General features: G+C 34.7%; 2 protein-coding genes and 1 pseudogene across 11 annotated transcripts in view; all 3 read right to left on the reverse strand.

The window, feature by feature from the left end:
• LOC114716403 (protein WHAT'S THIS FACTOR 1 homolog, chloroplastic) overlaps positions 1–2,162 on the reverse strand; it is a 6,856-nt gene extending 4,694 nt beyond the window's left edge. For 7 of the 10 annotated variants that reach the window (XR_003737622.1, XR_003737621.1, XM_028901405.1 and 4 more), the window contains exons 1-2: positions 1,878–2,162; positions 1,219–1,374 (exon numbers count right to left, since the gene is read on the reverse strand). The gene's annotated coding sequence lies outside the window, so the exon portion shown is untranslated. The remainder of the gene's footprint in view (positions 1–1,218; positions 1,375–1,877) is intronic. The other 3 variants (XM_028901408.1, XM_028901407.1, XM_028901404.1) reach the window with 1 other exon arrangement.
• A 17,966-nt stretch (positions 2,163–20,128) lies between these two features.
• LOC114716393 (protein WHAT'S THIS FACTOR 1 homolog, chloroplastic-like) lies at positions 20,129–21,285 on the reverse strand (annotated as a pseudogene).
• A 12,140-nt stretch (positions 21,286–33,425) lies between these two features.
• On the reverse strand, positions 33,426–49,520 carry LOC114716401 (ubiquitin carboxyl-terminal hydrolase MINDY-3). Its single transcript, XM_028901400.1, has 7 exons — positions 49,123–49,520; positions 39,962–40,040; positions 38,448–38,593; positions 36,773–36,896; positions 36,444–36,629; positions 34,828–34,899; positions 33,426–34,711 (listed from the first exon to the last, which is right to left on the reverse strand). Exons 1-7 carry the CDS (start codon positions 49,518–49,520, stop codon positions 33,887–33,889), a joined length of 1,830 nt encoding a protein of 609 aa, XP_028757233.1. The 3' UTR covers positions 33,426–33,886.
• Between the last annotated feature and the right edge of the window lie 22,569 nt (positions 49,521–72,089).

Below are 72,089 nucleotides of genomic sequence, written 5' to 3' on the forward strand. Positions count from 1 at the left end.
TTCCCAGTCTTCCATTTCAGTAATTGCATCAGTACTGAAGACCTTACCTTTTCTTACTAGATATGAAGCCAGGAGGCTTCTGAAAGGTATCCATCTTTGCACCTAATAAATGCTAGACCCTCAATTAAATGTTATGAAACATTTCAAATAATATTGGCGAGTTAAGGCGCATCAAGAACCTTGAAATATGTTTCCAGATGCATCTAACATCATAAAGGGAATTACTAAGCGTAGAATTGTACTAAAAATACTTTAGGGCGTTGGATGTACTTGAAAAAAATACTTCAAGTATTGAATGCACCACAAAATACTTTAGGCAATATATATAATATATATTTGAAAGATATCAAATAGAGATTTCAATTAAGATGGTCCGGTTTTTTTCTGATTATATTCCACATGGATTTGTCTTTCAAGCACTCTAATCCACAAAATAAAGGCACATTTGATCCTTGCATATCACTTGTAAACACTTGTGGAGATCAAGATCAAGTAGTCAAACAATAGAGTCATAAAAGGTATCCCAAACATTCAATAGTTCCAATAACCTTCTTTCGCATATAGTCTCCTTTCAACAACTTTCACATGACATTTTCTAAAGTTTCTCCAGAAAACATTAAGGAAGAAATAAAATGTATGGACACTTTGGATAGAATCTAAAAAGATATCAATTCTAGCAACTTTAAAGACTATACTTCTGATCTTTACATATCAACATAGAATTAAGTATTACATAATGAAGTCTAACTAAAATCATAATTCCCTTCAATAGTAACGGGTAAGCATGTATTTTCTCTTCTAGAGGCATTTTAAAAAACAGTTAGTATGCACAAGCTAACTTCAAGACTTCAAAACGCATGAGTTTCTGCAAACAATAATCAAATCCTCTATTTAGGTTCCAATCATCTTCTTCACTAATCAGACGAGTTTTTCCTTCCTCCTTCAAACACCCAAATCCTATCCATTCCTCCTATACCCAACATTCTGCAGCATTGACCACAAAGGACAATAAAATTGAAAATAAATAAAAATAAAGGATTCAAGCTTAACACTTGCAGAAAACGACTAAGGGAGAAGGAGAAGAAGAAAAACAAAGAGCACACCCAGTGAGCGAAACAGAGACGCTGAAGAACCGAGGAGCACACAGCACAAAACCAACTTCAATCGAATCACCAAGACACAACAAGGGAAAGAAGAAGCAAGAAGCGAACTACCTACCCAACTCTACCAAGGTGAGAGTAAAATCACCATGAGCTGCTCGCTCACACACAAGACAGAGTCGACTGAGGAGAAGGAAAGGAGAGAGCGGTGGCGAGTAGCAACAAAAGGAAAAGAAGACACCGACGGCGAACGGACAGCAGCGCACCTCTGGGCCTGTTTGTTTTGTTTTGTATTGCTCATTTTCTCCCACAGTACAAATCAATAACAAATACCAAAGAAAAGACTAGAAACAGGTATTTTATAACCAAGTAAATGAAAAACCACACTTAACTAACTACAATCATTAATTAAGAACCAAAAAGAACAAATGTATAAAGAAACGTTAAGAACCAGAAATCCAGAATCAGAATCTCAGCCAATGAAAAACTCCATTCCCATTTCTCAAACATGCATTTTTCTTTCACACTAATCTATTTCAGACAACAATCATAAGGAAGAAAGGAAACTAGTAAACTAAATCAAGAAAATGGAAGCACAATCTTTAGTCTGAAAGCAAGAGTAGTAATTAAGAAATATTCACTTAACTTAAGCCACTCAAAACAGCGAGGAAGTTCATTAGACAAGCAGAAAAAATCTATAACCACACTGTAAAAATTGGGCAAGTAATCAGCAGTCATCTGAGTTGGAGACCGAGAAGAAAGCCAGAAATAACTCACTAGAGGCGCCGATTTCTGAGCTTCAAGCCTTCAAGTTGCCGTCGCCCGTCGAGTTCGAGCTTCAAGCTGCCGTCCATGTCCGACACGAGCTAACTGAAAGGTGAACTCCCTCCACTTCGACTCTTCGATCTGGGCGGCTGCTGGATTGAGGAAGACGAAGGCGAGGGTAAGTGAAGAACTGGAAGGAAGAGGAAGAGTAGAAGACGAAGGCGAAGCGGAAGGGGTGTGCCAGCGTGGGAAGGAAGGAACGCCGAAAGCCAGAGAAAGGGAAAGCCGACAGTGACCTGAAGAAAAGAAAGAAGTGAGACCCTACGGCCCACACGAGCGTTGAGGGGAAAGGGAATTAGGGAGGTGTTATTAAAAGGCATGTAATAAAAAATAAAAAACACCTAATACCCAAATTTTTTTTTCCCAGAAGCACCCACCATCCCAATCTTTTTTTAGTACAATTTTACCCATCATCTATTTTTTTTATGCAATTGAACCCAATTCCAACGGATCCCCTAACTTCTGTTAAGAAATTTTTTTTTATAAGTCCACATCAGCACGGCTAAGAGGATTAAAATTAATAGATAATATAAATAAGGGAAAAAACGAACCGAGCTCGTGCGCCCATTCTGCAAGCACCAGAACCCCACCTGTTTGTGCGATTGGGAACACTAGCATCTGGTAAAGGAAAAGACAACAAATTTGTGCAAGGAAAGTTGTCTTGATTTGGAAAGTTAACAACCTTACTTTAAAATTTTACTTTTGTTTTCTTTCATACTCTGTCTCTCTTGTTTTAGAAGAGCAATTTGATTTTGCAAGCATTGGAAACCTAAACGAATTGCAAATTCCAGTAGCGAAGGTCGTGAGGAAGACGGTGAATAAAAAATCTCCATTGTTAAGGTGAAATCGACTTTAGTAAGCATTAGAGCCGGTTAGCCAAACATCGAGAATGGCTCTAATTCTTGAATATATTATAGAGAGCTGTTTACCTGAACATCAAGAAGGGTTGTTTCTTATTGGGCCTCATTACTTCCTCCTCACTTCCACATTCTTCACTTATTGACTCTTCCTCCTCACATTCGATTTCCTCACTTCCAAATTCCTCACTTCTTGACTCTCCCACCTCATCTTCACAATCCTCATTTAGTGACTCTTCTTGCTCACCTTCTTCTCCATTCTCACATCTGCTGTGCACACAACAAAAAAAAGTAACAAACAATGCATATTAGAATTTTTCACTTTCACAAAATCAAAATTGTATATAACATCAACTCTCTCTATTCGTATATGAGACAATAACAAAAAGTTTAGTTCTTGAATATGTATTTGAGAAGACTAGTTTTTGAATATGTATTCAAGAAGACCAGTAAAATTGTACATATTAGTATTTAGATACCATTATATTCCTGAAAAAGAAAATACACATTGGAAAAATCACGTAGAACTTCTGTGCTTGGGTATGTATTCGAGTACTCCCATCTGTCGCAAAAACAGAATGATGAGGAAGAGGGAATTGTGAGAGCACGAAGAGGAATATAGGAACACTTGTAAGCATAATAACAGGGAGGAGACTCCATGAGTAGTTTGTATGATTCATCGTAAGATAAATGGTGGAAAGAAAGGCCACCATCATGCCTACTATGGAGATGACAAGTGAGGAAAGACCCAAAATCAACTTTGTGGGTAGAGATTTGAGAAATTTTTCCTCTAAGTAGCAAGAGTTAAGAATAGCTAGACACATTAGAACCGAAGCTGAAGAAAAGAGGCGTGATAATGTAGTTGAGAATATGAAAACCTTAAAATAAGTTTGTTTGGTGAGAAATGGGAACCCAAAATCCTGATTAGGAATGGTATCTAAACACCAATGCGTGCAATTTTACTGGTCTTCTCAAATATATATTCGAGAACTGGTTTTCTCAAATACATATTCAAGAACTGGATTTTTTTTAAAAAAAAAATATGTTATGTTAACAGACGTTAGATGACTGTTGGAACCGGGTTAAATTGCACTAAAAAAATAGATGGTGGATAAAATTGTAGTAAAAAAAATTAGGGTGGTGGGTGCTCCTAAATAAAAAGATTGGAGTGCTTGCTGCCCTTTTATCCAAAAATAAATAAATAAATAAATAAACAGGAGACGCGAGCAGCCCGATGCTTTTTTAAGCCCACTGATTTTTGAGTTATAGGTAGACTAGCCGGGTTGCGGATTATTTGTTTAGTATTATATTTAATGATCTTTTATTTAATTTAAGAAAGTGACGAAAAAAATAGTAATAATCAATTTATCTTAGTTTATAGTTTTATTTATACATTATATAAATTAATTTACATCTTGGTTTGAATTACATATTTAATAAATATTCAGTCTTAATATATTAATATGCGTATTTTTTGGGTCAAAAATATTAATATGTATATTTAAAAATGGTACAATAATTTTTTGTTCCAATTGATACTACCTCCGGTTCTTAATATAAGACCTCATTTGACTTTTATTTTGGTCTTAAATATGAGACCCCAATCCACTTTATCTTTTATATTTATATATTTTCCCAAGTGGTACTTTAATAGTAGTTCTAGCCAATACACTTTATTAACAAGGATATTTTAGGAAAGACAACACCTATTTATTACAAATAACTAATTTAATTTATCTCTTTAATTTACTCAAATTAGTCAACTAGCTCCTATATTTTGGATCGGAGGTAGTATAATAATATATCTTAAATAATCAAATGAAAAAATTTTATATGCTCGAAAAAAATGAAATTTTTGTTCTCTTTCCATTGTGCTTTTTCTTCCCAAATTTAAAATATATTTTAATTAATAAAATAAGATTTTTGTAACCCATAAGGCCATGATGAGCCACTGAGACCTAAACTTTTGTCCTATAAAAAAATATTTTAATTAATAAAATAATATTTTTGTAAAAAGTAATTAATTTTATAATAAATATGATTTTATAATTATTTTAAATTAATTTTTATTTTAATATATTTTTAATTATAATAATATATATTTTATTTTTTAACTTATAATAATATATCAGAATTCAAGTTGAAAACTTAACCAATTTCAATTCAGAATAATCACAGCAAGAAAAACAGTAAAAGCAAAATAATTGAACAAGTTGAACAGATTAGAACAAAATTCCAGAGCCTGAGAGAATTTCAAAATTAACTACTTCAGATTGGTGTGAGCGATAATAAGCTTAAAATGACCATTTTTGTTTTAGAATCTAGTCATAAAAACTTTGCCCAATCAGCTTTGAGAAGAGAAATTTTAGTTAGGGACCAAAAATTCATCCACACAATTTGCAATACTTTCTTACAAAAATATGACCTGAAAGTTTTTGTCACCTTGTGTTCAAAACTGAGGAGAAGTTTAACAAATGGTCGTTAATTTACCAAACAAGAGTTTACTACTTTTGTAGCCAAAAGCAATAGGTTTAGTCAGCTGATGTTGAATTCAAAGTTTTAAATTCTTGCACTGGCACAAAAGAGAGCCAAATATTATGCAGGAATTCTGAATAGTAATGTCCACACGGCCACACTAGACTCAAACGCGCCAGCAATGACCACACGCTAAGGTAAATTTATTCTAGCAAATTTCTCTCATAAATGCTTAGCCAACAAATCGGCTCAGACTTAAAATTTGCCAAAAGTGAATGAGTTGGCCAAAAAAAAAAAAACAAGTGAATGCACCAATACTTTGCCCAAAATTGTTTTTTTTTTTTTAATCCTAAAGCAGAAACACATTCACATTTAGGATTCAAGCCAAAAAAAAAAAAAAGCAGTCATTCATACAGGTAATATCTTGTAAGAATCTCTACTTGCACTCATATCTCAATATTACTTCAAAAAACCAAGGTCATACAAGAATTTCCGGCAAACAAAAACTCCAATGCAAGAAATATTACTTCAAAAAACTTAGGTCATACAAAAATTTGAATTAAAAACACTTAGAAGTTATAATTATTTTCAGATATCAGAGTCACATCAACATATCATAAATATAATTTTTTCCCTCCTGAAATAGCATTATTTGAGATTCTGGATAGGTTTTCTTTTCCTTTATTTTCCTTTCCTTTTTAAATTTTAAATGGGCAAAGCATGCATGTGCGAATTTTCTTCGTCACATTAAAATATTTAAGAAGTCATAATGGCTCACATCATAAATAAATACATAAATACAAAGTCAATTAAAGGAATGACTAACGAAAAACAAAAGTAGCATGACCTAATATTCACAAATAGAGAATCCAAAGCATAAACTATAAGAAATGTTTCATCCCTAGTCCAAGACTCCAAGCTTAACTGCTTAACTGCATGCTTTGGTGCATTCTCTGGGAATATCTTCACTCACTTTCTTATTCTAAGAAACCAAATGAAGCGAAGCTCTTCTAGAAAACTTGACATGGCCTAATTTTCTAATGCTAGGTTTTATGTTCTGTTAACATTAGAGATGGCCATCTAAGTTGCAATCCACTTATAGCCATACAACTACTATCTCTGGTCATTAATATAAAAATTAGTTTTATTCTAAATTTGGTCCTAAATATAAAACTTTAATCTACTTTTTCTCTCATATTTATTTATTTTTTTTAAAGTAGTCCTTGTACTCTTGTAGTAGTTGCATATGTTAAAGATTTTATCAGATGGTAGATGTAGCTAATACACATGACTAGTAAGGATATTCTAGGAAAGACAATATAACTAGCTCTTATATTAAAAATCGGAGGTATTACTTTATTAGGCACCTCAAATGGTCACTTTGATCGAGGCTAATAGCATCAAAGGTGCAGTTTAATGAGCATTTGGCTAGAGTCAATGCCTCTTGACCATATCAACTCGGCATAGAGCAATTTTAACATCAATGCATGTCAGTGGAAAATTGCTTGCTAGATTTCTTTCATAGATTTTTGGGGAGACAGATAGCAGTGTGTCGATGGACTTGCCATCAAATTCCATGCCTATCCCCATCTAGTTGCTCCAATATATAGTATGTCAAATCATACCTGAAATCATTGAGATATCAACATAATATGTAAACCCTGAAGATAGTGACTTGACAAGAGCAAGAAGAGCAAGACTTTAGAGCAAGGACAGGTTATGCCATTATTTGGTGTGTACGGTTTAACTGTCCTTCATTCAAGAATATATCATTGACCCAAGATTGGTCATGAAAAAAAACTACTATTTTCATGATTTCTATTTGGTGTGCTAGTATGGCTTCTTCTAAAGGGACTCGTTACATATCCAAAAGGATTGGAGAGCTTTTATTACACAAAAGCTAGTTCATGTTGTTGTATTTAAACACAATACATTTTTTAAGGAAGATTTCTTATTCTCATCTTTGTTTGCACTTCTTCATTCTCTAAATTGAATTACCTTAACCAAATGAAAACAAGTCCTATTAATCATACAATAAAGAAAATAAAAGGTTTATGATGTAAATTTGTCTTAAAAATTTAAAATCATATTAATGATGCCTCCTACTGTTAAAAATATTAACGGTAAGTGCCATTATTATAACAGTCAAAGTTAGTTGTACAATGATAGGAGGAAATATTGCCATAATTTTAAACTTTCGAGGTAAATTTGCATAAAAAAAAACTTTCATGTGCTTAGCACTCCCCAGTAAAAACTTCTAGGGCAAATTTGCATCTTAACCCAAAATAAAACAATATATAAGGAAATTGGCAAGTGTAGTTTGGAAGTTCACATGATTAAACATTGATGGGTTCAAGATTGCAAGCCAAGACCTTCAAATTTCCTTTACCCAAAAGTTAAGTTCATCACCAGTAGCCTCATCGTTGAGCTACCACTACAAGAAAATGTAGAATTAGCAGCGGAACATTTCTAGCGGTTCAACAAAACCGCTAGAAATTTAGAAATTTCTAGCGGTTTTTAGAAAAACCGCTGCAAATTACAGACGGTTTGACCATTGCCTGTACATTTCTAGCGGTTACCACCTAACCGCTAGAAATTTAGAGCTAGAAAATTTCCCGGGTTTTGGCGGGAACTTGGCGCCAAATTTGTAGCGTTTATTTTCTAGCGGTTCAGGCCAATAAACCGCTAGACACTGAAAATTTCTAGCGGTTGATGCATGAACCGCTAGAAATATTTTTAATTCCCCGAGGAGTTTAGAAATTTCTAGCGGTTTTTACCCGAACCGCTAGAAATATCTGCCAATTCCCGAGGACTTCTGACCGTTGGGAATTTCTAACGGTTCTGTACAGAACCGCTAGAAATTTCTAGCGGTTCTGAACAGAACCGCTAGAAATTCTCGGTCTATATAAACCCCCCTTTCACTTCTTCAATTGTTCTGGAAGCGAAGCTCTGCTGAATTTTCTCCACAAACATATTCGAGTTCTGATTCAGTTGCAGATCCTTATTTTCAGGTAAAAATAGTAATTTATTGATAAGTAATTTTTATTTTATGTTTTATTTTATTTAATTTATTATGTTGTAGCTTATAAATAATTTTTCTTTTTATTTTATTTATAAATAATTACTATTTGTTGTTATTAGGATGACTCGTCGGCAGGGGAAAGACCCAGTTGATCCTGAGAGAGCTGGACCCAGTGAGGTTCATCATGATGCTGGTGAGCCATTCCCCAGCATTCATGACTACGATCTCAGCGAGGAGGATATCCTCAGTTTTATGGAGCAGGATGATGTTGAGCGGACTGAGGAGGCTCATTTTACTGGGGATGAGCAACCCCATGCTGATGCTGATGCTGCTGACGAGGAGGAGGAGGAGGAGCAGGATCAGGGGAATGAGTATCCCCAGGCTGCGCAGCCTCCTGCTCCGAGACGTCAGGCTGGTTATGAGGTGGAATTTGTCGGTAAGTATTTATTTAACTTTTTAAAATTTTGATCAGTATTTAATTTATATAGAAATTGTATTAATTTATTGATATATAATTTATTTCTTAATTAAATTTTGCAGACACTGAGGGGAACAGGTCCTATCGGAGGCTGACAGCCAGAGAGCTGTCTATGATGACGAGCGGACGAGTGGTTGTGCCGCTCAATGAGTTGGGCCAACTGACGAAGAAAGGTGGCCAGTTGTACAACAAGTACGTGCGCCTCCTTGGTCCGCAGTGGACGCTGTTCCCCATCTACGTGCAGGACTGGAAGAAGATCACCTCAGACAAGAAGCAGCAAGGCTGGGAAATGATGAAGGTAATATAAAATTGTTATTTATAATTTTTTTTAATTTAAATAAATGATTATATATTTTGTTTTCAAATAATTTAATTGTTTGATTATAATTTTTATTTATTTAATTTGTTTGTTATTTATAATATTTTTAAAAGTAGTTAAATGAATATATATATTTTTATTTAAATTATTTAAAAGTAGTTAAATGAAAAAATTTGTTATTGATTTCATTAATTTATTACTTATAATAATTTTAAATTTAGTTGAGTAAAAATATTTTTCATTTAAATTACTTAATTGTTTAATTATTATTTGTTTTGATTAATTTATATTTATTTATAATATTTTAAATTAGTTAAAAACTAATTATTTGTTTTTGATTATTGAAATTGCTTAATTATTTGTTTATAATTTGTTATTAGTTAATTTATTATTTTAATCATAGAGTAAATTTATTCTGGGGGAGGAGTTGAGGGCTGACACAATCAAGAGGCTAGGGATGGCATGGAAGAACAGAAGGGCCGACCTGTGGAGGGAGAAGAAAGGTGACGGGACGAGGCCCCTCCAGGAGATACTGGCAGATGTACCTGGTGGAGTCCCGGACCAAGACTGGTCCAGTTACGTCTATTTTAGGATGACGGCTGACCAGATGGTATGATAATATTGTATTAATTATAATTTCTTTATTTTTTATCCGACTTGACTCATTTAATTTAATTTTTTTACATTTTGCTTCAGGCTCTTTCTAGGAGAAATGCTGGGAGCGTCAGGCATCAGACGATACGTCATAGGGCTGGATCCAGGAGCTTTGCGATCACTTATGACGAGATTGTGAGTACTTGAAATAAATTTATGTATATGTATTTAATTTGTAACTAATTATTTCTTTGATTTCATTTACAGAGGGAAAAGATACGGCAGGAGCGGGGATACACGGCCACTTATGGCGAGATGTGGCCGATGGTGTATAGACCTCGAGACGGGCGTGCGTCGGATGAGGTTGAGGAGATAGCGGTAAGTAATAAATTAAATATTAATATAATATCACAGTGTAGATATCATTATATTATAATTAACTTCTTTATATTAATTTTGGTAGGCACGGATGACTCAGGTCGATTCCGAGTTGCGTGAGTCTCAGGGGTCTGCCTTGGATCCCACCGCCTCACTTTTAGCGGGTCGTGGCCGGCCACAGCACCCTGGTCGAGTTAGCGGGCTTGGACTTGGACCTACACCGACTAGGTTGCCCCGCTCAAGTGGCGCTGGCCCTTCATATACTGCCGGGAGCTCTCATGCGAGTGCGAAGCGGCCGGGTTCCTCATCCTCAGAGGAATTGCGAGAGGAGCTCAGACAAGAGTTCGAGGCCAGGATGGAGGCCAGGATCGTGGAGCGTGATCGTCAGCTCCAGACGCAGCTTGACCAGCTCTTGGCAGCTGCTACGGCTCTGCGTCATGTGGTGGTCAGTATAGCTCCAAACATCTCGGTTCCTGAGATCCCCGACCTACACCTGCCACCAGTCCCGCCCCTACCCCCCATCCGCCAGTCCAGTCCCAGCAGGTTGAGCGGCCTGCCCACCCCCAGCCGGAGGATCCAGCAGAGGATGATCACGATGATGCTGCTTCTGCCCCTCACCCATGATTTATCTTGCTTTCATTGTATGGGATTTTATTAGAATTTTGATTTTACGGTTTTATATACTATTTAGATATTTATTTAAATTTTATATTTATTTGTTTACTTTATTTATTTATTTCTATAATTTTATTTATGTCAAGTATTAATTAATATTGAAATATTTATTTATTTATTACAACATCAACATTACAATTTATTAAACACGTTAAACATGTTAGTTAATCAAAATAATTCTATAATTATTTATTAATTTAATAAATATTTATTTTTGTAATGTTATTAATTTATTGTGCGGTATTTCTATTTAATATTTAAAAATAATATCATTTGTAGCGGTTCTAAAACCGTTAGAAAATTCAACTGAATTTTATTACATCGTGAAACTTTCTAGCGGTTTATAAACCGCTAGAAAATTAGTAATTTTCTAGCGTTTAAAAACCGCTAGAAAAATTTTTCTAGCGGTTCATAAACCGCTAGAAACTTACCTCATTTTCTAGCGGTTGATAAAAACCGCTAGAAAATTACCTAATTTTACGTAATTTTCTAGCGGTTTTATAACCGCTAGAAATTTCAAAACCGTTGGAGACAAAATTCCCGTTAAACCGCTAGAAATTTTTATCGGTTTGTAACCGATATTTTGAATTTCTAGCGGTTAATAACCGCTGGAAAATGAAACTTTCCGTTAAAACCGCTACAAATTTGTAGCGGTTTTGTAACTGCTACAAAAAAATGACCGTTCCACCAGCCTCCTTATAAGCTGAAGCACTCCAACTGAATTCCATTTTAACTTCTCTTTGAGCTTCCTGTGTCATATTTTCACGAAATTTGAGCATTATTAGTGATGGATAGGTCGTGGATCAACTTGCACCGGTCGACTCCGCAATACTTGGCTGGTCTAAACTATTTCTTGGATTTTGCTTTCGCCAATGCTGGCGTAAATGGTAAGATTCAGTGTCCCTGTCCTAAATGTAATTTCAAAAAGTGGCATCCCAAAGATATTGTTAGGGAACATTTAATCTTTAAGCCTTTTCCGCGAGAGTACGTATTTTGGCAACTACATGGGGAACGGCTAGATATGGGTGCTGAGTCAGTTCCAGTAGTTTCACGGATGGGAGTTCGAGTGGATGAAGCCGATGCCGTGAATGATGCTGTGCGTGATGCTTTTGGTGTTCACGAAAGCTCGAATCCCAACGAAGATGAAGTAGAGGGACCTCAACCGGAGTTTCTAAGAAACGAAACTGCTCGGGAATTTTTTGACCTCATGACCGAAGCTGACAAGCCTCTTTATTCTGGGTGCACAAAGTATTCGAAGTTGTCATTCTTGGTGAGGCTGTATCACATCAAATGCTTGTGCGGTATGACTGACAAGGCGATGTCCATGTTGCTGGAATTACTGGGAGATGCTTTCCCCCAAGCTGAATTCCCTCCATCTTTTTACGAAGCAAAAAATATTATTAACAAGCTTGGCTTGAACTATAAGAAGATAGATGCATGCCCAAACGACTGTATGCTATACTGGGGAGATGATGCCAACAAAGAGATTTGTACGAGATGCAAGACGTCACGCTATAAGTCGGTACGGAAGGGCAAGAAGCAAAAGAAGAAACCGGCCAAAATTCTCAGGTACAAATTATTACAGCGTGTTACTTGTTCCGTCTCTAAATATTCGATATTTGAAATTCTTAAAACAATTGATTATGTCATCAATTTTTTAAATTGAGTCAATATTTAGTATTTAAATATTCGGTATTTTAAATTTTTAATATATTATTTTCTTAGATACTTTCCTTTGAAACCACGGTTGCAAAGAATGTATATGTCATCAAAAATGGCTCAGCATATGAGGTGGCACGCGACTGAGGAAAATCTAGATGGTAGGTTAAGGCACCCACGAGACTCGGAGGCGTGGAAAGCATTTGATGCGAAATTTCCAGACTTTGCCAATGATCCTAGAAATGTACGTCTTGCATTGGCAACCGATGGTTTCAATCCCTTCGGAAACATGAGCACAAGTTACAGTATCTGGCCGGTGGTGTTAATTCCATACAATCTACCACCTTGGATGTGCATGAAGCAGAGCTCCTTTTTGCTTTCCATGATCATTCCTGGCAAGAAAGCACCAGGAAATGATATTGACGTATACCTGCAACCGTTGATACACGAATTGATCGACCTATGGACGAATGGTGTTGAGGCATATGACTCACATGACAAGCAACTATTCAATCTCCGTGCAGCCTTGATGTGGACAATAAGTGATTTTCCCGGTTTGGGAACTTTGTCTGGCTGGAATGTGCATACTGGGTTGGCCTGTCCTGAGTGCAATTTTGATTCTGTGCCATGTCGCCTTCCACACAGTCGCAAGTGGTGCTTCATAGGACATCGACGGTTCCTTGATTCCAAGCACAGACTTAGATTGCAACGGATTCGCTTCGATGGGAAACAGGAGAAGAGAGATCCTCCTGTTACTTTGTCTGGTATGGATATTTTGCGGCAGTTAGAAGATGTTCATGTCGAGTTTGGTAAGAGTGTGGATCCCGAACGATTGGGACGACGATCTCGTGGGACATCTGATACGCAACCTATGCAATGGCGGAAGAGAAGCATATTTTTCACTCTTCCTTATTGGGAATCTAATTTGCTACGACACAGTTTGGATGTTATGCACATTGAAAAAAATGTGTGCGATAATGTGCTATATACGTTGCTCAATGAAGCTGGAAAGTCCAAAGACCATCTCGCAGCTAGAAAAGATTTACGGGCCTGGGGAATTCGTGAAGAGGCTTGGCCTGATGAAAACGACAAGTTTCAGCCAGCTAAATTCACCTTGACAAAGCATAACAAGGATATCTTCCTCTCGACGTTGAAGAACATAAAAGTACCAGATGGATATTCTAGCAACATCTCAAGGTGTATCGATCTGCAGGCTCGAAAGGTTACTGGGTTGAAAAGTCATGACTCTCATGTTCTTATGCAACAGTTACTTCCATTGGCCTTGAAAAACACACTTCCTTCTGATGTATCGGTGGTTTTGGTAGAATTATGTTCATTTTTCAAGAAGTTGTGTGCGAAGGTCTTGGTAGCGGAAGAGCTTGATCAGCTGCAAAATAAAATTATTCTTACACTTTGTCACTTGGAGATGATATTTCCTCCATCATTCTTTACTGTTATGGTTCACTTGACTGTCCACCTTGTTCGAGAAGCAAAGGTTGCTGGCCCAGTTCACTATCGATGGATGTACCCTATAGAGAGGTACTAGATTATCTTTTATTCCCGCCTCTTTAAATTTCACATTGTTCTTTCATTTACTCGTAATTATTAATGCAATTTTAACTTACAGGTACTTGGGAAAATTAAAATCATATGTTAGGAATAAGGCATGGCCTGAGGGGTCAATAGCAGAAGGTTATTCCGGAGATGAGGTCCTAACTTTCTGTTCGAGGTACTTTGATGACATGGAGACATCTTTTAACCGCCCGCGTCGCGTAGATGATTCTCCTCCTGGTCCTTCCACGTCAACTTTATTTCCTCCTGTTGGGAAACCAGTTAGAGGATATGAATTCTTCAGACTCACTCCTACAGAGAAACTCCAGGCACACAGACACGTTTTGATAAATTGCAGCCAAGTTGAACCCTTCATGCAGTAAGTATATATATCATATAAGCTCACTAGCTTTTACACTTTATATTTGTTTCTTACTGACTCTTCTAACAAATTACACTTTACTATAGTGAGTTTAGGAGTTATCTCAGGCGTCAGCTACGGAGCCGTGCGCGTTCTGCTGACATTGATAAAAGAGTCCACAAAGAGTTTCCCAGTTGGTTTACACGTCGAATACGTAATGACAACAGCCCATACACAGATGAATTCAAAGCTCTTTCTCTCGGTCCGTTAGACCATGCACGAAGGTTTACCGCGTACAATGTCAACGGCTTCAAGTTCTGTACGGTTGGACGTGATCAGGGATTGCTCACACAAAACTCTGGAGTTTGCAGGACATTCGGAACGAGATGTTATGCTAGCAGTAGTGATGGCGATATGCGCTTTGGAGGCGTCACTTACTATGGAAAGCTAATTGACATTATTGAGTTGAGTTACCAGCTTTTCACCGTGACACTGTTCAAGTGCTCCTGGGCAAATACGACAACTTCACGGGGACTCGCTACTGACCATTTGGGCATCACCTCGGTTAATTTCTCTAGACTTATTCATACGGGGGCATCTGAAGATGATGAGCCATATATCCTTGCTTCTGAGGCACACCAAATTTACTATGTCGAGGACGAGAAACATAAAGACTGGAATATGGTCGTTCACCTCAAGCCACGGGATCTTTATGATATGGGTGATGGTGACATTATTTACGACAGTGAACCCTTCCAACCCTCGAATTTTGAAGACTTCTTTCCTCAAGGAGATGATAATTTGCCAATTATCAGGTACACGTCTTTTCTTAAATTATTTAAATAATTAACTACTAATTACTAATTTTTTCCAAATACATTATAAATTTAACAAATTTTTTTAAAATGTGTCCTTTCAGGCCGGATGATGATGGAGAATAGCAGCATCCAAAATAAATTATTAAAAAAATTTTCCGTCCATAAATACATATGTATAAATTAAAATTCGTACAGTTTTTTTAAAAATAAAAAAGTTTAATTTGTAGCGGTTAAATAACCGCTACAAATTTATTTTACAAAATTAAATTTGTAGCGGTTATTAACCGCTATAAATACATAACTATAAATTAAAATTCGTTCAGATATTTAAAAATAAAAAAATTAAATTTGTAGCGGTTATTAACCGCTACAAATATATATCTATAAATTAAAATTCGTTCACATATTTAAAAATAAAAAAATTAAATTTGTAGCGGTTAATGACCGCTACAAATATCTATAAATTAAAATTCGTTCAGCTTTTTAAAAATAAAAAAATTAAATTTGTAGCGGTTATTAACCGCTACAAATAGAACCGCTAGAAAATACTAGCGGTTATATATACGCTAGAAAATGAATAACAGCTACAAAATGGAATAAAACGCTACAAAATCACCGCTACAAATGTGTCGCTGATCTCTATAAATACCATATCTTCTCTACATTTATTTACTCCATCTCTTTTCTTTCCTCTCCTATTCTTCTTCATAATTCTCTCTTTTTTTCTTACTATCTCATATGGTGGTTTCTTTCTCTTTACTGTATGGTAAGTGAATTTTATTTTATAATTCATTGTATCTTTTATTTGTTTTTATTTAAAATTTACTAACATATTTATTTCTCCTTTTCTTTCAGATTTTTCTTCTCCACACTTGTCATGCCCTCCTCAACTGATTCAAATACTTCTCAACCTAACACTATAGGTTCAATATTACAAAATATATCATCTTCAATTCAACTATCTTATTAAATATTCAATTAAATTATCTTATTAAATTAAATTCACTTCTTTTGACACATTCATAATTTAATTACATATTGTTTATTACAAAATTTAAATATATAAAATGTAACATATAACTAATTATACAAATTAACAAAAATTCTTCAACATAATTTATTTAATGGTTTTTAAAATTATTATATGAAAAACCAAAATTTTTTTTCTGGCATGGTCAAACATTTCTAGCGGTTCCGAACCGCTAGAAATATTTCGTCAAATTTAAATTTTGCGCCAAAATTTCTAGCGGTTCAACCCGCTAGAAAATTGTTTTGCCGCCATTCCAGAAATTTAATTGGCGGGAAAATTTAATTTCCCAAACATTTCTAGCGGTTCTATAACCGCTAGAAATTTCTGCACACTACTGAAATTATTTATTTCCCGGCAAAATTGATTTGGTTTAGCATGTTTTATAACCGCTAGAAATTTTATTCCGGGCACATTTTCTAGCGGTTTTATAACCGCTAGAAATGTTTTCCCTTTCAATATTTTCTAGCGGTTATAAACCACTAGAAAGTTTCTAGCGTGTTGACCATAATGTGTAGCGGTTGCCATAACCGCTAGAAATTTTTTCTTGCGCCTGTTTTTCTAGCGGTTTTGTTAACCGCTACAAATTTTATTTGTTGCGGTTAAAACCGCTAGAAATGTATTACTCTAACCGCTACAATTGACGTATTTTTTTGTAGTGTACTCAGCTTGAAAGTATTCAAAAAGGATAATGATAGTGTCAAATTACTAGTTAATGCAATCATCAGTACACACAGATAGAAAGAAGGAAGGTAGGGGGCACTGCATGATTCATATTGTCATGAAAAGATAAACAAACTCCATCATAGTTTATTAAAGTAAGTCCTTGATATCTCCCTATAATATTAGGTTAACTTACATAGTGTACTCTAAATTTGAAAGTCCCATGCGTAGTGTTAGTATAACTTCTATGTTAGTGATAATCGATCATAGTTTATTAAAGTAAGTCCTTGATATCTCCCTATAATATTAGGTTAACTTACATAGTGTACTCTAAATTTGAAAGTCCCATGCGTAGTGTTAGGATTATGGTTTTGATGATAACAAAGTTAGATTAAGGTAGTTCAGTGTGTTGATCGATCAAGTATTTATCGATAAGCTATCAGATAAATTGTCAGTGCAAACCAGTAATATGTCTGATATTTTGATCGATAAGTTGTTCGATAATCCGTTGATCGATAAAATGATCGATTATCGCTAACATAGAAGTTATACAAGTTTACAGTTAATTATCGATCACTTGATCGATAACATAAGATAATCGAACAAGTAACAGATAAAGAGAACCAAAGCCAGAGTGCATTTATCGATCACATGATCGATAAATCAGTTATCGATAAAGAGTCCGATAAATGGTAATATACTATACTCGTTCTGTACATTGATTTTGTCACCATTTATTGATCACATTATCGATCATTCATTTATCGATAATATGATCGAACATTGCTCACTGACTCTCTGAACGCAGGTACTCATTATAGCTATTGATCGATAACATTATCGATCACCAAGTTATCGATCACATGATCGATAATCAGTATCTTATCTGCTCTTACTTAACCAAGTTATCGATAATATTATCGATAATTGAATCTTTCTGAATAGTAATTTTTCATATAACATGATCGATAAACAACTTCAGAACAAAATCTTCATTTCACAGTTTATCGATAACCTGATCGAACACTCACTGATCGATCACCTATTCGATAAATCCAATTTATCCTTACTCTTCACTGAGTGCTTTTCACATGGTATTTATCAATAACATTATCAATAATGAGTTTATCGATAATGTGATCGATCAACACGAACTGAAGTTTCATTTCTGTAAAACTTGAATTATCGATTATCTGATCGATCAACAAGTACTCGATAAACTGTTCGATCACGTTACTTTTCCAGTTCTATCTCAATTAGCTATGATGGTTCTCAAATTCAACTCTATATTTTTCTTCCAAACTATTTTTAGCATGCATGATCATTTTGGCCATTTTGCTAAGTGATTTATAATCAAAATGACTCTGATCTTTCTCTGGTTCACATATCAGCATAAGTGTCTTTGCTGCATTTTATCGATCACTTGATCGATAAATCAATGATCCATCACTTGATCGATAGTCTTACTTAACTGATTCAAAAAGCTTTCACTCTGATTATCGATCAACCAGTGATCGATCAGCACTTCGATAAAAAATGTCCAGATTGTTGTTCTGCATATTTAACAGACTTTTTGATTCCACCTGAATACAATGAATAATCATTTTATCATCTAATCAGTTCTACCTTAAGGTTTACATTGCAAAGGTTAACTTATTGTAGTTAAAAGTGTTGTTGCAGATTACGAAGAGAAATCACAACGGCTTTTCAACGGTTGATTACGTAGCCTGTAACCTACTATGTCAGAAGCCCAGAAGCATTAATGGCGGAACTGTTGTAACTGGAAAAACACGGAAACGGAGTCACAACGGCTAGAAGCTCTTCCGTCTAACGATTACTTAAAAACCTCAACTATAAAAGGTGCGAAGAAGCATTAATGAACAGAATTGAATATCCGAGCTACCATCTGTGATCATTTACTATTGCATTCAATACTCTGTTCTTTCAATTTTATTGAGCATTAGTGTTTATCTTCTATACACTCTCTAAGAGAGATTACTCACTCATCATTGATTACATTAGTGTGATACTCAAGAGTGTGGACTCTTGAGTGGGCTTGTAACCTTACAGGAAGTAAGGGAGAGTGATTGAGTGAATCAATTACTGTACTGAAGCGCCAAGAGCCCGATCAATCTTGGAAGATAGTGGAATACTCAGAGGTGTTCTGAGGACTAGACGTAGGTCAAATGGTTAAGACCGAACCAGTATAAACCTTGTGTTTGTCTCCCTACGGTGAAACCTTCCTAAACTTACACTCTCTGTTTTTGATAGTATTCATTTTTAATTCCGTAATTTTTTTTAACTCACCCAATTCACCCCCCTCTTGGGTGAGACTGCCACTAACACGTAGCACAACCCGACACTAATTAAAGAATTGAGACAGGTACCAGTTATAAGAAAATTGAAACCACTTTACGTTTTGTATTAAATAATTCAAACCATTTGGAAATAATCCCAAGTTAAATCCATCTTAAAAATTACAAAACTCATTTCCTTAAACCAAACCATCCAGAATTTCAGAAAATACAAATTCTTTTACTAGAGGAAGCAAAATCCAACAGGACCAATATTATCTTGTCTCTCAGACATGCAGCTAATGAGCCAACATATGACACCCAATTGACAACTTTAGGTTGGCCAAAGCATAAAAAACGTAGCAAGAAAAAGTGTTCTATAACCCATAATCATTTCAGTAGGTACCAACAAGTGTTAGTTTAAGTGGAAGGGACTTGGGCACCTTAAACATCATATCCTGGGTTTGATCCTTAGGACAGTGTGTATGGAAAAAACACTGTTGGAAAGGGTACCTACTATGGCACCCGACAGTATCCTGAGAGATTAGTCTCTTATAGTTTAGGTGAGAGGATAATCTGGCCAACCAAAAAAAAATTCAGTGGGTACCACTTTGAGAATGGAGGCATCTAATTCTGCATAGGACAATAGCTAATTTGAAGTACCAGAGAGCACATGAGCCAAATTCAGATGCCTTGTATCAATCATAGGAAATATTCTACTCTTCATGCAAGAAAGTTCACAATTCTTTTGCCCCCCTATCTATGTGGTACAAGTAATCACATCATTTCCATTAGGGGAAAAAAAAAAGAATTTGATGGAGAAGTCTTCAAATCATATGAAGGAAGACGTACAAAGTAGATCAAAATAACTTGCTAACAAAGAAACTGATAATTTGACTAATTCACAGTCTAACTTAAAACATCCATCATAAGCATCCATAAATTACTTGAAAGAAAATATCAATATCTATCCGAATTAAATGAGCAGATAATTATTAAATCAAATCCATAATGTGCATACCTATGTACATCTCATGAAGCATCATCATCAAATAGAACTTTATATAGAAACGTTTTCTTTCTCTTCTGGGTCAAGCAAACCTCCCAATTTATTTCCCTTATCCTCTGAGTAAGAAATTCCAGCTCTTCTATCCTTTATTTTATCTACTCTAGCCAAAGGAAGGCCTTTCTTTCTCCTCTTCTCCAAATTCATTAGGCAATGCCTCTGATTATATTCATGAAGTCCTTTTTATATTAGTTCCCCAAATTTATCCTTCACCAACACCAATGGATCTTTATAAATTAGTTTAGAGCCATTATATCCCTCTTGAAGTAGAACTGCATAAATTTGATACTTATTTGAAACGTAAAATATCCCAGGATGCTTAAGCAATAAAATGTTCAACTTATGGGGTATAACAAACTCCCTCCTAAAGTGACTCAGTTTGACAAATGAGGCTTTTTTCCAGAGAGCCAATGACAACAATTCATGCAGCAGACGGACTGCCCTCTTCTCCGTCAACTTTAATCCCTCCACCAAGCCTTGTGGGTCCATGTAAGATGAAATATAAGGGCTTGAATTAAATTCATGAAATCTTTCCCAAGATTTCAATCAAGTTGAAGGTAATAAGCATGTGAAACTTGGGTGAGTTCCCTGTTTTTGAGCAGATGCTTCAACTGTAGAAATAGCCTTGTTCCAAGATGCCAATTCTATTTCTATTGCATTTCGTCTTCCACTATAATTAACAATCCGAAACATATCTGGATACTTTGGAATAATTCTGATTAAATAATCATGTGGAAAACCAAGATTTCCCTTCAGATCATTAATTTTGACAACATTAAGTCTCTTATTTATACCGATCGTCAACAACTTCCCTAACCTCCTAACAAATATTGTTTCATGCATGTCTTTAGCAGATTCTTCTTCTTCCACCAAATGCATCATCCGCTTTGTCAGTCTAGAGTGATATTCATCAACATGGAGAAGAATCTCAAAACAACATGGATATTTTTTTCATCCAATTGTGAGCTTTGCCTTGGAGATCAAGATTCTTAAATTTCTTCTAAAGAACCTTCACAGGTATCTCCTGATTAGTATATCAAAGGATAATGTTCTTGATTTGATTATTGACAATCCAGCAAAGATTGAGAGATAGAGCTGATTCAAGATCCGAATCCTTCTTCATGGACTAGAGTGTGAAGTTCTGCACAAGCCATTGGAGCTATGGTGTAGCATAAAATCTACTGCTACTAATTTTTATTGTATGCAGAAACATGCCGGTCTCTAATGAATCAGCATTCTCATTCACATGTAAGACTTGATATAAAGTTCACCCCGACAAGTTCCAAGCAAAACGACAAAAGATTCATTCTTCCTCCAATGTGCTTCAATCCTTTTTGACTGGAGATTTTCTTATTAGGACTAAGCTTCTTCAATTTTTGGATCTCCTCTTTCCACATTTCCTCTTGTTCAAGGCAGAGCTCCCCCTCCCCAAAAAAAAAAAAAAAAACCTCCATCAGTCAGTTTTGGACTAGCCACCTTGACCAAAAGTGAGCAATGATTCGAGGCCAGCAACACAAACTTCTACACCAAGTTTATCCTTGTAAATATTCAAAGCAACAAAAGAATGAGATATTTATACTTATAATTTCTAAAAGCAACAACAACCAAATCCAGTGATCGCTTTCTGTTGTCATAATATGAGAAAAAGATTGGTAATCCTTCTCAGGACATAAATAATATTGAAAAAATCCCGCCATACAATGGACATAAACAAAAAACGTAACAGTAAGTCATCAAATCATAGTATATATAGAAATCAGTTAGTTTAGATCAACCTATGGAAAAATAAAGCATTTGCATTATGCAATAGACGTGTAGAGATCTCATTTTTTTTTTTTCCAAGAATAATTCCTGAGACAGAAGATAACTTCAGGCATCTTTCTCTGCTACTTGATATCCAAACTAAAGATGATTCATCCTGTAATTCCAAAACACTTTAATGAGGACAAACAGAGTGAGCTTAAACATGTGCAGAAAGATTGTCCTAGAAATATATAACTAATAATCTCAAGAGGCATATATGTTAGAATATGTAACATACATGCACAGCAATAGAGCCATAATATCACTATCAATATTACTATCACTACATACTTAAAGTGGGCAAATAACATTTACTTGAGCAGCAATCTCTAAATATGACCCAAATAAATAAAAAAATGCGTTTCCTTTATTTTATCATGTAAACACTAATAATTATTCTTTCGCCTTGAAAATCACTAAATATGGCATCAAAATCTGAGGTGCTTCATACTCACTAAATCTAGTACTTGGCAAAGAAACCAAAGAAATATTCATCACTAATCCTGAGATGATATAGACAATATAACCTAACCATTCATTCTATCACATCCCGAAAAATTTCATCTGGATATAGGGAATAAAAAATTGAGATGAGGGTCAATGTAGGAACTAGATGGAGAGATGAAATAACTTTTGATGTGAAACCCTGATGAGGTCCAGGCTGACATTTTCATAATTATCGGTCTAGGAAGGAAAATATGAGAAAATTTGAGAAAAACTCTAGAAAATTTTCAAAAAAAATGGGAAAAGTGTGAATTAGAGGTTTTGGAAACTTGGTTGAGGCCCAAAAGGTAGAATTACGGTGAAAATAAATTGTTATGGAATTTTTCGTAAACGAAAGTTTTTTAGGAAAATATTAGAAAATAAGAGAAAAATAATTATCTTAACTAGTTAGAGGCCCAATAAATTTGAAAAAAGATAGATAAATCATCTAAATATTTATTTGAATTTATAAAATTAGTTTTAGGCCTTGGAAGTTTAGGAATTTATTTTAAGGAATTTATTTTCCTACAGTGATATCGATAAAGGCCTAATCGGAGAAAATTCAAAATAAATACTTAGAGGTGGTAAAAAGTTCTAAAAATTTCTAGATCATGTTCTTGTATTAAAAGGTGAATTATCATAGAGAGAAATGAATTTTTAGAGGTTTGAAAAAATTATGGAATGTTACTAGTGAATAGTAACTGATAAAGCTTCAAATTGGTTTGGGATTTTGTTTTGAATTGTGGGCCAACTTTTTGAATCAGTCCAAGCCATTTGTGGGGTCCAAATTGCACCTAATAAGGGCCCAATTTTGTTGCTTGCTGGCTACTCCAAGAATTAATTAAATAAATACAAAATTAAGAGATAAATGCTTAGAAAAATCTAAAGATTGGATACTTGTTCAAATTTGAACTTCCCTTACATTTGATGGCTGTCAACACACCCTCTTATCTATCATTTTGGATGTGCAAATCAGGGGGAAAATGGCAGATTAAGTTTTCTATAAATACCCCCTAAAATACAAAAAAATATTGGAAAAATAGAAAAACAAGGGAAGGTTCTGTCACTTTGTTTCCAGCACTAACCAATTGAAATTCTCAATGGTTTTGGACAAGGAATTATTCAACTTACATCAAGGAAACATTAAGGTATGCTTATGCCTTTCTATTCCCAAGTTTCAAGCTTAGTTAGTTGAGATTTTTGGGTTAAAAAATTAAGGAAAATGCTTGCTAGACCATGTGAGATTTAGGAAAGGATAGAAACCCTAAATACCAAGTGAAATAAGTAAGATTAAGTGGTGTATGGTTTGGTTTTTGGAAGAAAATCCACTAGGGTTATATATGTGTGATTCGGCCTAGCACTGTTCATGTAGAAACAAATTTTTTTGGCTTGATTTGATAATTTCAATGGGTTTAGAATGTGTTTTTGTGTAGGGATGTGTTATTGGGAAGTGTTTAAAATCATTGGAATCAAAAATAGAATTTTTAGAAATAAACACCCCCTATTCGGCCAGCTATTGTTCATAGGGAAGGAGTTTGATTTTTGAAAATTTGATTCCATATTTGAATTCCTAATAAAAAATTGTGTAGGAATGAATCATGAGGTTATTGATTCTAAAGAAGGAATCATTTTATTAAAAATCAAAGAAAGGGGGAGGAAATGTTAAGTTAAAGTTTAAGAATTGTGTTTAAGTTGTTTGGTTATTAATATAGCCTCTGTTTATGCTTGATTTAATAGGCTTTGTGAGGAGAAGTTAAGGAGGATCACTATCCCTTAAGGAGACCAAGTTAATCAAGTGATAAAATGTAACAACCCCCGTAATTCATGGTAAATAAACATTTTCAAAACGACAATTACTTCGAAAGGTTAACTATGATAGGAAGGACAAAACTAATCAAATAGAAATTTACCATAGTCATTAACAATTTATTTCCATAACAAAGCAGTAGCTACTATTCTAGAATAGTAAATATAATTAATGAAATAAGAAGTAATCAACACTTGATTTTTTTTTTCACGTATGTATCAAATCCATCAGCAATACTCTGGAATCTCAAAATACAATTAAGATCAATTATAAATAGGCTAGGGCCTTTAAGGCCGTCAGAATAACAGTCATTATCGCCCATAACAATCGCAACCAAAATAAAAGTCACATATGTGTCTAAAAGGGCTTCGCTTAACAGTATAATTCCAGAATGCAGCGGAAAAGTTAAAATTATATTAAGTATAACAAAAAGGCCCTAAAGTTTGGCAATATACATCAACCAAATCATGTATACCAAAACAGAGGCTATACAGAGTGGAAGGGAAAACTCAAGCCTCGGACACCTTCCCCTTGGGACCAATACCTGAACCCTCGCCTGAAAAAATGTTAAATAACCACGAGATGAGTCAAATTGACCCAATAACAACAATTTCAATTCAACCAGTATACAAGGAGTGATTATAAGATAGTTAAGCGGGCAAAGTACAATTTCAAATAACATATAAGGTAAACATCTTTACAAAAAACAATATATAATAATTTCAAAAGATAACTTGCATGCATAAAACTTCATCAACCATCCTTATAATCTCCTTATAACCTCTGACAGAACCCATGGGCTAATAATACATAACATGATTCGTCTCTTTAACAAGACTGCACCAAGCTCTCCAATAATAAGGTGTAACTTGGCCAAAAGTTACAGAGCTCATATCAGACCATGGTTTCCCTTTGCTTGGAATACGGAAAGGTGTCATGTCCCTTGGGCTGACCCTTGACCCGGCCAAAGGAAGGGTGATACCGAGGGCCCTAAGAATGTTAAAGCCAGCCACTGGGCGCTAAGTTGCGGCTATACCACGTGGTATAAATAATCAAATCTCCCACCATTACATTTCAGCCCAATCCAATACAACTCCATAAACATTCCAACCATTCAATTTCGCATAATCCAATATTCATAAAGTATCCTCAGATTCAATAATCAAATTTTTGTTCAACATCAACAAGATATCCACAAGATAAAATAATTCATGCCCACTTAACTAAAAAATTTATCAAAACATAAATTTTCATATATATATATTTTACTTTTCATACATAAATCACCATAATATATAATGATAACATCTATAATATCAACATATGCTTATAATCACGTCAACAAGCATATAAGGTAAACTAGAAAGTGGTTACCTCAAGTTCTTGATACAAGAACAAAAATGAGAGGATTCAAGACCCAAGAGCCCAAACCAAGCTCACTCTACAATAATAAATTGATAAACATATATTAATATAAAAAGACTAATTAATATCGCATTAAAATAGTTTATTAACTAAATCCCCATAATTGGCTTACTTTAAAAAAAATTATCTTTTGGAAAAATAATAATTCATCTATTCTTTCAAGTGACAATTTTTAGTACTTCCTAACTCTATTTCTCTCATTCACATTATTAATAAGAATAATCCCTTCAAATCATCCAAAAATCTTCAAAAAGTGCTTACTTTAACTCTTAGAAAAATAATCATATATCAACTATACCTTCAATCATTATTACAATCCTATTCCCTTCTCCATTAATCATTCCCCATTCATTAGAATCAATAACTTATAATATTTTTCCCAATTTATTCAAAACACCCAACTTTCACTAGTTAAAGTCTCTCCAAAAATCATCAACACTCCCATTTCAACAAAAATCCTCAAAGTTCAAGCATTGAATCCTCAATATAACCTCAAATGAACTCAATTAAGAGATAAATTTAGAAATTAATATCATCATTAACACTAATCACCATTTTCCAACCAAACCCTAACTTACATTGCCTCAAATCAATTATCTAACTAAAAATCTAAGTCTTAAGGCTTCTATTCTAATCCCATAAGTTCCATTAGTATCATCAAAATAAGTTAGAAGCCTCCAATATTAAAAATCTATCAAGCCCTACAAAAATGCATTTTCTGCCAAAAACTTAGAAAAATAAAAGAAGAAGCTAAATAGATAAAGTAGGATAAAAATGACTTACCTAGATGGGACCAAAAAGACTCCCTCCCACACACACCCACTGCAGTGGTAAGGAAGAAGTGAGGGAGAGGGAAGCACGATGGAAGGAACAGAGAGAGGGGGAAAACAGAAGGTCGCCTACTAGACATGCCGGGCACAACGAGTGTGTGCGTGCGCGCTTGATTTTTAGAAAAACCCCAAGTGTTGGTCACGTCACGTGAGCCCACACTTGTTGCCTTGAATTTTTTTTTTTAAATAACTAAAGGTGAGAGGGTCACGGGAGTTACTCCCTTCCCTCTCCGGTAACGTGGCCACCCACTTATATTATTTTATAATATATATTTTACTTATTTAATTATGTTAATTATTTTTAAATTATTAATGTTAATATTTTTTTTCCCAACATAACTTGATTTATTTTCTCTTTCTCCTAAAATTATATAGTTTGTAATTTAAGTCATTAAGAATAAATTTTATTCTATATAAACTCCTTGCTCAAATAGTAACATCTAATTACTATTAATTAATCACAACCATAACTCAAAATTTTAAAAATTTTGGAATGTTACATAAAAGGTAGTTTTGAATTATAATTTGATTGTATATCTTGCTGTTTAATATGATTTATTGTTTATTTGGATTGAGAAACTTGTGTTGTGATTTTGGTTGGTTAAATAACATTGGTTTATGCTTTGGCCAAATGCATTGAATTGTGTTAAGGTGAAAGTGTTGATGTTCGTCTCCTAGCATGAGACTAAGCATGATTTTATGTGATTTGAGGATGTCTTGAAGTTCTATAACATGTCACATTGTAACTTGCTTGATTTGCATGATAATTGTAATTCAAATGCTACTGAGATTTTATAGAAATCTCATTCCTCCTATGTTAAATTATGTCTCAAATAGGGAATGACTCATCTATGGATCAAAGCAAGGAATTGGTGCTAGGATGAAAGAGTATTGTGAATGTTATGTTGACTTGGACTATTATGTAATGTGATATCAAATTTTATGTTAAGGTTGTAATGAATTATGATGGGTAATATCGTGTAAATTAAATCTATATGACATGCCCTAATGTTGGAAATTGAATGGCATAATGTCAAAAGGATGTGGGAAGAGGAAAATGGGAAAAGAATTTAAGAATGGAATTGGGGGATGAAAATTTCTTAAAAGAGGCTAAACTTGTGATACATAAAATAATAAGCAATTGTTCAAATTTGGACCTAAAATTTTGTAGGCAAATAGATATTATTTTTATCTTTAAATCAAGTAGTAAACCATTAAAATTGGAGTTTTGTGCTAAGAGTTATGCTCCTCCAAAGTTGGGCAAAAATACTGAAAATTCAAAAATTGACCATATGAACAGTGCATCTTGTCAAATTTTCTGGTGCTGTTCTGGATCGAATAGAGTCCAATGAATATCTTTTCTCTATAGAGCTCTTAGCAAGCTTCACGTGAAAATTAGAACCACCTCGTTTCAATTTTTCTAGAATTAGTTATGAATTTTCAAAGTTGGTCCAATTTCAGATGAACAGTGTACGGACAGAATAAAATATGAAATTTTGAAACTAAAATTTTTCATCTGGAAACGTTGAAAAACACCCTATAATAGTTCAAATTAATGTATAATGGGATAACAAAGGAGGTGTTACACTTTTTGGTATCAGAGTAAAGATTTTGGCTCTGTTTTTGTGCACTGTGTTTACAGTTATGTATTGTGCACAATGACCAATTATTGTTGATTGATTGTGAATGTGATTGTCATTAGTGATCATGAATTATGGTTGTTTGATTGAATGCTCTTAGTTGGGATTATACCTTGTGATAGATTGGTATGCTATAGATTGAGTTGAACGCAAGAAGTTATAGCTTGCTGTAGTGATGATTCTGGGGAAACGGTGAACCAGAGGATGCCGGGGGAACCATACCCTGATTGATACCATCCGCATGTTTCTGACATCGATGATCTAACTCCACTACCCGGATATTACTAGCCCCTCTGGGAGATAGAGGACATATTCTTTAAGGAAGACTCTAATGATGTCATAAAGTTGGAAAAAGGTGATGCCCAGAGTGCTACAAGACCTCAGCCACACCCTGATGAGGTAGGCCCCAGTGCGATCAGGGTGGTACCTATTCAGACTGGGAAGCTAGAGCAGATCGAGGCCAAGGATCTGCCAATCAAGAAGAGACCTTTGTCAGTAAAGAAGAAATTTAAAGATCATAACAGTCTCTTCAAAGAATTCATTGAGCTTGGTAGACACATAGATCCAACACAGAATCGGTATGCTATGATCTACCTGGACTACTTCTATTACTTGAGGTTACTGCATAATGAAGTAGTCGAAGAAGGGTCAGCAGGTGGATGACTCATTATGGTGCCGGGTGCTATTAGAGACACTACCTACCACCTGGGTTTGGCAAACCCAGATCCGGCAGCTCTGCAGATACCTAGTGATTTTGATTAGTTGCTGGATTACTTAGAACTTTTCAAAGCCACTTTGTTTCCGTCTTCCTCTGTTGGGTTATAAATATAGGATGACTATATACTATGCTATGCTAACTGTGGTTGGCTGTGGCCCTATAATTTTTCTAACTATGCCTGATGTATAAATTAACTGAAAAGCAATATAAATATCATTTATGTAAATTAATGATTCTGTTTCTCTTGTAGTTGAGACAAAAACGACAAAATTGTAAGAGGAAGACGAGGATCCAGAGGTAGGGGAGCCAGTATAAGGGAAGAGTCATTGAGGCCCCCTATTGATCCAATAGAAAGAATTATGGAAAGATTAGAGGAATAGCAGAGAACGATGGCTGAGATGCAACCCACACAAGCTAGGCAGGAATAAGAGAGGGATGCTGCTATAGCTACAGCAGTAGCGGCAGCATTGGCACAGTTACAACAGTCTAGGTAAGGAATAGCTGGGACAGCCCAGCCCATACCACCACAGCAACCACAGGACGTAGCTCTTATGAGACCCTAACCCGTTGTAGAGCCTGATACACTGCAACAGTGGATTGTTAAGTTCAGCAAACACAACCCTCCTGCTTTTCAGGGAACCTTTGATGTACATGTAGCTGAGACTGGATAACGTGGCTAGAAAAAGATTTTTACTATTTTGGAATGTCTGTCTAAGAGGAAGGCTCAAATAGCAATATACAAGTTGGAAGGGGAAGCAGATAGATGGTGGAAGAACACCGAGCTGGTCCTCAGGCTCAGGGCAGGGTGTTTGCCCTCAATCAGGAAGAGGCTCGTAAGTTGCCCAAGATGATCCAAGGTACGGTTACTGTGAATGGCCACCTTATGGATGCTTTGTTTGACTCAGGTGCCAGCTACTCATTTTTATCACATGATTGCGCTAGGCGCTTAGGTCTTGCTGTCGACACATTGCTGTATGATTTGTGTGTTTCTACTGCTACCAGAATGAAAAATTTAACTTCTGCTGTTTGTTTAAATTGTATTGTCTAGTATGCCCACTGTTGCACTACATTAGACCTGATATGCAGGCCTTTCTGTGATGTTGACGTTATCCTTGGTTTGAACTGGTTATCCTCCCAAGATGTCCTCCTTGACTGTAAAAACAAAACAGTGATCATTCCTACCCTAGAGTTAACCCCCTACGGTGGAAGTGAAATTGAACATGATTTTGGTGGCTCAAGCAGATAAGTGGTTAAGACAGGGTTGCCAAGGTTATATAGTGTTCTTCTCGGTAAAGGCAGAAATGCAAGAAGGGATTTTAGATATCCCGGTGGTTCGGGAATTCCCTGAGGTATTTTTGACAGAGATTAGCGGATTACCCCCTGAAAGGGAGATTGAATTTGCTATTGATTTGATGCTTGGAACGAACCTGATTTCAAAGGCTCCGTATCAGATGGCTCCAAATGAGATAGTAGAACTAAAGAAGCAGCTAGAGGAGCTTCCAGAGAAAGGGTTCATACACCCTAATGTATCCCCGTGGGGTGCACCAATATTATTTATAAAGAAAAAGGACAATAGCTTGAGATTGTGTATAGACTACTGTGAATTGAATACAGTAACGGTTAAGAACAAGTACCCGTTACCACGGATCGATGATTTGCTAGATCAGTTGGTAGGAGCCATTGTATTCTCAAAGATCGACTTGAGGTTAGGGTACCATCAATTGAGTATCAAGGCAGAAGATATCCTGAAGACTGTCTTCCAAACAAGGTATGGGCATTACAAGTTTCTGGTGATGCCATTTGGTTTGACGAACGCAGCTGCTATATTCATGGACTACATGAATAGGATCTTCTAGCTATACTTGGACTAGTTTGTAGTGGTATTCATTGATGACGTCTTGGTGTATTCCAAATCACCAGAAGACCATGAACAGCATCTACAGATTGTGTTAGGCACGTTGCGGGAAAAGCAACTGTATGCTAAATTGAGCAAATATAAGTTTTGGCTAAATGAGTCACTGGTTACACAAACACTTTCTACATCACACATGGTTAATTTCATATTTGTGATAGATTACTAAGACATTCATAGATTCCTCAAGAGATCGACATCTAGGTTAGTGCCACTTTATTGCATTTAGCTTAGTTTTATTTGACAATCTAACGACAAGGCTACATCAACCATTTTCAGGAAACAATACATAAGCAGGACCTTCGGGGAAAAATCTTGAAGCTCAATAACTACAGCTGACAATGAAGAGCTTCTAGGCCTTACTTTATGCAATTTTTTAGTATATTGCCACACATCAGGACTGTATTCATTTGGAACTTATTTTACTTTCTCATATTTTATATTGTTTGTCTTGATGAACGTATTACATTTTCTATCTTTGGTTTATTTTGCTTGGACACTAGCTTGGAGTATTGGTAGTAGACCTAAGGCCCTTAGGTTGCATGTGATTGGATTATTTGCAGATCCACGATGTGATAATGGCAATTTCTGTAAGTTTAGTCTTTGTTAATATTGATTGAGATACTCAAATCTGAACTGTTATTATAATATATGAGTTAGAGGTGTGTTGTTTTATAACCGTGTTAGCTATGACTAATCTTTCCTAACTTGGTTTGCATGTGAATGTGCTATATGATAGTGTATGTTAATTATAGATGATAAGTTATTTCTTTTTTTAACCATGATAGCCTTAATTGAGGTTAAATGCCTTTCTATTATGGTTAGCTCCTTAAAAATGTGATTGTTTCTAATTAACCATGATATGATATGTTTTTTAGTTTTATTTCTTTCTATCATGGTTATTTCTAGTGAGGTAAGTGGCATTGTTACACAAAACACAAATGAAAAATGAATCCATTTAACTAATATTTTTTAAAACTACATACTGCTATATACGAATAGACTTATGTATAGGTGATGCACATATTAGATCCTTTAATAATGCATCAAGGGTATTGTTTGGGCAAGAACTTAATTGAAGAATGTTATATGGACATGGTTAATAGGCTGGCTATCAAGTGATTGACTGCAGCATTATTTTTGTCAACCTTCTTAATTATGATCAATTCTCAATGTTGATGTGCAGTGCTTGTATTCAGTTTACTTTAGCCTTTGCCAATCTCCTTGATCTATTTGAAATTATAATTGTGGAAGTTGATATCTGACAATATCACCTTAAAACTAATATTGACATTCATTAAAGGGTTAAAAGAGTTTATGAATCAAAACCATAATTATTCAACGCAATAATGTCAAGCAAAGAATCAATTAAACAAGTATCTAGAAAAGAAAATAAGATTCATTAACTAAAAACATTGAAACAAAGGACTAAGTTTTGAATAAACTACATAAAAAACTTGGCCAACAAAGTAGGACGACAATGAAGAGTTAATCCGGGAACACTGATATTGGAAGCGTGACTATAGACGTAAAAATCCAGACAAACTTGATCACTATAGTAACCAAGCACTCATAAAAGTCAAATCCCATATGGTGCCTGAACTTGAATCATAATCATCACAGCTCACTTCTCTTGCTTCACAGACTTCATTTGTCTCTGCTCACCACCAGAATTTGATGATGAAGATGGATTAGTCGAGCCTTCAGATGCAGCAGCATCTCTGCCCACATGCCTACTTCCTTTCGTTGCTATCAAACTAATCGTGATTGATTTTTCATCCAGTGAATCTTACACGGTCACACTCCAACTGAAAGGACGTTTGATGAAAGGATAGGAAGGCTTCAGAGGGCATGGATATGAGCAAACTAAAGCTAGAGTTTCCTTTATTCCCTGTGGATTCAAAACGAAAGTTGGCGGGAGTAAGACTTTACCGTACACATATCCCAGGGTAATAATAAATTATAGAGAGACAAATTCCTCTACACAAACACAACGTATAACTCTGGTTTATACTTGGTGGAAGAGGTTTAGTATACATATTGATTAATAGTTCAAAAACCACAAAATATTTTAGGATGTCATATGTACTTGACAAAAATTATTTTAAGATACTAAATACACAACAAAATACTTTAAGATGTTTGACAAAATATTTTACAATGCTAGAGGCACTTTAATCATACTTACTATACGGTAAATACTATATCATTTTACAAAAATACCCATAAATTTAAAAGAGAGCAAAATTGACGTATTATATTATTGTACGAAAATTGACATGCGTCTTTCAGATTTTCTTGCCTACAACTGAAAATTGATTCCCGCCAAAGAAGGTGGGAAGTGTGCTTCCCAAATTCAGCGCGGCCAAAAATTGGTTTACAAGAAAATTGCGCTGCCAAACACATTACATTGATAGAAAATTAGAATTTTATTTTTTCTTCCTCAAATCTTTACCGTACCAAACAGTCTCTTACAATAACTATGCCCACCAAAAATCGCAAAACATTACCACATCTATTTACCCCCAATTGGCTGTGGTGTATTTATATCATCAGTGGGGGGTAATAGATGCCAGATTGTTTCCTACTTTTTCTGGGGAAGATGCATAAAGATGGTGCTGCAATGAGATATAAATTTACAGTACAGGGTGTAATAACCGTGGGGTAAAATCATGAAAATTTTCCTATTCAGCAGTCAGGCACAATAACTTAATATTACAACTTGAAAAGCAAGAACAGATTTCCACATTTATTAAGAACCCTCCCAGATATAAATTTTTCCTCATCCACAACAGTACATTAAAATGGATTTTACAAGTTGGGTTGACCATAGATGTAAACTTCACACAGCTCTCTTCCCTTTATCCTATTCAATGACAAGACAAAAATCGAAGATAATGCTAAAGATACACTAAACCATATTATAATATGAACATATCAAAGAAAATTGTTACTTGACTGCGGGACCTCCTTCATGTGCCTCCAGTTTCAACACAAGTTAAACATGAAGCTATCATCATCTTGCTTTCATCCTGCCGTTGCTGAAAAATTACGTTTTATCTGTGAGCCACAAGAGCGCACAACCAACCATCCCTGCATTCATATATCACACTATGCTAGGAGGATCCCCTAACCAACTGCAGATAGCACGAGGCCAGCGAGTCCTTATGCAATCCACCAACGGTGCATGTTGAGAAGGCTCAGGTTTGGATACTTCACTGTCCTTCCCACCAGATTCATTTGCACTAGAGGCAGAGGAAGCTGCCACATCTGCCATAAATTCCTCTGGTGTCCACCTTGGCGGGACTGAAACTCGTAATTTTGTGAGCCGAGGTCGTTGTAGAGGAATATCACCCCCAGTGTTTACTTGACTGCCATTCAGATCAGATTTAGCAATCCCGTTAAAATGGTAAAGGTCAAAGACCTTCCTACCCATACATCCTGACGAATCCTTCAAACCTCCCAAGCTCTTGTCTAGCTCCAAAATAACTTGCCAGAACTCACTCCACACAATGAAGCCTGCACTGCAAAGGTGCTCGAGCTTCTCTTGGGGAAGTTTGACATTCGTTTCTCTAAGGACTTGATGGAACCCTTCCACACTTATAAAGCCTCCACCTCCACTTTGATCTTGCGCATCGAAAGCTTTCCGGATCTGTGATTCCCTTTCCTCCAGTTCATTCTCATTTTGAACACTGGTATCAAGAGCAAACAGGACTGTGTAATGGGATTCACTGCCAACGACCCAGATGGGCCACTTTGGGCATTTCAGATACTGACCAACCTTGCAGAAATTCAGGGATTCTAACAGGGTGAGAAATCCAACTTCCACATGTCGAGATATGCCTTTAAGAAACATTCCTCCCCCTAAATCCATCCTCCCATCAAACACATTAGGGACAGCCTGACCACACAGGAGTAAGTTCACAATTTCCTGCACAAATAGTCAGAGAAAAGCAAGTCTCCAATATAAGCAGAAGAGCATATAAAATGAAAACTGCAGAAATTAAAAGGGATAGCATCATTCTTTGGGGATCAATAAATATACACCTGGGAAGCATGCCCAAAAGGCGCAGTAACTAGAGGTAGGCTGGGATCATCCCTGTCGGCTTGAACCAAGTCCTAGAAAAAAGTAAAGTATTGCAATAGTGTTAAGAAAGTGAGGGAAGACATAATAACCAAAGTGTGCTCAAACTTATGTTTTGGAACTTCGGACATTTCCCCCATCTCATATGAGAGAGATGGTGGATGATAGAAGGACTGATGACTCTTTGTAACATCTGTTGTTCTTTCATAAATATTAGTTACAGTTTTCCATTCGAAAAAAAAAATGCAGACATTTAAGCACCATAATCTTTCCCAATCGCTTGTAAGAAGTGACTCCCAAATTTTTTGAAAGTCAGGAAATAGCTATAAAGGTCTAAATATAAGATACACTTCATTGCTTTACAGGGATTAAATCTTTACACAACAAAATTTGAAAATAACAGAATCTTCCAATCAAAACGAGCACAATCTTCTCATTGCATCCATTGTTCTCTTCAAATCTCAATTCAAAGTATAATTTGCTAATTTAAAGAGAACAAGTTCCAGGGGATTAAGAAACTGATCAAGAATATAATGTCTTCTTGGAAAACAGAAAATTTGTCGTATGATTTTGAGGTACCTGAGTGGAATGGGAAACCTCGTCCCAAAAGCTAGTGTTGAGATGAAAAAACCAACCCACTTAAATACCCCATTAAGCATCCCATTCTATTCAATGTGGGATTTGATATCCCATAATCCCATGTCGCTATCAATTGGTGCCTATGAAAAGCTGACATCCTGGTGGCTGCACTCCACAGCACCTCACTGTCAGAACCTTCCATGGGTAGCCCTCTCCGAAGCTGCCAACAGCCTAGCTCCAATACCAATTAATGGATACTTAAGGAGGAAGGGGAGACCTATTTCAAAAGTTAACTGTTGACATAAGAGAACACACCCACTTAAATGCCCTATTGAGCATTCCATTCTGCTCAATGTGGGACTTGGTATCCCATACTACATGTCCCCATCAGGTTCCCCTTTTTCTACCAGTTTCAGACAAAATGATTTCTTTGGACTTCATAGTGACATTAAATCATGCTAGGGACTATAATATTAATTAGGAAGTTCTATTAGTTAGCAAAACGTCCAAAATCAAAAACTTGATCCTTCATGTAAGGAAAAGTTCATATAACAGCAACCGTAGTGGCTAGGGGGAGGGAACAGTAGAAGTTCAAATCTCAGGCCTACCTATTAATTAGTTTTTCTAAGTAAGACATGCAAAACGCCTGCGTAAGTTCACGCCTTGAAAATAGTTATTATTGCAGGTCAAAACAAAATATATATCTCCCAATAAATCTGCCTGGATTTGGATAATTGGTTAAATAAACCAGATAATCCCTGGCTTTCCTTTAGATGCATGGTAATCTAGAAGGGAAAGGACTTTGCTAGTCACTGAGCAGAGAGCACCCACAAGTCACTACTTTGGGTGCATGGAGCTCCAAAGGCCCAGGACCAAATCCTAGGTCCTGAAAAACCAAGGAGCATGAAATCAGGTCAGAAAAGGGTTGCTGAAAATGTCAGGTACCCAGGTAAAACTACAATGTCAATCATATAGCAAAGTTTTCGGTTGACAAGCATACCAATCCCCGAGAAAGTAAAGCAGAAATCAGGAAAAGCAATGCCCCCATACGACTTTGGTATACAGGAATCATTGCTTCAAGCCTCCGCAATGCACTTGTTTGTGATGTGTATGTTTCAACTCTAAGAACCTTTTGCAGATCCAAGCCCGATTCAATGGAAAGTCCTTCAAGTTCTTTTGCGATAGCCTGTCAATTAGACATAACTTGAATCAGCAAAAAAGAATATCAAGAAATAACCACAGATGACTCCACTGACAACGGAATTTTGATTTAATCTCTTTACAATATGATGTTTCACAAGTTACCAGTGTCAACAAGATGAAACCCACCTCATCATCTGAAACTCCTTTGGAATGCTTATTGTCATTCCCCAGAACGCTCAGAGTTGCAATCACAGCCTTTCTACTACTTCCACATAAAAACAAAATTTCACCCATGCTTCTTATTAGAGCCCTGCAAAGAAATCACACATACATCTTAACATACATGTGTATATAGCAGGTATAAATATGAGCTATGAAGCACAAAGGGCAGTGTGGAAAAGATGAAATCATTCATAAACAAGATTTTTTTTTTGGGTGAAAACGAAGGCCCAAGCCCATTAACATAAAGGAAATCTATCCAGGATCATCTCTCTCCCCTGAGTTTTGACCAGCACGTGCTTCTTGTCCTTGTACTCTGTCCATCTCCCATATCTCCTGCACTTCCCGTGGAGTTTCACTCCAGATCTGCATCTCACCTTCCATTTCAAAACTCAATCTTGCCAAGGCATCTGCACAAGAGTTCGCCGATCTCCTAATCCATCCCACTCTGACCTCCCCTCTTCTATTCATCAACTTGAAGATCTGATTCCAAAGGTGAGTTATAAAGGTTCCTTTTTCCACCTTTCCCTTGAATTTCTTTGCTACTTCTGAGGCATCAGTTTCAATCTGAACCTTTCTCAACCCCAGGTTCCAAGCCAATTCCAAGCCTTTACAGACTCCCCAACACTCCGCCTCCTCCGCCGTACAACTTCTGATTTGAGCAGAGAACCAGCAATCCACCCTCCATCTGAATCTCTCACTACCCCTCCACACCCTGCTTTTCCGTGTTCTCCTTTGCAAGCCCCATCTGTGTTTAACCCATCCTTCATTGGGCAGCTCCCACCTCCTTCCCTCTTCATTCACATCGTCCTCTTCTACTTCAATAGCCCTGTCCCATCCTTCACTTTTGCAATCTGCCAGCCGAAATTCAGAATCAAGTGGACTTGCTTACCAACCAGATTGTGACTTCCCTGCGGATTGAAGATCTTCACATTTCTCATCTTCCACAAGGACCAGCATGTTACCCCAAAGAGGATATTCCAAGGTAAACTATTTATCTCTTCTCTTCTTTTTAAATTTTCTTTTATCAATTAGTATGCAGATATAATCTACATAAGCAAATATTGTACCATTAAGAAAATGAATGAAAAGAGAAATTAAGCTGATATGGAAGCATAAGCCAAAAAAAACATCCAGTTGAATCACTGCATCTTTCAAGAAGGAATGATAACACTGGCAGTCTTTGTGGTCAAACATCTTTTGCAAAGGTCATCTTTATAAACTACGTAACTCTATAGGCATAGTCAATGTGATTCCAATGCTTTCGGTATCACATGTTCTTGACCGATGCATGATAAATAAAACTTTAATGTAAAGTAAGGCCTGAGAGGTAAGACAAATTAAAGAAGTCAATGAACAGCCACCACAGGTAATGAATTAATATCAAATAAAGGAACATGAATAAAGACGGGGGTTGAAAGGTAGACAAGTAGAGGACAATCAAAAGAGAGTTTAATTGTGCCATGTAAAAAGAAAATATGAGTAACTTAAACAAAAGCACAACAATGAGAAAAAATTGTATTTGTTTGTCATTCACAAAGAGTCTTGGACTCTTGTTCACTAAAATTGTACCTGTACAATTTGATAATCACATGTTTTTCAAGCCAAAAGACAGGCGACTGATGAGGAGAAAGTAAATTACCTTGCTTTTACTTCTTCACTGAGTGAAGAAAAATTAATTGATGGAAAAGATTGACTTTTAGGTAAAGCATTGAGACCCTGATTGTGCGGCGTGGTTGTTACATCTTTTAGTTCACCATAAAAAAGAATGTATTTGAGCACAAATGCCTGAAAATTAATAGAAACACAAGAAGCAATATAAGCATAGAGAAAAACATCCGGAGACCCAGGAATTCAGAGGATATCAGTGAAGATAAATGAAATCAAAAGAACATAATAAAACAAGCAGATGTCCCCACTAAATGATCATAAGCTAACAATCATGCCCCATAGGTTTATCATTTCATTGACAGGATGAGAAGTTTAAACATTACTGGGAAGTCTTAAATAATGATTGGCCAAAAAATGATAATGATGTACAAAATCCAATTTTGAAGATATACACAGATGACTTGAACATGCTATAGCATCGAAGTTCGATAAAAAGGACATTTCCATAATGCAACATAACAAAATGATATTGGAACTTCACATAAAACATAACTACGATCATCCGCATAACATGAAAAAGGGGAGACCCGTGCACAGGGCCCCCACCAAGTAGGGTCTAACTGTTAAGAATAAATAGAGAGAAAATGAAGTGACTCTTCGCTCCATAAAACCAACAACCCTCCACGCCCCGGGGGGGAAGCAGAGAAGTGACTCCACAAAATCATGGTCAACGAAATAAAACAAAGCACATTTACCCTGCAAGATAAATTATTGACACTCAAGACTGGTAAGCTTTTTCAATCTTGCGGTCAATTGTTTTTCCGCAAATTTAAGTATCAACCAACTAGATATAAGTTATTCACATGTCAAACATTTTTCTTCCTCCATAGTCAGTCTGATTCTTAACACTTGCAGAAATCAAGGAATGATTGAAAATCAGCAATATTATGAGAAATTAAAATTCCTGACCTTTTGACTAGTTATTCATATTTTGAACACTGGGGAAAGGCTTAAACCTTCCTCATTACCTATGTTCATTTCACAAAATTTTAATTTAGTTGCAAGTTCTCGATGTTCAGAAATTTGTCATATATGATTATGATCTCAAATCAAATTGACTTCACTTTGTATAAATTTCACTGTTTTTCTACTGAGCATCAACAAATGGGGAGGTTCATATGGTTAGAGAGTAATAGGAACGCAAATTTCATAGTCGAGTTAACAAAATGGATCTGCCTAGTAAGAATGCACGCTTTCTTGCAAAATTAAAAGCGACAGCGTTAGGAATACACACGTTTAAGAGAATTCCTAATTTCAACTTGTTTTAGAAAATATCCCGAGCAATTATTTCCCCTAGACTCTACCAATCACATTCTAAGTCAGGTTTTCAATTTTCAATTAAAATTAAAACAGAAAACAAGGAAACCAATCAGACACCAAACTTTTCAAGAAATAATAGAACAGATCTTGAATGTGATATAAGCATGTTGAAAATATTAGTTGTGAAAACTAGCAACAGACAGCATGCTGAAAGGGGCTAATTACCTGTATAGCTGCCAAAACGCCACAGGGACCGCCTTCATGCTGCACAAGGCCCATAGATGTTTCTGGGTCAGAGCTAAACCTGGAAAGACTTTGCATTATTACCAATATATAGGAAGCATATAAAACCACCAGGATTAGGGTATAGAAAGAAAATAATATTAAAGCTGCTTGAGATAGGATGAAAATTTTCAAAATATATCGACCAGATTAAGATAGACGTGCATTGCTTCCTTCTTAAGATTTTGAGAATGAAAGAAATTAAGGATAAAAAGTGACTCATCTCAGTTGACTCATTGGAAGCACAACCACATCAAAAAATATTTATAATCAGCAATTTGATATTTGCATGTTCTCACTTCTAGCCAAAGTCATCAAAATTGTAAATTTAAGACTTATATAAAGATTTGTAGACCATTAAGAAGCTTGTTTCGATGGGCAGAATGAATGGACCGAAGCAGGAGACAAAGGGCAAAGGCATTTGATGCTCAGCTGTAATTAATCAAGAAAAGTAGCCAAAGCAATCTTGCATTTTCTTGAAGGGATCATATTCACTTCAAACTTTTATTTTGTTAAATCTGGGCTCAAAGCCACTGGAAATATCCACTTGTTGAATAAAATGGCAAAAGGGCCCAACGCAATTTATTAATAGAGTATAAGACCCAACAGATTGTTAATCTCATTCTTTCCAATAAGAATAATTCTTGACCATGATGATGGTAGTATTGTCAAGCCATGTTTAAAAGACCATACTGGACTGACTGATGAAACCACAGTTGCTGTCACTTGTGTGAGAGGAGTTACAGGATTGTGATGTGCTCATGGTTGGGTGGCTTAGTGGTGTTACCATTGATAACTCCAAGGTACCCACTATATGTACCAAAGGTCAGACTTCAAGCCATGAGCACAGATACCATGCAGAACTCAGAAATTATATTTCTCAAATACTGCAAAGGCAGCAATTACAATATAAAGAAGAGAGTAGCGATAAATCAGCTACACCAAATCCTAAATTATCTAGGAAATAAAACTAATTTATTAGAAACCCAAAACATCAAGGATATGATGAATAAAATAAATAAGACTAACATGAAAGGGGGGGGGGGGAACCCTAACGGGCTTTAGCAAGAGGCCCAAGTCATTCTCCACCAATTTGCTTTATGAAGTACTTACCTGGATTGGTTCCACCACCTCAATAGCAAATTTCTAGGAGAGAGTTTCATAGGTCACTTAATTCATTGTCGAATCACACACTAAACTTTTGCTTTAAATAATCATTGAACGTGACTTTAATGGCTGGGCCAAGATCAATGTGATATGTAAATATAATAAAAAAAAGGAGGGAGTTAGTTAGTGCTAGTTAATAAGTGCTTTAGGCCTATAAATAAGGGGACCGGGTAAGCTGTAATAAGATTTGCGACTTAAGTGAAAGAAATAAGTCTTCTCTCCTCTCTCTCGTCTCCTCCTTTGTCTCTTCTCACTCTCTTATTCTCCCTCTTTCTCCCTCTTTCTCTCTCATACAGAATAATAATTCTACAACAGTGGTATCAGACCCGAACCATCCTCGGCCCTTCCACTGTGATTTCTCAGTTAATGGTCATTACTCACATATAGAGATGGCAGTAAGGCATTCTAACATGGACGAACGACTTCGACTGTGGCTCCTTCAACAACGGGGTTCCATAGCTGAGTTCAATGAAACGTTTGACTCCCTCTCTGCCAATCTTGATTTACCAAACAACTACCTTATTGATGCATATGTTTGCGCACTAATGGAAGAAATTGCTTCTTTAGTTCAACTGTTTAGACCAAGAACCATGCGTGAAGCCCAATCATTGGCCAAAATGCAAGAGATACTTGCAGAGGCATGCCAAAAAAGAAATAGAGGTCTTGAACAATCAAGAAGACGACCTAGCTGCTCAAGAAAAAGTTGGGTCTTGTTCGACCGCTGCCCAAGATTGCATTAGAGTCCAAGAATCATATCAACACAGTAAAAGGAGAATACTGCAAAACGCTTAGGAAGTTCAGGACGGGCACAAGCTAAAGGAATCCACGAGCATGGACCTTGGAGAGTCAATAATAGAGTTGGGAAAACGGTCAACAGACTTAAAAGGACCGACCCTTTGGGGCTGAAATTTCAAAAATACCCCAATTTGCTAAACCTAGCTCTTAAGCAAACTAGCTCAGAGCAGGCCCGCAAGCTTTTGGCCCGTTAAAAACAAAATAATTTATTTTTCATATTTCTTACTTGTTTTATCAAAAAATAAAAATAAACCAATAAAATTAAGTTACAAATACAAAAGATCATCATATCTAAATATCCATCAACATACAAAAAATTTAAAACATCCACTAGACATAACAAGTCAATAACATTAACAACCATAAGTTCCATTAAAAGTAGACAAATACTTTCACTAAAAAAAAAAAAAAAAAAATAGACAAACACTATCATCACTATCATCAATTGTAAGAATATTTGATTGTGCTTAACTAATAATAGGCTCTTCTTAACTTCTAAAAATATCAATGATTCCTTCTCAATACTATTTAGCTATTCTGGAGTCTAATATGTCTTCTTTCGTCCTTTTGAATTGAATTTTTTGCCCACCCATAAGTTTATTTAAAAGTATCAATGTTAAGTTTGTTTTAGCAGTTTCAACTTAGCAATCACTAGGGATTGATTCTGTGTTGTCTATTTACTACCTCCTGTCCTAATTATAAAACCTCGTTTGTAGACCAGAGGGAGTATTTTTTTCTCAGACTTTAATTATGAAAATCAATTTGCTGTACAGTCTCATAAGAAATCTGAAATATCTTAACACTTTGGATTGATCCATAGTATGCTTTTAATGAGCTAACTATGTCATCCTCTTTGCTTTTTGTTCAAGATGGTCTTTCTTAGTTTTGTCTAGCTCGCTTGTCTAATTCTATTCAAATACAGGGTAAAATTTTAATATAGTCACTACAGAAAAAGAGTTAACTTATTTATTAAAATTTTATAACATATACAAATTGATACGCATCTCTTGGTTCAATCATTAAAATTTGTGTTTTAATAAGGGGAATATATTTTGTTTATTTTAATATATAATTGTTGATTCAAATAAATACAAATTTGAAACCTGATTTAGAATATGGAGAATATATTTTTATTCATTTTAATATCATTAGCGACTGAGATGTGAACTGAGAGTGAGTGAAAGACTAAAAGTGAAAATTAGAGAAGGACAGTATGTAAAATGTTAGGGACTTAGGTTAGGGTCAAAGGAAAAAGAATATAAATTATTTCTGTTGGCAGGCTTAAAAGGGCCGTAGGCCTGCCTTTTTATTTTTCAGCCCTACAAGACTGACCCTTTTAAGTCTAAGTTCCCTTTAGAGACCCCAAATTATGAGTTTGACCCTCAATTTAAAAGGGCTTAAAGAGGCGAGCCCGTCGTTTCCCAGCTCTAGTCAATACAACAAGATTCGAGTGCGACAGAGAAGAACTCACATGCAAAGATGAATTCTGATACGAGTGGATTGTGAACGAGTGAGACCTTAAATGAAATGCGCAATTCAAAGCCATGGAGGAATGCAAAACTCGCATCTGGAGTTGGTGGGTTATCGGCTCTCGACTCTCTCGTATGTTTTCAAGGTGTGTCGTGCAACGCATGTGGGTTGATGTTGTTGCCACCGGTTCCTCTTTCTTCTTTTAGTTGATAGGCTCCAAAAGAAATCTCTAAAGTCACAAAACTCGTTCAGAATCCCAAAAATGAAGAAGGCACTCTGTTTTGCTCATTCTCCTTCTGTTCTTTTCCATCCTTGTCTATATTCTTGTGAGCAAAGTAGCAGCAAAGAGTTTGGAATAAACAAATGCATTGTCAGGCTTCAAAAGCTCCTACGTGTTGCTTATTTTTGAAAAAGAAAAGTCAAAGGGCCAGCTGGCATATCTCTTTCATGACCCTTAAAAATGGTTTCAGTTGGTAAAGATGAGGAAGAAAAAAGGGATGAAGTATACTGTACATCAAGGGTTCAGTGTCAGTTTGCAGAAAAAAAAGGGAACAATACAGCATGGGCTGAAGTACATAAGTGGTAAGGAAGCAGAGTGACAAGTCAATACATGGCATAGAAAGCACTATCCAACAAAAAAATTTTCTTTCTCTTTCTTTTCAGAATTTAAGAGCCTATGTTCTTCTGTTTTGTGTACGATTTTTTTTTTTTTTTGGATCAAAGGTGCTTTGGGGAAGTGGTATTGATATGTAAATATAATAAGAAAAAAAGGAGGGAGTTAGTGTTAGTTAATAAGTGCTGTACTCAGATTTTCGATTTAAGTGAATGAAATAAATTTTCTCTCCTCTCTCTCATCTCCTTCTCTGTCTCTCCTTACTCTCTTATACTCCTTCTTTCTCCCTCTTTCTCTTTCATACAGAATAATGATTCTGTAACACAACATTACCTCATTTGCGATGCTTTACAAAATGGCATATAGGCTTAAGTACTTGAGTAGGAACTTTGTACAATTCAAAACAGGCAATACAAGGAAGTAGGCTACATTATACTTGAAGGGTAAAAATTTACTTCGAATCGCTAACTTCAATTCATATGCATAGAAAAAAAAACATTTGTATACTTCATTAAAAATTACTAGCTTATTTCTAATAAACTGAATGATAAAATAACTAGCAGGTTAATTAATAAATACTCTTCCAATTCAAAATATAAGCTAAACTTTTTTAAAGGGGCTAGCTTTTTTTTTATATGATAACATTCACTTTTATCCAAGCATTTAATGAGTTTTTTCCAATTTTACCCCCATATATTCTCTTTTCTCTTTAATTCATTTATTACATCTTTTACTTATTCTCTTCATTAATAAGGGTATATTAGAAAAAACAAATATATGCCTTACACATTTATTGTTTTAAATTGATTTTAATTAGTTTCTTAATAAACGTAATGATAAAATTTAGCTTATATTTTGAACCGGAGGGAGTATTATTGATTAAAATATTTACATAATTTAAATAAATAGCTAAAAAAATTTAAAAGTCTCCTACAATAAAACGATCAGCCCAAGCCCATTTTTCTATACCCACGATAGTATGGGTACCTTTGGATTTTCAGCAAATAAAATAAGTTGTCTTGATGGGTTGACCGGTAATCCAGCTCAAGAACATCCTTGACATCCTAAATCCCTATACCCCTATGTAGCCCCCTTAAGTATTTTCTTTGATCGCCACTGCCATTTCATCTGATATTCAAACATCCCCATCATCTTAAACAGCCATAAGTTTAGAACTCTGTAAAAAGATATAAGATGCAACAGAGGATGGAATCATATAGTGGTGTCTTTCCTATCAGAAGTAAGCAAGATAAAAGCCATGTCCGGTTATAGTATTTCATGCAGTAGCTTGCTAACTTTCACCTTTATGCAAGATAGTCAAAACTCAAACTAAATGTTAAAATCTTACATTCCCAGATAAACCCAAAGATCATAATTTTATGTAGATCAAAATTTTCCAGGATCTCTATTTAATTATTCAGATCTTAAGATCTTACCCATCCTGTGTGATTCTGGATTTGCAGCATTTTTTCCATTTTTCTTGATTTCTAGTTTCATGGGTCATGTGGGTGTTGATAACCTCAAACTTTACTTTCTTGTCTCACCTTTTTATCATTCCTTTATTAGGTTTATTATTTTACCTTATTTTATGTCTTTTTCTACTCTTTTTACCTTTGGTGGTCCATTATTTTAGATCTATTGTTTTCAGATTGTACAGAACTATAGTCCCTTTCTTCTTCGCCCTCATATCAATCAACCAAACTAACAGAATAGTACATGTGAAAATAAGAGCAACTCTTCTTATGCTACATTAGTTTTCCTTTAGTATGATGAGAAAATTATTAAACCATGTCAAAAAATGAGATATCCTAGATATTTACAGCCTTTCCCACCCCTAATTTGCCCAACTTTTGAGTTTCAACTTAGTTCATAATCTGTTTCAATGTCAAAAGTAGATTCTAGCTACAGCGAGGGCCAAAAAGGCAGGAAAGGAAAAGATTTTAGGCTCAAAGGAAGTGAAATTTGGCTTTCTATTTTTACCTCACTACATTCACATTGTCAAGCCTTGTGTAATTATCTCCTCTTGTTATTACTATGACATGATGTCTTCATGTTTGACTGCTCTTCTAATGTAACATAAGCTCCATGGCTTCACACCAAGGGTCTATTTGGAACAGCTTATAAGTAGCTTTTTAATAGTAATTTACAGAATATAAGACAAGCATGCGAGAGGAGTTTTATCTCGGCTTACATGAAACATGCTTATAGGGGATTTCTTAAGCCCTCCCAAACAAGCCCCAAGTCTTCACTGACATAATATGCATGCTTAATAAGTAGAGGATAAGTTCCTATAGGCGGGAAGGAAAGAAAGGAAATAGAAGCAATAAAGGCAGTCAGTTAACCGCTCTCTTTGAGTCAACTTTTGCTCTCTTTCAATCTTTGAAGGTTTCAGTCGATTGAGAAGTACTAAATACCACACTTTAATCAAAATCATACATGAGAGGCAATAAATCGTCTAATTAATAAAGAAATAACTCTTCTGTATAAAGGATAACTTCTAAAACAAGAACAGATGAAATAGATACACTTTCTTTTCTTACCATTTTCTTCCGCATCTTGGCATCATTGGAAACCCGCACAATGGAGTGCATCTGGTTGCCCTCAATTATGAAATTGAAAACAAAACGTTTTACAACGAGGGGACTGCTTGTATCGCTGTCTAGACAAAGCAAGGATCCTCCAAAAAAGCAAGAAGAGCTAGCTTTAATATTAATATTGGTTTAGTCTCAAAGAATAGATTGATTCCTTAATGAATCCCTAGGGAGAGTGAAGTGATTGTTGGGGCGAACGAGAAGAAGAAGACTTCCAGGAAAAGGACTCTCAGCTACTCTGTTCCTTACTGTAATGAGTAAGCAATTTCATACCTCTTGCTATGGGGAGAGTACTGCGTAACCTTACGATGGGAGAAATAACGTAGATGGAGAGTGAAGCGAGAGTGAAGATTGCAGGGGTGGCCTTTCTCCTCACTCTTTTCTCCTTCCTTCGTTCCTTCCAAGGATATTTATAGAAAGTTCTTTCACCTGGGGAAGTTTTTCATACCTTCTCCTTTTGAGTTACTTCTAGCATCAATTTCCATTGGATTCTTGGTGGATAGGGTTTCCTAGGCCCCTAGGCAAGGATAGGTTGCTTTTAGTCCTCCTTCCTATCTGCCCAATTGATGAGCCAGAAGTGGGTAAACCGTAGTTTAACCTAGATTTCCATATCATAGAAGTACTAAATACGAGGTGATTCCATAATTACGAGAAGAGAAGTGCGCCCTTAGTTGCGAGGTGAATTAGACCTATAAGATAGGCACAAGAGATGTGAATCAAAATGTATTGGGCCTTGTTTACTTGAATGGTATATTGTTTCAGTAAATTTATGCATAATTTTGATAATATTATGCTTAACTGAAACATTCATGCTTGCATATGAACATTTTTTATTGCTATTCATTCATTCCTGATAGGCACTTCCAATCCTTGATTGAATTGGGAATGATCCTATATAGCATATGAGAAAGATACTGGCGCCCCTATGCCCAAACCCATAGCCGAATGGGTAACAAACTTAAGCCTTATCTCCTTCATCAATGAATCCCTAAATCCCCAAAGTAGATTCCAATGACATGAAATTTATTTGTATAAAATCACAGTAAAATATAATAAAATGAAGTTTTTCATAATCAATAACCATTAAATATTATTTAAACAGTATCAACATAACTTTGACAAGTTTCGCAACAACAATATAATGCCCATTTGAATTAATGGTGGAGAACTGATTTTACACGAGGTAAATATATGAGAGGAGTTTTGTCTCATAAAACGCAAAATTGCTTCTAAACCAAACACCCCCTCATTCATCTGCTTCTCAAATTCCACGCTTCAGAATATATACAGGCCTAGGACTCTGGGCTGGGATTAGGGCCAGCTTTGACAGAACTGAAATACCCTATAGTTATTTTGATCCTCCCAAGATCTAATCCTTGAATTGATCTATTTAGTCCTTCAATTGATTACTAGTAAGATCTCAATCCCATCAACCTTGATATCTAATACCTGAATGACCCAACAATTTGGGTCGTACATCATGCTTCATAGGGTTGACGGGCAAATCAGGCATCGTTATTCCCAACTTGTGAAACTTTCCATACAGTTTGATTGAACCATAAGTATTTTTAAATATTTCCATATTTTCTTGGGTCATAGTTTTATTTATATTGTCTATCCAAAAAAGGTGCATAGGTCAATTAATATGGATTATTTTTCTTTTCCCTCTATCTTTTGCTCTCCCAATGAATACAGCCATTCCCTTTCCTCTATTATAAGAAATTATCCAAACAAAGAAACGCTGTGATAATTACAATTTCATTTTATCTTATTCATGATTCACTATAACATTCTTAGATCTTCCACCCTCTTTTGTCGAATAAAGACATTTGGCAAGATCAGGGCAGTTGGTTAATGGGTTTCTTTGAGAGTGCATGACGTTACAAGTCAGATTAGCTCTCTCGTGGTTCACAAAGAAGTAAGTTACTACCCACAAGTAAGGAGGTATATATCGCGGACAGCAAATATCAATAACAAAAAATGTATTTGCAGGACTCAGCATTTCAACTCTCCATAATAGATTCTAATCAACTAGAATAAATTTCATGATTGCGAGTGACAGTAAAAATACTTCCAATAGACAGAGAATATTCACAATAAAAGCTATAACTGCTGGAATCTGCATTACAACATTCCGTAATACATTCTGATCAACTAGAAAAAATTCCATGATTATGAGTACCAGTAGAAGACTAATGTTTAGAAACTCATCATGTTATGTGACGTAAAAACATCATCAGGCAACGGGTGATTCAATACAGCACCACGGTTAAAATTCAAATTTGACTTGACCAATTGTTAGCGTTCAAACGTCTTTTTCAAATTAATGTCAAATTAGAATAAAATGGTTACGGGGAATAAGGGAAATCACGAAACTTTATCATAAACAAGAATTTGCCAAGAGCAATGTAATGACGGAAATGAAACGCCACACAACCCCACGCAACAAAATAATGAAAAGCAAATACCTTATTCCCTGATTGCTCCATTGTGCAAGAACAGACTTTGAAACCTCATTGCCAAACACCATAAAAAACAACTGAATGGATTCTTCTTGAGATAGCTCCTTACTCAAGTTTCCACTTACCAAATAAGACTCCTCTTTCCTGCCACCTTCCCCACTCTTCCCACCTTTAACTATTGGGGATGAAACACTCTTCGCCGCCATCATCCGCTTCTCAGCAGCAGCAGCCATAAGTTCCCGCTGTAACCGCCGGCTCTTGGCTTCAGGAGACTCCTCCGGCGACCCTGAAACAACCCCAGAAATAGCGGCATCCCTCGGCTTGCTACGCTTAGGCTCCGGCGGCGACGGTTGCATACTCATCCGTATAGCCATTTGAAAATCCTCCTCTTCCTGATCCGCCATTTGGAAAATTGAGAAAAGAATAGATTATCAACAGATCCCAAAGGAACAAAACCCTAAAACAATAGCTTAGGGCTTCGTTTCCAAGAATCAAATCTTCAAGTCCAATAACTTCAGATCATGTCCCTAAGAGGTATGCTGCCAAATGGAACTTAAAACCAAGGTGAGGACGAATAATGGAAATCCATTTATGAGTGGGCAAAAAGGCAGGAGGCGCTCAACCACTGACACCGGTACCGGGGCAAAGGATGAAACGGTGTCGTATGGAGGCCTTTGGTGGGCGCAGAGTGTGTCGAACTGAGTGAAAAAACGCTGCGTTCAAGCCAAAGCTCAGCGGCTGTTAATGGCGAGAGTGCTGTGACTTCTGAGTGTGAGGAATGAATGAATGGAACGTCGCGAAGTTTTGCTTCAACGGATGGACATGCTATGATTTACGAAAGCCGAAGGCTTTACATTGCTTTGACGAAGAGAAACGAAAAAGAGAAAGCGTGCCCATCTGTATCTGTATTGGTTTTTTTTCCCCCCCTCCGGTTACAAGATAGAATATTGTCTTTGAGGTGCGGGTTGAAATAGCGCTTCTTTAATTTTACTGTTCTCCTTGGTTAGCTGGAGAAAAAAAAAGAAAAAATATATATAGCGAAGAAAAAAACCAAAGAGAAGATATTATGATGTCTTTTATTTAGATAGATGAGAGAAATAGATAAAAATAAACAAATATTTAAATAATTAAAATATTTACATTAAAATATATCATATATAAAATTAAATCAAATTAAATATTGCAATAAGAAAATTATAATAACATTATCATCATGAAATAATTTAAAATCAAGTTATTTAGTTTATATACATTTTCAAACTATTGTATTTTAAAACCAAATTATTTAATAAAAATATTGTTTTAAGATTAAAAAATTAAATTGGATAATTTTTTAAATATAATAGAAGAAAATAAATGTGAAGAGGAAGAGCTCAAGAAAGCAGGAGAGGAGAGGTAATAGCAAAAATTTATTTTTCCTCCCCAAGTTTCTCCACATATGGAGAAAAAACGAGACATGGGGCTCATCTTATTTTCTCTCCCAATTTTTTTTTCTTCTCACATTTTCTCTCTTATCCAAGTAAAAAAAAAACTTACTTCTACTCTTCTTTTCCTTCTTAGTTTTCTCTTCTCCCTAATTTTCTCCCAATCCAAGTTGGGGGTTAGTGAAAAATAACACACAAAAAAATCCTTTTAATTACAAATTGGGAAATTTTCAAAAGAATGATAGTTGAATTTCCAAAATCCTAAAAAGTTTCCTGAATTTGCAAAATTTCAAATCAGTCGTAATAACTAAGTTAGAATTTTAAAATGTTAGCAAATTTATAACGTTGCCTTTATTTTTGTTTATAAAAAATCTCACGTCATGGCTGGCCAGCTGCCTAAGCGCCAACACTAATAACTACAACAATCAGTGCCAAAGCTCCAGTGGCTGTCGGCTGGCAGCTAGTGCCAGAAGTCTGGCAGCTGACAAATTTTTTTTATTTTTTCAACATTGATAACATGACAAACAACCATTATAACCGTATTCATAACTCTATTAACACTATTAATCATGTATTTTTTAGGTTTTTAAACTTTGAAAAAAATTAATAAGTGCCTAACCCTATGGTGTTAATAGAGTTATTAATATTATTATAAGAATTGTTAATCATATTGTAAATATTGAAAAAATTAAAAAAATTGATAAACACATGATAAATAGTGTTTATTAGAGATGTGAATATCGTTATAAGAGTTGATAGTTACATTACAAATTTTGAAAAAATCCTAGTTTAAAAACTTGAAAAACACATAGTAAATAACAAGCGAGAGCTTAGTACCTCATGTTTTCAATAAAAAAAAATGATGTAGAAGAGCACTAAATAGATTTGTTATTTGTGATGAGATGCCATTCAAGATAGTAGAGAAGCAGGGGTTTAGAAACTCTGCCAAAGTGCTAGAACCAAGATTTGGAATCCCTTCATGAATAACAGTTGCTAGAGATTGTTGGCAACTATTCTTTGAAAAAATTAAAATACTAAAGCAAGTGGTAAAGAAGTCCGCATATTGAGGGTGTTTTAAAAACTGATTATTGGACATCCTTTCATAAATTTAATTACTTGTATTTGACTTGTCATTTCATTAATCATGAGTAGAAGTTGCATAAAAGGATATTGAATTTCTACATGATTGAAAATCACAAAAATAATACAATTGGCAATGCAATTGAAAAGTGTTTACCATAACCATGAATAAGGCATCGTCTAATGATATTATCTTATCATATTTGTAAACGAAGCTTAAGAATTGGAAGGACAGGTTATGCCGGGGGGGTCACCTTTATCTTAATGTTAGTATTAGGTAGAACTCAAATTACTTGACGTTAGAATTTTCTTTGAAGTTTCAAAAGACTTTTGAATATTGGAAGATGAAGACGATACATGATTATGAGCCACACTTTGCTAGATGTTCTAAGAATGAAGAAGAAAGTTCTACTGAGGAAAAATTTAAAGGGGACAAATCTAAATGTGAATGCCCTTCTAAAATTGGTGATTGAAATACGGCAAAAGTGTTTCCAAATTCTTGAAGGTGTTCTATGAGGTAACATGCTATTATTAAAGTTTTGATGATAACAAGTGTCACATCCTGAAAAATTTTACCTGGACATAGGAAGTTAAAAATTGGAATGAGAGCTAATGTAGAAATCCCAATAAAGTCCAGGCTCGCATATTCGTAATTATCGGTCTATGAAAGGTAAATTAGGAAATTTGGAGGAAAATTCCACAAAATTCCTGAAAAATGGTAGAAAATGAATTTGAGATTTTGGAACCTCAATTTGGGCTCAAAAGGTGAAAATAGTGGGAAATAACTTATTTCAAAATTTTTTGAAAACAAAGGTTTTTTGGGAAAATAGTAAAATCAGAGGAAAATAATTATTTAAAATAGTTAAATGCCTCAATAAATTTGGAAAAAAATGGAAAAATCATCTAAATATTTTTTTTGAATTTCTAAAATTAGTTGTAGGCCTTAGAAGCTTAGAAATTAAGTTTAGGAAATTTATTTTCCCACAGTGACCCCAATAGAGGCCTAATTAGAGAAAATTCAAAGTAAATACCTAGAGGTGACGAAAAATTCTGAAAATTCCCGGATTGTTATGAAATTAACCAACAATGAAAGTAGATTAGAGAATAGAAGTAGACAAGAAAATGAGAGAATGATATTGTATTCCTTCACTTGCTTCACTTACATCACAATACAATGCATGTCTTATTTATAGGCATAGTCTTACACATAAGTTACATTTATACTTAAATGATAGATAATGGACAATAAATCACATGAATATGAGTCGGGGAGTTACAAGATTAAAGGCATAGTGGAAAGGTAATGGCGTAGTGGAAGATTAATGCCTAATGAAAGTAGTGGGAGTTGATAACGAAGTTGAGAGGAAGAGGAAGAGGAAGAAGAGGAGATGGACATCCACATGTTATAATATTCATAACACTTCCCCTTGGATGTCCATTATATAAGATATGTGCCTCATTAAAAAACTTCAACTAGGAAAAACCATGTGGGATAAAAACCTAGTAGAAAAAAAAGAGTACACATTCACTGATACACTATTCAATGCTGCCTCATTGAAAACCTTGCTAGGAAAACCCAATGGGAAAAAAACCATAGAAAAGGAAAAAAGAGTACAGCGTGTATTAACTGCCCCTCTTGATAACATCAATTGATATCTGTAACATCCAAAAATATATATATTTAGATTTTAGTTTATTAAAATGAGATTAATTAATTATCATTGAAGCTAATCTTAATTACGGGTAAACTACTAATTAATAAATAATAGTTAAATAATAATTAATATATATTTAAAAAATATATATAGATAATATAATATATAAAATATATATATATTAACAGTGGGTGGCACGCGGCCACCCACTGTTTGTTTTGGGGGAGGGGAGTTAATCCCCGGTGGGCTGTGACCCACCTTTAAAAAAAAAAAACACTAAAGGTTTGAATAAGGGGTCACGTGACCCCATAATTGAATCATTTTTCCCTTCTTCCTCCTCCGTCCAGTGCCTTACATTCCCCTTCGTCTTCACTGTTCCTCTGGTCCGCTGAAACAGTAAGTGTGAGTGAGTGGGAAATTGAGAGTGTGAGAAAGAAAAAGGGCTTTACTTGGGTACATATAAGCTATTTGGGTGAGTCATCTTCATCCTATATTTTTTATTTAGCTTTTTCTTTTATTTCTGTAAGTATGGCAGAAAATAAAGTTTATTAGGGCTTGTTAGATTTTTAATTTTTAAGGTTTCTAATTTAGTATTAGGATATAAATGGAGCTTATGTGGTTAGAATAAAAGTCTTATGACTCAGATTTTAGTTGGATGGTTGATTTGAGACAATATAAGTTAGGGTTTGGTTGGGAAATTGTGATTTGTATTAATGATGATATTAATTTCGAAATTTATCTCTTAGTTGAGTTCATTTGAGGTTATATTGAGGATCCAATGCTTAAACTTTGAGGATTGTTGTTGAAATAGTAATGTTGATGATTCTTGGAGAGACTTTAAGTAGTGGAAGTTGGGTGTTTGGAGGAAATTGAGGAAAATATTATAAGTTATTAATTCTAATGAATGGGAAATGATTAATGGAAGAAGGGAATAGGATTTTAATAATGATTGAAGGCATAGTTGATATATGGTTATTTTCTAAGAGTTAAAGTAAGCACTTTTTGGAGATTTTTAGATGATTTGAAGGGATTATTCTTATTAATAATGTGAATGAGAGAAATAGAGTTGGGAAGTACTAGAAATTGTCACTTGGAAGAATAGATGAATTATTATTTTTCCTAAGGATAAATTTTTTAGATAAGCCAATTATGGGGATTGAGTTAATAAACTACTTTAATGCTATATTAATTAGTCTTTTTATATTAATATATGTTTATCAATTTATTATTGTAGAGTGAGCTTGGTTTGGGCTCTTGGGTCTTGAATCCTCCTACTTTTAGTTCTTGTGTCAAGAACTTGAGGTAACCACTTTCTAATTTACCTTGTATGCTTGTTGATGTGATTATAAGCATGTGTGATATTATAAATGTTATCAATATATGTTATGGTAATTTTTGTATGAAAAGTAATTTATATATATCTATATCAAGATTTATGTTCGTTAAATTTATTAGTTAAGTGGGCATGAATTATTTCATCTTATGAATATCTTGTTGGTGTTGAACAAATTTGATTATTGAATCTGAGAATACTTTATAGATATGAAATTGTGTGGAATTGGATGGTTGGATTGGGCTGTGTTGGTTGTGCTGAAATGTAGTTGTGGGAGGTCTGATTATTTATACCACGTGGTATAGCCGCCACTTGGCGCCCAATGGTTGGCATTAACATTCTTAGGGCCCTCGGTATCACCCTTCCTTTGGCCGGGTCAAGGGTCAGCCCAAGGGACATGACACCTTTCCATATTCCAAGGAAAGGGAACCCATGGTCCAATATGAGCTCTGTGACTTTTGGCCGAGTTACGCCTCATTATTGGAGAGCTTGGTGCAGTCTTGTAAAAGAGACGAATCCTGTTATGTGTGAATAGCCCATGGGTTCTGTCAGAGGTTACAAGGAGGTTATAAGGATGGTTGATGAAGTTCTGTGCATGTAAATTACTTTTGAATTATTATATATTGTTTTCTGTAAGGATATTTATCCTATATGTTATTTGAAATTGTACTTTGCCCGCTTAGCTATCTTGTAATCACTCCCTGGATACTTGTTGAATTGGAATTGTGGTTACTGGGTCAATTTGACTCACCCCATGGTTATTTAACATTTTTTAGGCGAGGGTTCAGGTGTTGGTCTTAAGGGGAAGGTGTCCGAGGCTTGAGTTTTCCTTTCCACTCTGTATAGCCTCTATTTTGATATACATGATTTGACTGATGTATATTGCCAAACTTTAGGGCCTTTTTGTTTTAGTTAACATAATCATAGCCTTTCCGCTGCATTCTAGACTTGTACTATTGGACGGAGCCCTTTTTGGACATATGTGATTGTTATTTTGATTGCACTTGATAATGGGCAGCAGTGGTAGTTGTTTTGGTGGACTTTAAATGCCCTAGCCCATTTACAATTGGTCTTAATTGTATTTGAGATTCCAGAGTACTGCTGATGGATTTGATATATACATGAAAAATCAAATGTTGATCATTTCCTATTTGATTAACTATCCTTACTATTCTAGAACAGTAACTACTACTCTGTTAAAGATTTGGATTATTATTGACTATGGTAGATTTTCTATTTGATTAGGTTTGTCCTTCCTACCATGGTTAGCCTTTTTAAAGTAATTATTATTTTGAAAATGTTTATTTACCATGAATTACGGGGGTTGTTACAATGTCCCTGAGTCTGTGACATTCGATATCATGAACAAACTTTTTACATATTATAATAAGAAGTGACTTGGTGAACAAATCTGCTAGATTTTTATTTGAACGAATTTGCTAGATATATATATTTCACCATCTTTTGGATATTGTGAGATAAATACTCCATTTGGAATTACCAGCATGTGAATCACAAAAGAATCTAGAATTTTATTACAATGTCTTTGGTGAAGAACTATCTTACCAGTAAGTTAATAGCAAATGATATGTGACGTCATACATGACTGATAAGATATGATATGGTATTTCTGGACCTATGATTTGGTACTTCTGGACCAAGTAGTTCTTCATCACCTTCTCAAAATCTCATAACCATCAAAGTATATAATGGATGTGATTTATCCATATAAAAACACTTTAAGGCCTTTCTTGTATCAATTATTTGATACACAAAAATCTTCATTTCTCAAGTATTCAATTTGCAATCCGAAGCAAAACTTTGTTCTTCCCAAGTCCTTCATGTCAAATTCTTTCTTTAAGCAATCCATAGCTTTTGTAAGCTTTTCAGGAGTTCCAATAATATTTATGTCATCAACATAAATGATTATAGCAAACTCATTTTCAGATCTTTTCATAAAAATACATGAGCAAATTGGATCATTTTTATATCATTTCTTCAACCGATATTTACTTAGTTGGTTATACCACATACATCCTGATCGTTTCAATTCTTATAAAACTTATTTAGCTTAATTAAGTATTGTTCTCAAAAACTTGAATTGTATGCTTCTGGCAAGTGAAATCCTTTAAGGAATTTCATATATTTTGATCCAGAACTATAAAATGATGATACATACTGAAATTATTTTAATCTTCATAATATTTCATATACTGAAAGATTTTCTCATTTATGCTCTTCGCATATTTTGGATCCTTCAAGGATTATCATGTAAATTTTACTATTTAATGATCCCCATCCATGGGTCATCTAACAGGCACATTTCATAATGCCAGACTATTCAAATATGTAAAATTATATCCACCACAAAGTAATATGTCTCATCATAATCATTTGTGAAAATCTATATTTTCACATAAACATCCATATATTCTATAGAAACTTTATATCTCATATGTTGGGACTGTAGGCCCATTTTCACATATTGAAATGATATTTTCACCACATCTTTTCCCTTTTCTTTTTCTTCTTGGCCAAATTTATATTTACTTTGTATAAGATCCTCTTTTTATCACATGATATTCTTATAAAAATCATTGTCGACAACTTTACCTTTTCAGTTCCATTTGTTCTTTTGTGACATAACTTGTTGAGATCTCTTTCTTCCTTTTCAGGTACTTGAACCTCTTCTGGAGTTTTACAATTAGTTATGTCTTGACACTCTTCTAGAGTACATGCCTCCTCAATACAACTTCTAAGTTGTATGCTCCTCTTTATTCAAGATATTTATATTGGAACCGATTAACCTCTCATGCTTCTGGCATGTCGTAATATTTAAAATAGTTGGAGCATTTTTAGCTGGAATAAGAGATTTAAAAATTTTCATTCAAGTCAGTAAAATATTTTGTAGTATTTCATGAATGCTATTTTGATGAACTTTTGGTCCATACTGATATGTATGAGGATCTGTATTTGATAGTAATGATGCATTCCATGCATTCTCTTTTCTAGCTACTCAATTTCTCCCCCTCATGTTAGAAAAATTTTGTCAAATAACAATCAACTAATTATGCAATATAAGTCTCCTAAATCTATTTGTTTCTTTTAGGAACATTGTTTTGTTCCATTTAGAGACAAACAAGAAGAAGGAGGTTCTTAACTAACATATGTCCCAACTTTCTTTTAATATCTATGTGCATGGTGGTGGATTGGTAGGAATAAATATTGCACATTTCAATTTTTTAGATGAAAAATATCTGGCTCCTGAACCAAAGCCAATTTTACTGGGAGAATTTTGTTGCCTTGATGTCTATAAGTGCTGCAATATATTAAATCAAATATGCTAACACTAAAATAAAAAAAAAAATTGTTCTCATAAACATTGATCAAGCTATTCACGGAGGCATTAACAAATGATTTTGCTAAATCAATTTGTTAAGTAGGCTTTTCAACATTAAAAGCCTGATATATAAATTCACTAGCATCTTTAAAATCAAGTTTTGGGAATCACATAGTTCAAAAATATTTATCTAAATAATCTTGCAAACTTCAGGTTGCAAATTAATGTCAGTCACACTTTTTACCATTTTATATAGATGCATCTACAAATATTAAATACTTATATGGCTTATGTGCTTCTAAATAGGCCCATATATATTTCCAGAAATGTAGTGATCCATTCAAAAACAAAACATAACTAGTGATATTTTATAATCAATTTTCTTTGAGAACAAGCAGCACATACAAATTCTTAAAAATATTGGCTATTCGGAAGAATCTTCTGGTTCTTCAATGGATATCAATACATAATCTTCAATAATTATATAGTTTAAGATGATCAAACAAGTCATGCCAATAATAAATCTAATTACATCAATAAACTTCTGGTTTACTGTACCATGTTTTATTACCAACAATAAATTTTTCAATATAATATATGATTGATGATATCCATTTATGAAATTGATATGAAAAATATATCCAATATTAACTCATACTTATATTCCAATAGTCTCCCCCTTAAGATTGAGCCATTCAAATATGATTCCTTTATTCATATATTTCATAAACAGTTGCTAGCATATAATAGGTTAAAGCCAATAACCTATCTTTTGCTTAGAAGCCCAAGTACTTCCTAGTTCATATATAGCTACGACTTTAATCCGATTGTACTATAATATTTACACTCTTTGAAGAACCAAAGTTGTGATGTAGATCTATGGCTCATATTTTTCACTATCAATACTTTGTTTGCTCATAAAAAAAAAATCAGTATTAGTTCTTCTAGAACTATATTAATACTATTACATCTAGTTCTTCGAGAACTATATAAATTAAGAGGAATATGAAAGATAATTCTATTTCAATATATCATTAACATAATAACAAATAATTATGAGTATCACAGATTTAACTTGCAATATACATAGATAACACATAAAAATAATGAAGAACATTTAAAATGAACTTTTAAAAATAAAGTATAAATAAGACTTAACATTCAAAACTTCTCAATATTGATCGGGGTACTATAGACATTTAAAACATTCAAAACTAATATTGAATTAGATCATATAAATAAGATATAAATAAACAAAATATAACTAGTAGCTTTTGGGTCTATTTGATCTATTTAATTTTATATCACACACTTATCAACATCACAATATCAAATTCTTATAATAATTTGTTTCTCAGAAATAAATTTAAAGACTGATAAAAATAAACATTATATATATAACTTTCTAGGCATATACTTATATGTTTTCTATTTTTATATATACTTTAGGCATCTATCTTTCTTCACAATTTATTGTTTTCAGGCATTAGAATTAGCTTCGATATTTTCATAATATCACATGGTCTTTTTGATTCCACAACTATTTTTTTAACATTTGCTTTTCAATGAATTGATACATATTTGTGTATATGACTTCTGGTCATATTATAATATTTGTTTATAATTCTATCATATTGATCATAAGGCTATTACTAATTCTTCTGTTATGATTCAATAGTCAAACCCCAAGATTATTGCCCTTTTAGTTATCAGTTCCACTAATACAATGTTATCATATTCTTTATCACTCTTATAGATATATTCCTTGCTTTCAATAGCACACCATCAATTTTCTTCAATATTAGTCTTCTGGAAGGACTATGAAGTTCTTTTGTATCATTTAATTTTTAAACCATCAATCTTCAGGACTTTGATATAATTATCAAATTGTGACAATCTTGTCATGCCATCTGTTACTATCACAAAATGGTCTTTTATCAAATAATCATCAAAACGTGATGTGGCTTCTAGCCATCTAATCACAAAATCAAGAATACAATGGCTATTAGCCATTCATTTATATATTTAACATTTTACTTTCTAAGATAATAATTAACTAATATCGGAGATGATAATCATATATAGTAATATCATTGATGAAAATAAATCTCATAGCAAATCAATGAGTATAAGCATAGTAGAATCATGAAAATATGGGAAAAGTGAGAAATAGAAATAAAAATTTTTACATCTCAATACAATGAAATAAATTAGAGAAATCTTACCAAACTACTCATATCAAACTACCTTCATTCAATGAACAAAACATTCACGTGTATCATCTAGAAGCCATGAACTCAAATAGTAGAGTTTCGTGCTAATAACGTGTTATGAAATTAACCAACAATGAAAGTAGACTGGAGAATAGAAGTAGACAAGAAAATGAGAGAATGATATTGTATTCCTTCACTTGCTTCACTTACATCACAATACAATGGCATGCCTTATTTATAGGCATAGTCTTACACATAAGTTACATTTGTACTTAAATGATAGATAGTGGACAATAAACCACATGAATATGAGTGGGGGGAGTTACAAGATTAAAGGCATAGTGGAAAGGTAATGGAGTAGTGGAAGATTAATGCCTAATGAAAGTAGTAGGAGTTGATGATGAAGTTGAGAGGGAGAGGAAAAGGAAGAGGAAGAGATGGACATCCACATGTTATAATATTCATAACACGGATCATATTCTTATATTAAAAGGTGAATTATCATGGAGAGAAATGAATTTTTGGATGTCTGAAAAAAATTACGGAATATTATTAGTGAATAGTAACTAAGAAAGTTTCAGAATGGTTTGATATTGAGATTTGGTTTGGGGTTCATTTTTTTGGACCATCCTAAACCATTTGTGGGGCTCACATTAGGCCTAATTAAGATCCAATTTCTTGCAACTTATGGACCCTACCATTTTAATTAGATAAAATTCCAAAATTGGTGGATAATTGTTGGAAAAGTCTACAGTTGGGACACTTGTTCAAATCTGAACCACTCTTGCATTTGATGGCTGTCAACTCACCCTATTATGAAGCATTTTGGACGTCCAAATTGGGGAGGAAATATCAGGTTGGTTTGTCTATAAATACCCCTCCCTAAAATACAAGAAAAATGTTAGAAAATTAGAAAAAGAGGGGGAGATGCTGCCATTTTGTGTCCAGACCAAGGAGACAGAAATTTGTGAGGTATTTGGGCAAGGAATCATTTAGTTTTTATCAAGAAAACATCAACGTATGTTCAAGCCTTCCTATCCCTAAGTTTCAAGCTAGTTTAGTTAGGGTTTTCGCTTGAAATCTCAAGGGAACATATTGCCCAATTTCGGTTGAAACATGTGCTGTTTAGGGAAGGATAGAAACCTTAAATATCAAGTGGATAAGCTTGCTTAAGTGATATATGGAGTTTAGGTCTTTAAAAATGTGTTTTCTAAAAGAAACTAAGGCTAGAAGGTTGTAGAACTCGAAAAGGCATTTTCATAGACACCTAAAACACGTAAAACAGAGCTCGAAGGTGGAAGTTATAGAGGATTGAAGGTGGCGAGTCGGGACAGACCCGCTAGAGCTCCAGCCGGATCTAGAGCAACCCAACTGGAGGTTAGGGATGACCTGAACAGCCAAAACAACATCATTTTGGTTGGCCAGGATGCAACATTTCACTTTAAGTGAAACACTGCGCTCCAAGTCAATTCGACCTAGACCTACCTTGGAGTTAGGTCGGTCTACAAACCCAACCCAAAAAAAAAAAAGAATTTTGGGACTCGCCATATAGGCGCGTGGGGCCCTCCTGGGCCCTTTAGGTCACAATAAGCACATAACTGGACTCTTCAAGAGGAAAGGAATCCATCAAAGTAGGTTCTATGGTGGAGAAACGCTGCCATGACGGCACGTGGATGACATGCGCCAAGCCTAAAAGGGGCCAACCCTCTCCCTTTTTACTTTTTTTATATTTTTTTAAAAGGAAGGCTTTTGGGGTCGTATGAAGGCATGTGATAACGTGTTTTTGGATCCTATTTTGCCTAAAAAATTTCTAAAATCATGAGCTACAAATTGATATATTATGTGCTTTTTTTGTGTGACATTTTTGGTACAAAAAATTACAAATAAATACGTTTTTTTTTTTGCTTTTTAACTTAAAAAAATTTTTGGTTTAGGAAAAATATGGCAACCTCATGTTCTAACCCCTCTTTAGAAATATTTCCACTAAGTTATTCTCTTTTTCTGATGCTCTAAAGTCTTTAAATAATTATGCTGAAGAAAGTACTAATAAAAGAAAAACACCTCAATCACGAGTGAGCTCTAATATACCTAAGGAGAGCAATGGTAAAAGGAAATATGTTCCTGATCAACAAGAGGAAGAAGTTTGCAAACGTAAGGACATAGATCTAATTGAACAAATAGCAGAAAAGTATGCTAACAAATACAAACATAACAAATGTCTGTTTTTAAAATTAAGCTATTATGCTAAACAAATTACCAAGCAAGATGCATTCTTTTATGCAAACATCATAATCCAATATGGAGAGGAACTAGCAAGAAGAGGACACATATTTAGCAAAGGATTTTTCAAACAAGGTCTCTATAGATGCTGGAAAGACGTTCAAAAGAGCTTGAGAGAACTAATGACAAAATATATCATGATGGAATGAGCTTTTGTTCTTCTTTATGGTTCTTTTTTGTCTTCTAGTTCATGTTTACTCCTTGAGATTTTAATTTTGGGTTATCTAATTCTTGCAAACATTCATGCTTTGTTAATAATTTTTTTTAATTATAAATGCTTTATTTGAGTAGGAGTTTCATAAGGAAAACTCAAATTGGAGATATGTTCAAGGAAAGTCAGAGATAAGAAAGTTGAGAGGCAAACCAGGAGTAATAGGATGGAAGCCAATCTAGTTGTCTCCTGATCATGAAAATGGCAAGACTCCTACCTGGATGGTCTATGACCTACTTGAATAGCGTGTATGTTGCATACATACTAAAATGCATTCTTATCTATATGATAGCATAATGTCTCAAAGAGAAATGAAGTCCATCATAGCTAACCTCGTAAGAGGTGACAAGCTGAATAGAGATAATTACATCATATGGCATCGTAAGATATCATGTCTTTGAAGAACAAGAAGTTACTAATATGTTGACAACCTTCCTTCCAGAGCCTGAGGTGAATACATCACGAAGGGACTAGGATGGATACGTGGCCTAGAAAAGAAGGGACAACATCACTAGAATCACTATGCTAAGTACCATGACTGACAATGTACTGGTTCAATTTGAAACACACCCTTCTGCCTCTGCCATATGGGTGGCATTAAAATCTGAGCTTGACAGTACCTCTGCTCCAAGGCTTAGGAAACTTACTGTCAAACTTAATAATTTCAAGCTGGGTCCTAACACTCCCATAAGGCATCACCTAAGGGCAATACAGAACTTGATAAGGGAGCTGGAGGCACCTTATCTGATGAGCAACAGATTCAAGCTATCATGAGATCTCTCCTGGCCAGTTAGAACACCATAAAGCATACCATTACTCATAATAAGAGTGTAAAAACCTTTACTGATGTAGCTCGCCACCTCTAACTAGAGGATAACTAAACGGAGACTGTGAAGCCTGTCGGTAAAGCATATTCAACTGAGGGAAAGATGTGGTCAACTTTCCAAAACTAGTCAAAGAGAAGCAAAGGCTCTCAAAATAAGAAAGATAGCTCTAAAGTTAAAAAGGGAAAGAATTCCTTCAAGAAAGGCAAGAAATCTGTGAAGAAGCAGAACATAGCAACCATCAGATGCTACGCTTGCCAATAGAAGGGGCATTATGCCAAGGACTACCTTAAGCAGAAAAAGGTATTGGATTTAGATTCGATACATTTCTCATGTGTTTCTAGCATTGTGTTTATTGCTAAAACTAATCCCATATAGGTTATAGACTTGGGGGCAACAGACCATATGATCAAGTATCGTGGCAACTTCACAGAATTTTATTGGTTACCAACAAGAAGCGGATGGCTTTATGTTGTTGTTTACTAGGAATTCATAGCCTGACATTGAGTGTCGCTCATCCAGATCTCCTACCCAATCAGCATTAAAATAAGCTTCTGCATGAAGGCCGTTTCCTTGATAGCCTATTCATAATCCATGGTTTATTTCAAATATCTCATAATCCTCTTTATAGCTTCCTAATGTTTTACTCCTGGATTGGATTGGAATCAGCTCACAAGTCCAACTATAAAGTATATGTCCGGCCTAGTACACAACATAGCATATATTGGGCTGCCAACAATACTTAGCATGTTCTACAGTTGTTTAAGAAGCTGGATGGCTTAAAAGATTCTTAGTATGATTGGGAATCCATGATAGTAGTAAGGGACCAACTCTAATTCACTATGATAGTCAAGCAGCAATAGCCTATGCAAAGACCCTAAATACCATAATCGTACTAAGCACATAGACATAAAGTATCACTTTGTAAGAGATATGATCACTAAGAAACAAGTGACCATTCAATACTTGTCTACTCATAAGATAATTCCCTAACTGAGCCTATAGCTAGAGATCCTTTTGTCAAGTATGTAAAGGCCTTGGGTATGCGTAAAGCATGATGTATTGAACTCCTTTCTCTTTTTCATCCTTTTTTGTTCAGTTATGTAAGCATAAGGCATGTTTATAGAATCTCTTTTCCCTCTTAATATCAGTAATTAAATGCATTTTATCTAGTTTAAAAGAAATTTTCTTATATATATGTTTGTGTGTTTATACATGTATAGGCATGAGGTATGCAACACCAATATGTTGTACATCTCACAAGGTTGGCTTACTCGTACAGGCAATCATCTCATTATGTTCTCATGGGACATAAAAGGTTTGACAATAGATGATCACCATGAGGTAGTAGAGAAGAATCACTATACAAGTGTCGATCAGCTAGACTGAAGTGAGACCCATAAAAGTCTGATCCGAATCATGGATAATGTGTAACCCATGAGACCTGTAGCTAGACTATTAGATTCAAGGTTTTAATGATAACAATTTAAGTAAGATCTACTTTAGTAAGTTGTTCAATCACTTGATTGATCACAGGTTAATCGATTTGGTGATAGATAAAATGTTTTTGTATAATAGTAATCTAGTAGTAAGATTGATCGATAACTTGCTAGATAAATTTAAATTTGTAAGTTGATCGATCAAGGATAACACTAATTAGTCTACAAGCTTACAGAAATTTATTAATCAATTAATTGCTAATTTAATGATTGATTAACTAACAGAAAAATTCATACAATTTTGGCAGCCATTTATCGACCACCTTATCGATTAATGAGTTATCGATAAGAAGACAGATAAATGGTAAAGGTTTGCTCTTTATGTTGTATTTTGTTTCAATCACCATTTATCGATTACTTTATCGATCAGACATTTATCAATAATCTGTTCTATCATTGCATAATAACTTACTGGTTTATCAATATCTTCATTCTATCTAAATGCATTGTCAGGTTCCTTAATCAATCAATTGATCGATTAGTGCTTTATCAATCAAATGATCGATCATCACTATCTCACTGCACTAAATTGTTTTGAGTCATTTTTGGATCACCTGATCAATCATTGAGTTATCAATCAAATCATTGATCATCCAAACTTCTGAAACTTTTGTTTTCACATAACATGATCGATCAAGCCTTTTTCTTACCTATTTAAACTAAGTTCTTCTGCAATATCTTATCAATCATTTAATCGATTAAACTTTAATCGATCATTTACTCAATCATCAAATATTCTGTGGCTTATCTGAGAAAATCTATTTGAAACCTTTTATCGATCAGTTTTCCTATCATCCATTTATCGATAAAGTATTCGATCAATGTCCTTGAAAATCTATTTCCCTCTTACTTAGCTTTATTGATAATATGATCGATCAAATAGTTTTCGATCACTTTTTCGATCATTGTACCAGTTAATTTCATAACAAGCTTTTCACGATGATTTCAAAAACTTTTATCTTTTTATCTTTAAGCTTTTCTCAGCCTTTTACACATAATTCTCTATTGAAAGAATTCAAAGACACAGATGAATCTAAAAGTTTTATTCTTGCAAAAAATTTCTTTTGAAGTCACTATATTCATTTCTCATCATTTATCGATCACTTACTCGATCATCTGTTGATCCATAAGCTCATCGATAAATGTACATATATGTGACTAAAGTTTTCCTTGTAATTAATCGAAAACTTGATCAATCAATTACTTATTGATCAAGACATCGACAAGTATGTTTAATTCATATTTAAAGTACTCAATGTTTGATTCATTGCTTTCCTAATTGGTATATGAATATCAACAATCATTATTTGTTCAGTTACCTTTACAAGTTTCCTTCTGAAAGAGAACTCGTTTCGAGTATTGTTATAGATTACAAAGCAAGATCAACAGTTACTTAGTAGCCTGTAACCTACCATGTCAGAAACATTAATAACGAATTGCCATTGTAACTGCGGAACACACGCAACAGATTTTTTTAATGGCTAGAAGCTCTCCAGCCTAATGGTTGATTGAACATCTCTAACTATAAAAGGTGTGAAGAGCATTGAATGAAGTATTGAATACGTGAACCACTGTATGCTTAAATACTTACTGTTGCATTCAATACTCTATTTTCTCTTTCATCGAGCGTCAATGTTCATTATTCATTTACTCTGTAAGAGAGTTTGATATATCTCTTCACTCATCTTCAAAGAGAAACTCAAGAGTGTGGACTTTTGAGAGGGATTATAACCTTACGGGTAGTAACGGGGAGTGATTGAGAAAATCAATTATTGTACTAAGGCACCAAGAGCCCGTTTAATCTTGGGATCATAGTGGAAATCTCAGAGATATTCTGAGGAGTGGACATAGGTCAAGTGGTTAAGACCGAACCAATATAAACCTTGTGTCTTTGCTCTACAGTGAAATCCTTCTAACTCAACATTCTCTGTTTAATTTACTTCATTGTTTCAATACGTTTAAATTTTTATAACTTGGGATCATTGTCTTTGCTTTGTTTTATTTACTTCCCAAAATACCCCTAGCCAAAGCTATAAATAGAGGCTTCTACTCATCAGTTTGACTCACTTCAATAGTTGAGCTTTCCTACTATCTCTCTCTCTCTCTCTCATTCTTTCTTGCAAAGAGGTGCTCTACTGTGCACTCAAAGCTTAGACTTTCATAGTCTAGCTTATAGCGTGAGCTCAAAGGATCCAATCAACCCGAGCTGAGATCCGACCTAGTATGTTTTCTGGTCTATTCTTTATTTTATCTATCAAAATGCTATTGTGATTATGAAAATGTGAAAAATCCTTCCTTTAACCCCCAGAGGATGTGTTTGGAAGCATTATGGTTCAAGTGGATCATAAAGTAAGCCCGTGGATTGGAAATTTGCAAGTGAATTCTCGGATTACTGTTTACTAGTTAAATTTCAGATTTTTGGTTCAACTTTGAAAAATTATAACTAATTATAGAAAAATTGTATTGAGATTATTCAAAATTCTATTTGAAGCTCTTTCAGTTCTCTACAGGTAAAAAATACAAAAATGGACTTAACCCTTTCCAATTCGTATAGTTTATTCATGGAAGTTTACTGTTTATTTAGTAAAAATTGTACTTTCTAGTTTCTCTGCCCTAACTTTAATCAAGCATAACTCTTATCATACACATCCATTTTATGTGATCTAATACTTGTTTTAAAGCTTAGGATTTGAGCATACCAAATTTCATGGGCAGAATCAATCATTTGCTTTGCTTCCACTCTGTCTCAGTTTTGTTGCTCATTTAGGGATAGTTTACCCCCTTAACTTATATTAATAAATCATAATTAATTCTTTCCTTGTGTAATGCCATTCCATCTATGCTTAAGCCATTCCCATATAGCATCATATCTAATTATACATGCCATCATCATTATTTAACATCATGACATGTTCATAACATATATTGGCATACAAAGAATACAATGTAATACAATAAAATACAATATAATACAATAAATTTCTTCAATTCTTTTCCTCTTTCCTTGCTCCCACCTCATGCATCCTTTGCTTGATCATTATCACCTATCGGGTTTGATTAAGAGAGGGTAAGATTCAGGAGAATCTCAGTAGCAAACATTACTATTATGCATGCAAGATGAATGCAAGTGTATGATATGCTTACTTGATATAACTCATGCTTACTTATAACATATTTTCATGTTCAATGTTTCATATTAACATGCATGGCCATGGAAAACATCAATGAAATAGAGCACCATACTAGCATTAACATCTCATAACATCATCAATCACATGAAGCACATCAAGATACAAACATACATATCAAGCACACAAGAAAGGTAAGTTCACTACCTTGTAATCTTTAAGCTTTCTTCTTGCTCCCTTTACTTCTAACTACCAAGATTGCTTGAACAACCTTGCCATTCCTCTTTCTTAGTGTTGTATGGCCCTAATTTCACAATACACAATAATAGATAGTCCACTAAGACCATAAAAAATCATTAATGATCTTAACTCTTAAACCTATTCCTCTTTGACCTTAAATTTCACTTTTCTTAGCCTTGATTCTTAACTTCATTCTCTTGGCCATTTCTAACTCAATTTTTCATGAGAAATCCAAATATGAGCTTGTATTTATCAAAATCTAACTCCTTCCCCCCATTTCTTACCTTGGTCGAATGGTATGCCTTTAAGGTCCGAAATTTTCATTCTGATGCTTCCAAACTTGTTTTCTCACCTTTACCCCACACAATTTTTCATTCTAAACTCATTGGAAGCATCAAAATCATCAAAATCCAATCCTAATGCATAGAAATCAGCCTAGCCAAAATGTTTTCTCAAGTTACATAATCATGAAATTCCACCAATTTTAACATAAACCACTTGATTCTTGTTCCTTTTAAGCCTTTAAACATTATTCTAACATCAATTTCATCCTCCCCTATCCTTAACACTTTCATGCAGCATAACCCCTTAAGGTTTCAAGCTCCCAAAAACTATTAAAATCCATAACTAAGTTCAACAACAATAAGGGTAGTGAAAACTACATCAAAAACCATCAACATACCTTGTTTTAGAGCTTGATCTTGCATGGGATCACTTGTTCTTTCTCTTCTCTTTTTTTTCTCTCTCTCTAGAATTCATTTTACAAGAGTTTTCTCATAGTTTTCTTGAGCTTAGGATGAAATGAGGGGAAGGGAGGGGTATATATAGAAAATAAGATTGAATCTTGGCCTTTGATCTTATAAATAAGTGGCTAAATCTTAGCCGTCTATTTTGCCTCTTTGTCTTATGGTGACAAGTGTTCTTATGACATCATGCTTACCTTATCTTGCTTATATCATCAAGCCACGTGTCTTGCATACGACCATACACATGTCTTGCATCTAATCGTACACTTGTCTCTTCTATGACCCTTCATCATTTTGGCATTAAAATAAGGAGGAAATTAATAAGAAATTTGTACAAAATACAGCCCCTAGGCATTCCTCCACCTATCTTGTCATTCTACACCGTATCGGGTACTATTTTGGGTCCTGACTTACCCGGGACCACTAAGACATATTCTGGCACTATTTTCTCACCTCAAATAAGTTCACATGGCATTATATAACATGCCTAAAAGAGGAAGTGATGCTTTTTCTTTGTTCTTCCATTAAAACAATTAATAATATTTATTTTGGAGTAAATTTCACTGAATTCTTTCTACCGATCCATGACTTCGAGAATCTGTCTCTGGGTACCAATACTGTTTATTCATCACAGGAAATTTCTCTAATTTTTCTTAAGTCAAAAGTCAATCTATAGATAGTTTACTTTGAATTTTCTTGGATAGTATATAAATAGGCTTTAAATTCTATTAAAGCCAACCTCTTTGATTGCTGGGGATGGAACTATTTTTAAGACCTGTGATAATTCCTCAAGTATTTTCTCCTACTTTTGTCCAATTATCAGCCTTCCTATATTTTAAATAATTCAATTTCCACTAATATTTAAAGTTATTTGAAACCCTGGGAATTCCATAAATTCCTTCTAGAGATATTTTTGTCATCTTTAGCCTAATACAGGTCTCTGGATCTTATTCAAGTACTCAAGCCAACTTTCCATCACTGCCCTTTTAGGCCTAAAAATTTACAAAATTTTCCTTTAGGTCCCAGCTCAGTTTTAGCCTCAAGAATCCACTTATTGAGGTTCCTAGCGCAACCTTTAGCCCTTAATTATCTCAGCTCCTTATACTGGACCCCCGAAACTTAACATACAGGCCTTAACATGCCATTTCCCATTTTCTGGGAATTCTTTTGGGATTTTTGGGTATAATTTTTATTTTTGCCCTTATTAGCCCTAAACTTTGTAAAATTATGATTTTGTCCTTGGCTCGGTTTAACCCATAATTCACCTCCTTGAGGCCTCCAACATCACCTTTGGCCTACATTCATCTCTATCTCCTATTCTTGGGCCTCAAGACTTCACTAAAGTCTCTAACCTTCTCTTTTTTCGATCTCAAAAAACTTTGCCTTTGTGATTTAGTCCTTGAGAATCCCTTTGTCCTTCTAGGGATGGGAGCTCTGCTAAAAAAGGTCTAATAGCCTACTCATTTTAGGCTAATTCTGGTACTTCTAGGCCTAGAATTCGAGATGTGACAAAATACAACTTTTTAGAATGAATAAGAATATAGATGAAATTATGAAAATTTGATTAGCATTGATTAACATGTGAATTGTTGATTCTGATACAAACGATTAGGAATGGTTGAGTGTATCGAGTTTTTGCTCGTATGATGATTAATACATTCATTAATCTATGATGGTTAGCTCCTTTTTATTCCCCATCATGAGGGATAGACTTTTTCTTAATCGTCTCCTATAATAAGAAATGGGCCTTATTGACTATTAATCATTCCCTAAAGAGATGGATGAGAGTTAGGGGATTCCTTCTGATTGATTATATTTGAGAATTGAAATGACACATATTGATTCTATTTTAATAATTGTCCTACTTTACATCTCATAATCATATATTGATATGTATGATAAGATGGACTATTGGTTATTAAGGCATTTTTCTTAGCCAGTTGCTCTTAACTTTTTAAGTGATAGTTCTAAAGCAAGTCTATTGGGGAAGGCTTCAGAAATTTAAATAGTGTTCTAATTTTTGTGTAGCTTCCATCTTTTGTTCATGTTATAGATTGTAACATTGCCAACTAGGACCCACTTGCATACTTAGACTTATTTTGTATGACTCTTGATTGTACGTCACCTCTAAGATTCTTTCCTATAACTTTAATGACTTTACTTATTAACTTTTGAATTATAAAGCTTCATGATATTTTGAGAAGTTTATAGAATATGAATGACTTAGAAATATTGTTTGTTGTTAGGCTCTCTAATTTGTTATAAATTGTGATTAATTGTCATAAATAAGGGTGTGATTCTTTGTTAAGGCTAAGCAATAGGTAGGACAAGCCAACTTGAGGGTCAGCCTATCCTGTATAATTTTAAACAGGAATAGGTTAGCCCATGCCTATTTAAAACTTGCTTAAACTCATATAAAATGTGTTAAGTTAACTTGTACGAGTTTCAGTGGGTACAAGCTAACCTGTTTATATCAAATCAAATTATAAAAAAAGACCTAAGAAAAAGATTGTAACATCCCAAATTCTAAGCCTATAAGTGCAAGAAATAACCTAAAATGGGCAGGCTATCAAACCTAATTGGCAGGGGTCCCAAAAGTTCTCTAAAATGATAACAAGATTCTCAAGGACTAATTTATAAAGTGAAAGTTTGCTAGGACCAAGACATAAGGAAGATAGAGACTTTAATGAAGTTTTGAGGGCCTAATATGATAAATAAGGGTGAATATGGGCCAAAGGTTATGCCAGAGACCTCAAAGGGATGATTTTTAAGGTTAAACCCTCATAGGTATCTAATTGTAATTTTGAAAAGTTTCCAGCCAAAAAGGATAATGATGGAACGTATGCCTAAAATTCCCAAAAAAAAATCCCAAAAAAGGGAAAAATGAGGGGCCCATTTGAGGTTAAAATGACAAAAATACCCCTAGAATGAATTTTAAGGAATTTTAGTAAATTGGCTAATTAAGGAAAAATTAGTCAAAATCAACTATTTAAAATAAGA

The sequence above is a fragment of the Neltuma alba genome, unplaced genomic scaffold (genome assembly GCF_004799145.2).
Source record: "Neltuma alba isolate B1F8T4 unplaced genomic scaffold, ASM479914v2 tig00011654_pilon, whole genome shotgun sequence".
NCBI classification, from domain to species: Eukaryota; Viridiplantae; Streptophyta; class Magnoliopsida; order Fabales; family Fabaceae; genus Neltuma; species Neltuma alba.

Bases quoted from the DNA above. Each gene is read 5' to 3' on its own strand.
- LOC114716401 (XM_028901400.1), bottom strand. From the start codon at position 49,520: ATGGCGGATCAGGAAGAGGAGGATTTTCAAATGGCTATACGGATGAGT. The intron at 38,594-39,961 runs GTAATTAGCCCC...ATTAATTTTCAG, and splicing joins GCGTTTTGGCAGCTATACAG to GCATTTGTGCTCAAATACAT. The intron at 34,712-34,827 runs GTGTATATTTAT...CTATTTGTGCAG, and splicing joins CTTTTGGGCATGCTTCCCAG to GAAATTGTGAACTTACTCCT.